The sequence below is a fragment of the Lampetra fluviatilis genome, chromosome 30 (genome assembly GCF_964198595.1).
Source record: "Lampetra fluviatilis chromosome 30, kcLamFluv1.1, whole genome shotgun sequence".
Lineage (NCBI taxonomy): Eukaryota > Metazoa > Chordata > Hyperoartia > Petromyzontiformes > Petromyzontidae > Lampetra > Lampetra fluviatilis.
In genome coordinates this window covers 1,700,023-1,771,714 of record NC_136304.1, presented here as the reverse complement: position 1 = coordinate 1,771,714, position 71,692 = coordinate 1,700,023, and the positions used below count along the sequence as shown (strand labels likewise).

Sequence of the window (71,692 nt, the reverse complement as noted above, 5' to 3'; positions counted from 1 at the left end):
TAAAAAAAAAAATTTGTTCGTGGGTTATGGGTTGCAGCACACACATAGCCTGTTTAGCATTTATACTATGTGATTCTGATTCAATATTAAACACATAAAAAGCATACGCTATTGTGATATGTGAAACATATGCTAATTCCACATATGGAAAGTATTTTTTTTCTATATTTTATCAGGAAACTGTGGTGTGTGCCAGCTTGTGAGTGTCTATGTGGTAATTGGTGGCTGTTGTTGCTGAACGTCTCTATGTGGGGGGCTGCGTTTGGCCTCACCACTCCAACACGCGACATCCCGGCCCTAATAGGTTCACGCTGACAGCTCTTGCCCCAATACTCTGCATGATTATAGGGGGGTTCTTTGTGTGTATGTGAAGAGCGGTCGTGTAGCGAACCCAATTTCTGCTCACGACCAATATCAGTGGATCTCTCCTAGATCGACTCAGCCTTACATGAGTACCTGGCACTGTTTGTAGATATTAGTACTGGAGAGAAACACTTGGTCGGGAGTGGCGTTGGCCACCCGTCCCCTTGTGTGTCGTGCCAGCCTTGAAATGTGCTCGCCAACAGCACTTGTCCCAACAGTCTGTTAAAGGCTACATGAGGAATCTTTGTTTCTGAATGAGCGAGTATATTCACGTGTATGTCTGTGTGTGCATGTGGGGAGCGGTGGCGGAGTGGTTAGAGCACTGCGCTACGAACCCAGCGACCCGAGTTTGATTCCTGCTCATGGACAATACCAGTGACGATTATATGAGTCGGCCGTGGGCCTCTCTTATGTCGACTCAGCCTCAGATAACTGACTGGTGTGGTGTGTAAACATCGCCACGAGGGAGACAAAGGCTGCCGAGCGTGGTGCTAGCCACCCACTCCTTCGTGTGCCATTCTGGCCTTCGTAGTTGCTCGATAACAGCACTTGCCCCACCATTCTGTCAAGGCTTTATGGGGGAGCTTTGCTTTAGCCTTGCAATGGCGGGCGTGGGGGGATGCTGTCACAAAACATTTCTCTGTTCCCCAGAGCTGCAGGCAATGCTCGTGATGATTTTCCAGCATTTGAGACATTCTCAAGCAATCACTGGGGTCCGCCTTTGATGTTACACGCTTGGCTGTCGGTCACAATCACACCATTGTAAGTTCGGGAGATGTTCAAATATAGTCGTGCTCTCGTGATAAATTTAGAACCATCACGTGGTTTCTGATGCAAATGCAATATTTGCACAAATGGGGTAACGATACTTCCACCTCACAACCATGCACATCATCATCATCATCACGATCCATGGGCAGATAGCCCGGAGTGAGTTTAACACGTAGGCTTTCGCGACCAATATTATTCATAATAAACGTTTTTGTAAATGTTGTGGATTCACTCTTCAACACACCGGTGGGCTACGTTAGTCACCCTTTGGGCCCACTTCAGATGCAGCAGTATCGTCCCGTAGCAAATATATTTCGAATGCAATTACACCTTGTTGTGATCACTGGAGTTACGCCGGTGGTGTGAATAGTAACGGCTCCATCTCCCGGTACCGCGGTTGTTAAGTTGATTAAATCCACCCCACTGTCTCTGTCCACCCAGTCGAAAACCTGAGTACACCGCCACCAATGTAAATTGATCAGCAGGATGCAACTCATGGGGTAAAGTTCAGGTACTCCCACCTCTTCCAAGAACGTCCGGCTAGTGTGAAAGAGTAGGCCAAATACACCCTCTAGAGGAGCTGTCTAGAGAACCCTCTCTCGAGCTCCCTCTTAGAGGAGACTTTTCTGCCAGCAGTGGTGTGAGCATGCAATTGCAGGGTCTGCGCTTTTATTTAATATTTACAACGTGGGGCACGGTGGCTGATCATCAGTCACTTTAACAGGAGCATCACGTGGGCCTTTCTACTTTATTTTAAATGATGTTACACGGCAGCTTCGTGCGATTTAAAAAGCAACAGACCGCGTGTATAACTGCGTGTTGCATTTGGAAAGCCGTTCTATAATGTCTGGAGTCGCCAGATGGATTCAATTTGTACCTTCTGCAATAGTGTACTGTGGCCAATGATCCTTGAAGTGGGTGATGGAGCGCCTTTCACTGGAGGCTCATAGACTCACGCAGAGACTCACACAGCAGCCCATCGACACACATAGAGACCCACCGATTCTGGTAGACACATACAAGACAATGTGACTCACATAGAGACTCACAGATTCATGTGGAGACACACATACTCACACGACGACCCACACACTCGCACAACAGACGCGTAGACTCAGAGAGACCCACAGACTCACACAGACCCACAAACTCAAATAAACACCCATACAATGCAATACAAGGTGATGGAATTACTCCATTGTAGCAACAATCAAACTCTACTGCAAAAAAAGTGTCAAGACCCTCCTGCAAGAGACTCAGTGAGGTTTTCCTGGGTAAACAAGCATAATAATAATAATTAGGACTGCAAAGGTTAGTCGGTGTGTTCACATCAATGGTTATAGAGTTAGTGAAGCGAGCTTGATTTAAAATCAGCTGAGAACCAATTGACACGAAGTCGATTCTCTTTGTAAAAGGAGAAGTGGGAAAATAATTACGAGTTAATATGAGTGCAGTATACAAATGTGATAAAGGATCAAAACAACTTGCACGCACAAAGCGATACACGCAATTAATTACGTGACATTTAAACCCGAAATGAAACACAATTGGAAATGAGGATATCATCCACATTGTGACACATCAGACTCCAGCCTCCATTGCTCAAAGCACTGCTGTCCAGACAGACGTCTTGGTGGAATGCTTCCACGGGGGGTTATGGTTTTTGCAAGCCGTTCCATGGACTGCGGCATTCCATAAAAAAAAATTTGGAAACATCTGTCATCACTTGACAAATAGAAATGTTCTCCCGAGTTCTTCGAAGGAAAAACAAAATGAAGGAAAAACAAAATGATAGCCTTAAAGAAAATAACACGTGTAAAGAGACAAAACACGATCTTGTTTAAATGTGGCAGTGCTTGGAGTCTCAATTTTCTCACCGTTGTTTCTCTCTTGCCGTGCGGCTTCTTCAACCTGGCCACATGAGTTTGATTCCCGGCCATGGCGTACGTCAGTGGCGAGTGATAATCTAAACCGATTACCTCGCCCTGCCTTCGTCAACTTTCACTGACCATGACTTCTTTCGCACCGTACGTAGCCGACTGCGCTAATCGGAGGTGCAGGACAGAACAACAAACTAAACACAAAAAGCAGTTATAGAGACATGAGTTTTCTATCAGGGTTATTTAAAAGTGCATAGCTCCAATGGCTTCCTAATATCGGAAGGAAGAGCGTTCCAGACGGCCACAGCAGCGCATCTGAAAGCGCGCGATGCAGTGACTTTCTTTGTTTGATGGCCAGCCAAAAGCTTCTGCGAGGATGCCCGGAGTTTGCGTGATGGTTTATGGTCCTTGACGAGATGAGCAAGGATGTGTGATTCATTTTTGGCAAGCACTTTGTGTGTATTGAATGTCAGTAGTCTGACATACTGTGTGGGGAGGTTTTTATTCAGCAGTGGATCAGCATAGGGCTGTAAATTACGTATTATGGTTGTACTGTAATGTTAAGCAATCCTACCAGTTCCTAAGAAACCAAAGCTTACCCCAAGTTACAGGAATGTGGCCACATTCCTTTGGCAATTAGCTAAAAAAGAACCCCACATACATCCACGAGCACTGGAAGAATGTGTTAATTAACTTCCTACATTTAAACATCCTTGTTCGTTTAAGCCTCACATCCACATATGTTAAGAAAATGTGCGTTAGTACCGTTATTGATATTTAAAATATATATTTACGATAAAATGAAGAACACCTAAATTGTGCAACCTGATTACGTTTTTTAAAAATCTTCTTATGAATGTTTAGCTGAATCTAATTCAGCAGTGAACAAACAAGGGGCTGCGAGTTATGTATATTAACTCTTTGATTGCGTAAGTTACCTATCTAGTGAAAGCGCTCTTATAGCCATGTGCTGGGTGACACCGAGGGCATAAGGTCCCCATAATGGGCTGAGTGAATGGAGCTGTGTGGGAGGATCTCACTGTATTTGGGTTCAGATTCCCCCAAAAAAGATTGCGGGAATGTGCATCTCTGGAGTATTGTCAAGGAAGCGAGAGGTAAATTTTGACTTAAAACTTTCGTGACTGCAGGAATTCACATTCTTTGGTTCTTGTAGATAGAAAGATAAGAATAGAACATAACGTAAAAAAAAACACTAATGTAGACTGTAGCCTGGTTCTTAATCGGAGTGAGTGTACTGGCAATCTATAATATAGACTGTAGCCTGGTTCTTTTTAGTTATCCATTTCATATCTACGTGACTTTACCGAAATAACCAAAGAATATGAACCGAGAGGTACACCATTGCCTGTCTTACGGCGTGTACGCCGCTTGTCGAAGCTCCACTCAATTTCATGGAATGTTCCCACTCGCACATGTCGACAGTGACCAATAAAGACGGAGCAGCTGAAAAGTGCGCAAAGAAGCGTGGTGTGGTGGCACGCTTTGAATTGCATCGAGAGACAGAAAGAGGAGCACGTGGTTGAGACAGCGCGCGTGGTTTAGACAGCGCACCCCACACTGACTGCCGAGGCTTTTCTTCAGGAGGGTGCTGCCAAGTTTTCGCGAGGACACCAGAGAGCCAGGAGGAAACCCACGCAGAACAGGGGGAGAACAGACAAACACACCACACAGAAAGGGCGCCCGAATCAGGTATCCAACCCAGGATCTTTTTACTGTAAGGTTACCTTTCTTTATTAGGAAGCCACTGAAGTTATGCACTTTTAAGTCGAAGTTGAAGACTAATTTCTTTCGAACGGCGTTTTGTTTTTAGTGTTGTCCTTACCCCTCACCTCCGATAAGTACGGTTGGCTACGTACGGCGCGAAAGAAGTTCAACATACATAGCGTGCCCTGCACCACCCGGTTACGTGCCAAATTTGATGTCCTTTCCCAAAAGCAAGGTTGACTATAAAGAATGCACGCCAGCGCGTGGAGGCCGTGTTGGCTGACTCTCACGGTGTCAAGGCCCCCTCCCCTCTCTCGCTGTGGCTGAGCGACAACCCAGAGCGGCCCGAGGCCTGCGCGTGATTGACGGGCAGGCTCGCAGCCAGTGCCGGATGAAGCTAGTGCGGGGCCTGTAGCATATGTTATAAAGGGGCCCTAAATAAAAAAAAACCTAAATATTAAAACACGAAATTTTTACTTGCATGGTAAAGTTATTGTCTTTTTTAATTTGCTATACAGATAGATAATACGACAAATCGCTAACCTTAAACACACAGTCGTTTATAAAAGTTGAAGGCAGTATAGTACTATAGTAATAGAGCAAGAATCACTGAACCGGAATTGATAGCTTGAAAGCATTTAGCGCGGGGCCCTTGAAAGTGTAGTAGCTACTACGTATGTAGCTACAAATGAAGATACTTTTGCTACTCGGATAATTATCCGGCACTGCTCGCGAGTGTGGTGGGGCTCTCCGTAAGCATTCGAATGGCGCGTGTGTGCAGTGAGGACCAAAGGAGCTAAACGGAGTGAGGGCGCACACGATTTGTATGTGCGTATGTATGTTGAACTTTCTGTCGCACTGTGCGTAGCCAACCGTGCTGATCGGAGGTGCGGGGGTAGGGCAACAAACAAAGAGCTGTTCTCAAGAAATTCGTTTTTTTTCTATCGAGATGATTTATAAGCGCATATAGCTCCAGTGGCTTCCTAATATCGAACGGAAGAGCGTTCCAGACGGCTGCAGAAGCGCATCTGAAAGCCCGCGATGCGGTGACCACCGCCTTTGTTCGATGGCCGGCAGCCAAAAGGCGGTTGCTGCTGCGAGGGTGACGAGCGGAGTTCGCGTGATGTTTTGTTCTCCTTCACGAGATCAGCGAGATACACTGAACACGTCGGCTCGCGTGACCAACGTTGCACTTCACAATTGCTTTCGTGGGGTCATACCGCGTTTGTAGACAGCCAACGGCGTGTCAATGTTGTGGACTCGACGATGCTGGCTGTAGTTAACGCAGCCAAACGTCGTGCGCTAATTGTTGAATGCGTGTGTTGATTTCTCTCTTTCGGAAAATCGCGGTGTTGCTGAAACAACAACAATCGTCACGTCTGGTCACGTGGGAACTTTCTTTATTTTGGTTGTGCCGGGTGGAGGAGGGTTGCACGACACACATTGGCAACGTACTCACGTGATCTCACCTAAAGAAATAACACGTCAATTGTGAATCGGTACATGCAACGCCGACTATGATGACAATGAGAGTTAAATCTTGACTCAAAGCTTTCGTGACTGCAGGAATTCATATTCTTGGGTCTTTCGGTAAAGTCACGGAGATAGGTTCAAAAATAACAAAAAACTACTCAGAGCACTGGGCAAAAATCACATCTGCCAAGTGCTATGAGTAGTTTTTTTAATATTTTTTTGTTATTTTCTTTGACCCTATATACGTGACTTTACCGAAAGACCCAAAAATATAATAACAATGATAGTGATATTTCAGATGCCTCTGTCAAACCACTGCTAGATGAAGGCCTGCCCACACCATGTCGGTCCTGGGCGTTGTTTGACCATACTTCCCGACGCCACGACTGTTAGCCGTGGGTGGAAATTGAACTCAGGTCACCGGGTTCAAATCACTGCACCACCGCTCCATCACCCCATAATTTAATTAAACGCATCGCCATGACCTCTAGATCAGCAGCTCGGGATGCTGGAGATTAAACATAACCTTCCAGGAATCGTCCATTAAAACGTTGCAGCGACTGGGCGTGATCTCTTTCCAAAAAATGCAATTAAAAGCAGATTACTGCCGCTCGCGGGGCCCCTTTCAGCGTCATTAAAGCGTCGCTGCGCTCGCCACGTGTAAGCCGGCGGTGCTGTTCTTGAAGTTGTTCTAGCCTACTGCAGCAGTCCCGTGTGACAAGCGCTATACTTCGATTGTGGAGAAAGATCTGCACTGATAATAGTAATAGTAAATAATCCCGCATAATCGAATGACAAACACAAAGTTATCGGAATCAAGTAAATGCGGTATATCGTTATCTATTTCCTAAAAGGTGCAGCGCCGTGATTACTTGCTGAAGGTGACGCTGGCAGAAGGTCCTCCGCTAGAGGGAACCCTAGATAGCCACTCTAGACGGCACTTTGGTCTACTCTTCCATCTTGGCCAGATCCGTTGATCTACGTTTTACTTTTCGTACCCGTCCACCACATGTCCTTCCAGTGGCGTGCTCGCCCCCAGCGCCTGCGGGTTTACCTGCCGCGAGAGGGCCACCGCCCGCGTGGCCCGGTTGAACCTTGACCTGCCGACTTGGGTGCGAATTCTGTTCAGAATTCGCCACGTGGTCCGCCCCGGAGGGAAGTTGCTCCTGTGGGAAGAGGGTCGTTCACTCTCGTTCCATTGCCCACGCTCGCGCCGCGTCTCCCCGTGTGTGTTTTTTTAAAGTGACCGTGTGTGTGTGTTGAACTTTGTTCGTACCGTACGTAGCCAACCGTGTTAATCGGAGGTGCGGGGGAATGAGAGCAAACTCAACGCAAAAAAGCAGCTCCAGTGTTCTTCCTAATATCGGAAGGAAGAGCGTTCCAGAAGGCCGCAGAAGCGCATCTGAAAGCGCGCGATGTGGTGGCCGTTCTTTGTTTGATGGTCAGCCAAAAGCCGCTGCGTGGATGACCGGATTTTGCGTGATGCTTTATGCTCCTTGTCGAGATCAGCAAGGTATTGTGTTTCACTCGTGGCAAGCACTTTGTGCGGAACGAGTGCTGTTGTGACTTGTGGCGTTTGACTGCAGCGGTGACGGTGGTGTCGAGGCTGTCTGGCGCCTCCTGTTTGTTTCCTCCTCTGCGCTCGCCTCGCCACAGCTCTCCGGATGTCCGGTGGCGCTACAACGGCAAAGGATGTCCACGGTGGTGATATCACGTTTGTGGGTTTGAGGCGACCTCTAATGATGCGGCAGGCGTCACTGAGTGCAGGGTCTGTCGTCCTTGCTGATCGTTCCCAAACTGTGCTGGAGTAGCACAAGTTGAGTGCTGTGGTGTTGAACGTGGCCAGATGTGTTGGTCGAGGTGGACATACCCACACTTTACCCCGCCACATGCGACTCACGACGGCGTCCTCCCCCCCCCCCCCGGTCGTCTGAGATTTTGAACGGCACATTTCCGCAAGAGGCATTACAATCTTTTATTTCACGAACTGCGATGTAATTATAACAAAAAAGATGTCTTAAAATGCTCGGCCACTCTTCGGCACGAGAAACTGCCTCAAACCCCGTAAATCGTGCGTAGAGCACCGTGTATTTTGACAACAGCAAAAGATTTCGGCAAAGGAAAACAGAAAAAAAATCGAATTTATTATTCCTAGAGCCTGATCGAGGCTGGTATTGGAAAAAAAAGCACACGCATACACACACGAGCGCCTTTTGAGTTTGCTGCGTTATTTTGCCAAGTTTAAGACAAGCTGAGCAAGCGGCATGAAAAATAAACACGCATTCATCACATACAAGTGCAGAGGCTGTTGAACGGGCCTTGAGTGCATAGGGAATGTGGTGGGAGTTTGGTAGATGGTTGGGTGGTGGGGTGGGGGGGTGAGCTCGGATGTGGGGGTTGAAGTTGGTAGTCAGGGAGTGGGTGGACTGGCCCACCCCACCCCCTCCTGTGCCATGCGGGCCTTCATAGGTGCTCGCTAACATAACTTGCCCCGACAGTCTGTTTAGGCTATACGGGAAATCTTTGGATTGGAAAGATGATGACCTTAGCAGGACAGGGATTTCAGAGTGGAGGTTTTGAGAGATGGTGGCTGTGTACAGAGGGTAGAGCTGTAAGATTCACAAAGGTCAATTCACCCAGGGCAATAGGATTAAAATCACCAAACTTAAAAATTTCACACATTTTTGTCAATCCACTGCTGGATGAAGGCTTTCGCCACGACCTGTTGTTTGGCTTCACTTCACCACATCTTGGTGAAAGGAGCCCTTTAGGGGCCGGTTCAGATACCACTCGCCATCTAACGTTAGCCGTGGTTGAGAATCGAACTCGGCTCGTCGAGTTTCGTAGTGCGGTGAGTTGGACTCGGAACTCGACGGCCCGCGGTCCATTGCGCCCGCCAAGTGCACAAGCCATGAGCCTTGAAATTGGGAGGAGGAAAACAAATCCCGAGAAGTATTACCGATTGTAGCCAGTGTCCCGGTCCACTTTAAGCTGCGTTCACACAACACATGGATGATTTAAAATCTGCCGTGTGCCAAAAATGCGCTCGACACCCACGCACGCCTGCATCCCTTCTCCATATTTCTGCAGCCTATGCGCAAAGACAGGCAACGGGAGGGGTTTTTTTTCATCCTTTCGGGAAAGTTATATCGTGGACCCAAAGGGAAATTAGCCGCATTCCTCTTCGCCGGGAAGGACCGAGCATGTAATAAACCCGTGTTTGTCCAAGCCTGCCAACTGGACGGCGGAATGTGGAAAAGCACACTGTAGAAGAACTCTTAGCAAAGAGAACAGAAGGAAAGAAAATACAAAATGTGGATTGTTTGGGCAAAAAAAAACCCCACCACCTTCACCGTGTACACGTTGTGCTCAACACGATGTTTTTTAATCCCAGTAACAGCAGCCGTGGCATGTGAAGGTTGGACGCTGCCCTGGCGCGTCCACGCTGTTTTCGTGAAATAATTTCGCATGCAGTGACCGTAGACTATAATGCAGTGATTGTAGACTGTTTAATGCAGTGACTGTAGACTATAATGCAGTTATTGTAGACTGTTTAATGCAGTGATTGTAGACTGTTTAATACAGTGATTGTAGACTGTTTAATGGAGTGACTGTAGACTGTTTAATACAGTGATTGTAGAATGTTTAATACAGTGATTGTAGACTGTTTAATACAGTGATTGTAGACTGTTTAACAACAGTGACTGTATAAACAACTCTTATGACTGACACCGTGTCGGGAGACCAGCTTCATCCAGCAGTGGATTTACAAAGGGCCTTATAGTTGTATTCGCTTGTAACTGCATTTATAAAGCACACACAGGCACCCAGTGATATCGCATGCAGGATATTAAGATATACATTAATGCAAGTCAATCTTTGCAGATTGTTTAAATCATAAGCGCATTCACAAGTGACATGTTTCGCCTGTGTTTGATAATGCCGTTTTAAGTGCGGCAAAGGTTCATTCGTAGTTACACGCAGCGATGGCGCCGTCCATAAATGACGTCACGCACCTAGGGGGGGTCAGACATTTGTGACGATGTGTGACGAGCGGGGGGAGGTTGAGAAATGTGACGTCACATCAAAATACGCAACTTTAAATAAATAGAGACAACACGTTCTAATTCATTAAATAGACGTTTTAATAAATGTTTTCTCCTACAACATCAGAGTGCAGCGCCACATTAAATATGCACTACAATGACAATAGTTTAAAGCGATTTGAAGCGATTTGAAACATGTTTTTTTGGGTGGGGTCTGACTTTTTGTGACGCCGTGTGACGAGAGGGGGGGGTCAAAAATCGTCCAAAATCGTGTGACGTCATTTATGGACGTCCCCGATGCACGTGCATTTATAAAAGCACCACTCGAAGCAAAAAAGGAACAGGGAAAGGAAACTATGGTTATGCTGATGAAGACAAAGCCACAACTTCGTCAACATCCGTTGTTTCGAAAGGCCATCTCTACGCGCACGATACGGGCAGTAATTTGACCCTACAATATCTACCGACGCTCAAGGCGTCTTTACGGTGAAAACGCAGGGCCAAATTTCAGCGGGTCAGCGATCGCACGGCACGCCACATCCATTGGTACCTCTCGCTCTGTCTGTGGATATCGGCCACGCACCTATGCCAGTCTACCCGCGACCTCAACAAACACTCGGTGAGAAGTTGAAGCCCACGCTCAATGAACATGGTATAAACACCAGTGGCATAAGCTTCCAAGTGTGCACTGAGCCCACGGGGCGTGAAGGCCTAGGTGCCAGGCCACGAAAATTGGACACGGGGCCCCATTTAATTATTTCCACGCCACTGGTAACCAACCACTACCTATCACCATTACCACACGTTAGTGTTCATCTTGCGCATTTCTAATTTTCCCCCCGGCAGCATAACAAAAGGCTGCTTAATCTTAGCTTTCTTATCTACTTCCGCCCCCCCTGCATCACAAAGCTTCAGTTTGAGCTCCATGCTTTGCCTCCCAACGTCCTCCCCGTTCCTCACATCGTTGCCTCCCAGTCCACAACCCGCCCACACACTCACCATGGCCCCCCTCCCTCCATCCCCCGCGACTATATCATTCCTCGTCACAGCCATTTATTAGACACACTTAAACGGTTGTGCTTTCACTACGTTGTCCCCACCTGAAGAAGGACGCTTGTGTTGCGCCCGAAACGTCGTTATTTAATGTAGTTGTTTTAATCTATTTTATCAAATTTTTTACCTACGTGACTTTACGAAAAAAAACAAAGAGTATAACTACCTATCTTTAGCAGTCATCCTCGCAGCAACAGTGGCTTATGGCGAACCGTCGAACAAAGGCGGCCACTGTATCTCGCGCCTTAAGAGGCGCTTTTTTTTGGCCGTCTGGAACGCTCTTCCGATATTCGGAAGCCACTGGGGCCATGCACTTTTACGTTTAGATTGAAAACTAATTTATTTAGAACTGCTTTTGGTGTTTAGTTTGTTGTCCTTCACTCGCACCTCCGATTAGCACGGTGCAAAAGAAGTTCAACATCCATACATACTAGTCTGGCGGTACTAGCTGTACGACAAAAAAAACTGAACAAAGCCCTTTTCATGGGCCCTGGCCACTGATCATCTGTGGATGAGATTAGTCCGAGGAAGTCTGTACAGTATCACTCTGAAGATATAGACATGCTGTGTGCGTGAGATATCCGGTTGCCACCTGTCCTGATTTCCCAGGATCATCCTCTTTTTGAGGTAGCTGTCTTGAGAAAGCTGTAAGTCTTCCCAAGACTTTATAAGTCGTGTTTTTTCCCATATCTTTACTAACAACACAATTCTCAAATCAATGCGTTCACATGATTTAACCTTCTTTCGCTATTGTGGGTTACTTTATTCTCATGATATGCCCTGGTGTGTGTTGTACCTCAGGAGGTGGCAACCCTTCATGAGTTCGTTCTAATGTTTCCAACATGATGTTTCCAAAAGTATAAACCATGTGTTTGTTTCTTACATTGCAGGTGATGTTACCCGTATTTGAACCGATACAATCTTTACGTTGTTGTTGCCACTGTTGTATAGGAGACATGGTACCGCCTGAAGTTAGTTGCAATGCCTATTCAGTGCCCCCTGTCAAATTCCCCGCTTTTTGTTTTCCACAGGGCTGGCATGGACCCTTCCAGCCCCGAGTCCCGGGGCAGTGGCACTGCCTGCACACTCGATAGCGAAGACGCGGCGGTAAAATAATCTAACAACAACAAAAATGTTTGTACGATGACGCGTCGTAGTTGCCGGCGAAATGTATCAGTCTAAAGATATTTGAGCAGCCCCATCGTTCGTTTTGGCAAACGAAGCGCGCGACACAGGGACGCCAAGATTCATGCCCGTGCTGTCATCGTGTAAAAAAACAATTCCATCGCAGCAGAAAGCCCCTGGGTCAATCACGTCGCAACATTTCCAGTGGCTCAAGTTCAGTCTTGCCTCAGAAAGCGAATTCTGTCACTGGATATGAAGCGGTGCCTCCAGTGCCAAAACGCTTGAGCCACTTTGCTGTGCTGCGTTTGTTCGAAAAAATATTTTCGCTTACGCGGCGCACAGGGGGGGGGGGGGTGAAGAAAGGGTTCCCTTCACACGCAGCCGATGCAGGACGGCGCTCGCTGCTGAATAACTGGGGGCATTGCGCAACAACCGATGAAGAATAACTCGCCGTTTGAACGTATCACATGGGACCTTTTTTGCCAATATGAACGTATAAAAATAATAATAGGTTTTATCCTTTCTGGCAATAAACACACAACGCCAAGTAGATGCCTTTGTCAAGGAATGGAGTCTGCGTTAACCACACGCATCGTCTCACCAGTGTCTGACCAGAGAACAACGCCCAAAGGCGACTCGTACAAAGGCAATGCACGTTGCCGAGTATTACTCGCTCGGGATGAGCAGCTGTCAGAGGCGTAGCGAGGGGGGGGGCAGGGGGGGTACATATGTCCCCGGGCGCCAAGGTAAAGGGGCGCCAAAATGAGGCTTACAACGTTACATTATAACTTATCGCGGCGGGCGCAACAGCCTGAAACTACTGCACAAATCTACACCGCAACCTAAAAGTTTATATATCCCGCCACACACAGCCTACATGTCATGTAATTACATTTTGGTATGTGATTAAACGGGGGGGGGGGGCACCAATTTTATAGTTCGTCCCCGGGCGCAAAATATCCTAGCTACGCCACTGGCAGCTGTATCTCGGGATAGCCTTATTTTTCATACCGTAGAGCCTGTCCTATCTTGTCAGATCCCAGAAGCCAAGCAGGGCTTTGAGCCTGGTAACCGCAGAGCCGAGACGCTGATTGACGAGGGCAGGCGTCAGACGCTTGAGCTGCGATTTGGCCAGGACAGCAACGGAATCTGGAATCTATCTGCGTGGTGCTTTTGGATGTTACATCCTCGAATGAGTTGATCTTCTCTGGATGCTCAGATTTCCTTCCGCAAGCCAAACACCGATCGATGGAATTGCCAATATATCTGAACTGAGTATCCTCCTGATACTTATTGGGGCTGAGTGAGGGATTTCAGGGGAACAGTATACTACCGTATTCTCCAGATGAAGACCCACTTCCCTCTATTTGACAGCAAAAGTTGCTGGGTGCATATTTATAACCTGATAGGTGTGTCTGCGTAAGACCAAATTTCTGTAAATTGACACCGGGCACAAGTTTGGGGTGCGTCTTACGTTCCCGGAGCGTCTTATAAACGGGAGAATACGGCAGTAACCGAGCTGCACGCGGCAACTATAACGTGCACGCTGCACATTGCACGAGAAAGAATCGTGCATCGTGCTATGCAGGGACCTGCAATCATGCTCAACTGCTCAAGAGTTCCTGGCACGCGGACTGGAATGCGTAGGAGTCTGCAGCGCGGTCTAAATGCCTCCCTTGTGCCTGCCAATGCCTTGTAACACAGCAGTCCCACGTGTTCATTATCTTTGGATGTCGCCCTTTTAATATGTCATTGAAGTCTTCTTCTTCCAAGCCAGAAAATCTCATTGGTCACGTGGCATCGGCTGCTTATATTTTTCTTCTCCACGTGCTTGCATGTTGTGCCCCCTCTCTCGTCACGTCCACTGCCCTCATATCTCGTTTCACCACCTCCCAATCTCCCTCGACTCGTCCTGCGCTGTGCCAGTGGCGTCTACATAGCCATTCTAATCTATGGGTCTCTGTATACGCACATGGTTCTGTATGCTAATCTATGGGTTTCTAATCTCCATAGCCCTTTTAAATGCATCTTCTTTGTCTCTTTCCAACACATCTAGCCTTCCTTTACAGATACTATTCGTAGCCCCTACTAGGGCTTCTTCATTCCAACTCCTTTCCCTGAGTGATATTGCCATCATCCGTTCACATCTCGCCCATGATATGTAATTATGGATGTCCATAATAAAATACAACAACATCTGCGACCCTTTGCAAATCCACTACTGGGTGTCGGTCGGTCTTGGGACTTATAAAAGCATACTTCACGACACTGGTCAGGACGGGCTGGTGAAGGGGGTGACTAGGACTGGCTGAGATATATCACTCCTGTTGGACAGCAATCGATTTCAGGCCACCAGGTTTATAGTGTATCGCACTAACAACCGCAGCGCCAAGACTCCATGTTAATGTGTCAATGTAGGTCCTGAAATTAACAACACGTTTGGACTGTTTGCATTTTAACCGGCAGACTTATATTTTCCACGGGGATGATTCACCCACTTTTTCTTCCAGCGTACGGCAAGTATGTGTAAATACTTCAGCCGGGTATGAAGCATGTGAGCCTGGTGACAGCTTTGGGAGCAGCTCGTGTAATACTGTCCATGCCGCCGTACAATGCAGGTCGTTCACGGTACGAGCCATTGGTTGGGGTGGTGGCGGTCGCACTGCGGGTCATTGTTTTTTGCCACTTGTGGAAGAGGTGTGCGTCACGGAGAAGAGGAGCGTTCGAAAGCGCGAATCAGAGCGACAACAATTGGACCCATCGCTGCAAAGTCGGCGGAAGAGAAGCGAGACCACAGCATCGCCAGGCACGAGCGAAGCGAATGGATTGGGGAATGCGGAGATTGACAACGCGGGCGGAGATTGGCGATGCGGAGAGACGGCGAGTTGGAGGCGAGGCACTTTCACGCCGCCCACCCTGTGGGTGGAAAAAAACCTAGAAAACGGCTCGAGACGACAAGGATGGCTGTTGCCGGACTGCGGCACGCGTGTCGGATTGACGCCGAATCTCTACAGCAGGCGGAGGTCAGCGGTGCGCGTCCACTGCGATTTATGTGAACGGAAGGGTTCCCCGTGACCCCTCCACAGCTCAATCGGGCCGCTCGGAGACCGCGAGACGTGCAGCCAAAGAGATAAAGGTGCATCCCCGCACTTTCTCACTGCTGGCAGAAGGGCATCCCCTTGAGGCAGATACATAGAGCGTCCCTCGAGAGGGTACTTGGCCTGCTCTTCCACACTGATCAGACACCACGGAAGAGGCCTGAGCATCTGCACTCTCGCCCATGCCAAGTGGGTAAATGGCCATTTCTTTACCGCTGGCTGGACAGAAGTGGGTACACACGTTTAATTATTCAGTGTTCATTAACAATGCTTCACTGGAAGCTGTGCGTGGGCGTAAGCCATCAGGATAATTAGGTTAGTGCACAAATAAACCACGTGTGCACGTAAAGCCCCTTTGTCTATCCACTGATGAAATTGGGCCCATTTTGGTTGATTTGATCATCGACAAAAAAAGAAAAACACATTAAGAAATGTTTATTGTGCATATTTAATCGTTAGCAATTTTCTAAGTGCCAAGGGTGGGCATGTTTAAGCTTTGCGGGCTGGCAACGATCCCATCTCTCCACATCGCGTGGCGATTCCAGAGCGAGAGCGATGAATGACCGAGCAAAGGGAGAAAGAAGCACGCTTCGATATCCCGGCAGGCGGCTTTGCCAAAAGGTGACATCACTTGTGGGTGGGTGCAATCACATGACTGCAAAGCAGTTTTCAAAACGAATGGCTTTCGTTCAGAAGCAAAAAAAAAGCAAACCATGTGCAACGCATCAATCTTCGGCTCGAGCCGTACACAGTAGACTCTGCGTGGTAATTTTGACCAATGCAGACTGAACAAGCGAAGAAAAGTAGGGATTAATGGTTGAATGTGCCCTGGACATTCTCTTCGGTATGGAGACTAAGCCACTCAACAGACAGCGGAATTCCAAATATCTCTCTCCTCCAACGGCGGACATGATTGGGCGAAAATAAAAAAAACACAGGGTCACCGAAACCGTGAAGCAGGCTTCAAGTGCCAAAAGACTCCCTAGAAATGGTAACGATGCTTGCAGCGTTTGTGAAAAGATGTTTGGAAATTCAGATGTGTAAAATGCCATAATGTATTGCGCGCACACAGCCCTTTGATGAGGGCACACCCACAACGTGAGTCGTGAGGGGTCATTGACCATACTTCACCATGCTGGTCAGTGCGGGTTTGGGGGTGGCTAGGCGGATAGTACAGCACAATGGATCTGGCTGCACTGCCCTCTGCTGACATCGTACAGCCGGAGCAACCGACAACACCCCCTTTAGTTTTACGCAAGGCGACCGCCTATTCAAGCACTCGGCAGGCTTCAGCTTGTTTAGCTTGTGAGATCGGATGAGACCGATACAATGGGCATCATAAACAACCCTTCACGGCAAGCTCAAAGAAGTTCAGCGATCCGTCTTTAAGACGTTGGAAACCTTTGGTCACGCGAGCTTAATGTGACCCCCGTCTTGTCATGTTGATGCGTCGTCAAATGTATATTTCACGATCAATGCTTTTGGAATTTTGAAGCTGCAAACATATGCGCCATACATGGGTGTTACAATTCAGCAACAACAATAATAATTGATTACGTATCCTGCGTCTCCCATGCAGTAGTGCACATCTGGCGATGTAGAGTGGTGGTACAGAGGTTATCTACGAGCCCAGCAAACAGAGTTCAATTCCCAGACATGACTAACGTCAGTGACGACTGGCATCTGAAGCGGTCCCGAGCCACTCGGCCCCGTTTTGCCAACCCGCACTGACCTCCGTGACATCGCGGTCGTACAACTGCGATGGCCAACGCAGCTTTGCGTGGCCTCCGTCCAGCAGTGGATTAACAAGGGGGCTGTGAATTATCACGAGTACAGCGTTGCATAAAGTGCTGTGAACGAGATTGAGTGCCAATGTTTGTTTCGTAACCAACTGCTAAAATAAATTCTTCAAGGTAGAGAGATATCCACGATGACTGCACTGCATCGCTGGACAACGGCAACCACAGCGCGCTAGCCAATTCCTGAGATTTCAACGAAGAATGTTATTGTTGATCTGGCGTTCTGACAGTGCATTAGTCCAAAGGGCCACTCAGCCACCCGCATCTCGGGTATTTTTTGACTTGCAGTGTCAAAGCAATGGGCAGTGACAGAGATCTCTTGTGGAGATCACGCATGGCAGGCAACTCAGCAAACGTCGTCACCATTTCCGACATGCGTTTGTGTTGGGCAATTCATCATTAGCAGTACGCAAGCGGGGGGGCGGGGGGAATGTGATTACATATTTACAAATAGTCCTTTAGGAATTGTTTTTGTCTCCCATGTTTTGGGTAACCCTTCCATCCATTTGGCCAGTTTTCAGTTGTCTTGAATTAAAAACACAACTTTTGAACGAAGCGTTTGCTGGTACTGGGTCATCGTGAATGCGACTGCGTATTACGAGCAGACAGATGAACAGACTGACGGAGTGAATACGCATTCACAATTGCATCCCGAGTTGGAAACCTTTACAAATGCATTCGTGGGGTTTGTACTCCCTACACGTGCTGCACTCTCATCACAGTACTAGGAAGTATTTATAAAAAATGAATATGACACATGTTTGAAAAATATCAATCTTTTATTAACTCTTAGCGCCGTTTAAAATCGCAGTAGTGCACACAGACCTGACGATAAAGTAGACAATCCCAAAGCATACCACAGCAATCAGAAGGTGTCAATTACAAAAAAAAATCGAAAACAAATTCACGAGGTATTTACAAAACGTCATCACAACGCACGATTGCAGTGAGAAAAATCTCAAAATCAACCCGGGGAAAATCTCGATGGTTTCTCGATGGCTTCTCCCTCACAAAACGCCGTGCGAGTGAAAGGTGGGGACATACTCCACGTGGGGGACGGTGGAAGGCGACCCGGAAGCCCAAACCTCAACACGGACTCGGGGCTCCGAGTCAGAGAAGTTGGCGACGCTTCGCCTGATGCAGCCAATCGCCCACCTGCTCGTCGATTTTCTGCAAAACGAAAAATAAGGAAACAAAGACACGTTACGTGTGCAGCATTTGACGGATCGCAAACGTCTGGATCCTCCTGATTAATTTTTATTCTGTCTTTCCCCTACCACTCTTATTAAAATTGTGTTTCTGCCGTTGCGTCATCAATACGGAAACTCTCGCTGAGGAGTGCACACCCCATGTGATAAACAACTGCCCACAGAAGATGATTTCATAGAACTGCTATTGAAATCCCTTCGAATGACCCTTTTACTCCACACACAAGGGTGTGCGCCTTCTCTACACGTCCCGCTGGAGAAATGTTTGTTGCACGGCAGTCAAATTCATGTTTCCATTCTCAGAGATACAATTGAGACAAAGTGATGAATAAAAATGTCACTGTGATAGTTTTTGGGTGCAGGCATTGGTGACTGGTCTGAATAATAAAAAAAAAAGATATATAATGATCATCAGCTATAATTAATCCTCTGCTAGATGAATGCCTTCAAGCCGCCATAGTCTGTCACAATCATGCAATAATCCACTTACCACCGAAAAAAGATAAAATTTTTCAAAATTATACAAAATTATACATGGCTGGGTAGTAGAGGTGATTCACCCCCTCCCCACCCTCACTCATCTCGCTCTGTATTTACGAAGAAATATTTAACCTGCAGTATATCATCTGTAAGGGTGCCCAGGGTATTAACTGGCACACACACAGGCACATGGCAAGCACGAATTGGGACGACGGCAGCAAGCATAAATCCATAACTTATGCAATAAATGCGTAAACAATGAATAGCACATCCAATGAAATGTAAAAATGAATGCATAATTGTCCATGACTACATCACATTGCTTGCTCAGGAATCTATTTTCTTTAACGCTGCAGTGGACGTCACCTCCACGAGTGGTCTAGATGGGTGACGTATCCCGAGAACCAACAAAGTATATACTCAATAGCAGTTGCAGGTGTGCAAGACAAAGCAAGATGATGTCACAAAAAAGTCACCTAAATTAAAAAATCCTTGAGCCATTCGTATACCTCTACAGGGCTAACCTACCGGCAATCTCACGGCACGTACACACATTCCATCGAGCGCCGGCTTTGCAAGGGTGCTACAGTTTCTCACAGTTGCCCTTTAATTGCCGCAGAGAATTACACACAAACCCTGCTTTTGGAAAGTCAGCCGTGAAACAACCAGTGGTAGAATTGCCGAGGGAATGCGCAATTGTGAGCCGGTGCACAAACCCAATCACCTGCGATTAGCAAACCTCTCCTTTTATGGTGAACGGGTTTCGTGCGGTGACGTTACCGGCTTGCACACCGGGTCCCTGAAGTCTATTTGGAGGTGGAAAACAGGAGTGGCTGCTTTCAGAGGCAATTAATATTCAGCCGACTAAACCCTTTTGTTCCCACTGTGGCGTCAAATAACCTGGAATGCAGCCCGATTGCGCCACATCTCAGCAGCTAACCAGCGTTCAGCCCGGGTGGGTGACCACCGCGTGCAACCAACGTGCCTTGGGGCTACGGCGCGGCTACGTGGTGGGCAGCAGAGCCGGGCGCGGCAAAATCCATTTGTTGTACTGTACATCGATGCTGCCTGCCCACACCAATTCGCGCTGACCAGCGTGGTGACGTACGGTGTTGTTGGTGGTGGTGGTGGTGACGATGCTTGCTGCAGGACGTATCCTTTGGCGACGATGTTACGGAGGCCATCCCTGCCAGAACGTTTAGTGACGCGGCGCTGGCACATCGAGCGGAGCGAGCCCCGAGGGCCGCGCAAGTGCGGCTGGTTACCCGCCGCCTATTTGCCGTGCCGGACCGGACCCAGACCATGACGCGCTCGGGGCAACGAAGCGCCAGAGACGGAGCGAATGGCGCGTCCGTTGCGCGTGACTCAGCTTAGACCCACCAGCCGGGCGTTGGTGAGGGACGGAGGGTCGCTGGGAGAAGTGGGACTCATGTTGGCGCAGTGCGCCGTGCCGTTGATGAAGATTGCCACTTCCGAACGGGTCTCGTTCCGCAGGACGCTCAGGGCGTGCCAGGGGTCGATGTCACCTGCACGCGGAAAATAACACCGACGAGAATGACACCGTGGGGGGAATGGCCCAACGAATAGTCTATTTGATAACGATTATTGAGTTCACGACGCATGGAATGAATTGCGTTTAAAGAATTGATGTTTGTATAATAATACGTTTTATATTTACGAGGATGCTGCTGTTGTGTAATGACGGTTAGCATAACTGACTTGCAAGAAGCTAATGCAGCGGTCTATCCGACAGTATAAATGGGTTCACCGCAAGTCTATTGGCAGGTCACGTGTGGTGGGGTAAAGTGTGGGTACTCCCCACCTCTTCCAAGATATCTGGCCAGCATCAAAGAGCAGGCCTCCTTCTAGTGGAGGCCCTTCTGCTAGCAGTGCTCATGAGTGAGTAGTTGCAGGGCTGCACCTTTTACCATCTTTACCTTCTATATACGTTGTATGCAATGGGTTCGTGTAACACCTGGAGCCACGACTGGACACCACGTTCACGATTGTAAAATAAAAAACCGAACGTTGAATTGAATCCCACCCAGAACTGTGACAATCCATCGACCGGGGTGGAGGTGTGGGAGGGGAGAAGGTGGATCTTAAAACCCCCTAAATCATACTTTAAAAACATATTAATGTGGGTTGACAGCCACAAAACAATTATGATTTAAAGCTTTCGTGACTGCAGGGATTCATATTCTTGGTTATTTCGTTAGTCACGTAGAAGGGAAACAATAAAATAATAAAAATATAAAGCAATAAAATTCTCACGACATTTCGACTGCAACACAAGCAATCATCATCATCAGGTGTGATGATGATCATCAGGTGTGATGATGATTGCTTGTGTTGCAGTGTTGCAGTCGAAACGTCGTGAGAATTTTATTGTTTAATATTTGTATTATTTTATTGTTTCCCTTCTACGTGACTTTACCGAAAGAACCAAGAATATGAGCCACAAAACAGTTATAAACAATTCTCAAGTATTTACTCTGGAAAACATTAACTGGGTCCTTTGCGTCATGTAAAAGAGCAAAAGACTTCCGGAACTTTAAATAAACGAAGAGTGGACAGTCGGACGAGCGGACAGTCGGACGAACGAAGGGCGGACGAGCGACGCACCGTTGACGAAGAGGATGCGGCTGCCGCGGGGGTGGTCGGCGCCGTAGTACTCGTTGGTGAAGCGCACGGCGCTGGCGACGGAGGAGGGGTCCACGCCGAAGACGCGGCCGCACAGATCCAGGTTCCAGCTCAGTGTCATGAGCTGCAGGAAGGGGCAGTCGCGCTCGCTCACGCACGTCTGGTCTGGATCGCGCGCGCAGACACACGCACATGCGGGAGAGAGAGAGACGGATGGATAAAAACGCTCGACCCCAAGTGGCATAGCACGAGCAGGCACCACTGAGATCCTGGGTTGGAAGCTTGGAATATTGAGATGTTTAAATGGAGGTTATCAAGCGTAGCGGAGTTGATGGTCTCGCGGATGACTGCGCAAGCAAAAAAAAATCGAATTAAATGAATATTTTATCTTCTTAGGTTTTTTCGGTAAAGTCACGTAGAAAGTAAAATAAAATAAAAAACAAAAATCACGACGTTTCGGAGGCAACACAAGTCTCCGTCATCAGGTGGGACCGTCACAGTCAGATTAGCTGTATCAAGTGAGGCAATGATTCAAGATGTAATCCCTTAAAAGCGAGTTGAGGGGGGAGGGAGAGGGAGGGGGGAGCTCATCAGACTATGGTAGCCAATGAAAGGAACGTATCGGGAGGGAGGGGGGGCGAGGCCAAAAGGGTGGGCGATGGACGTGGAAGCGCTTGTGCGCCAGCGGCCAATTACTGCACACGCCAACACAATGGAGCGATTGTGCGCAAGCGACCAGCCACTGCACCCGCCAACACAATGGGCAGAGAGGAGGAGGGGAGGTCTAATACACATGATAGACAAAAGAACGAAAATGATGATGGGTACAAACTTAGGGGGAGCTCATCAGACTATGGTAGCCAATGAATGGAACGTATCGGGAGGGAGGGGGGGGGCGGGGGGGGGGCGAGGCCAAAAGGGTGGGGGACGGACGTGGAAGCGCTTGTGCGCAAGCGGCCAATTACTGCACACGCCAACACAATGGAGAGAGAGGGGGAGGGGGGGTCTGATACACATGATAGACAAAAGAACGAAAATGTCCATGTTTATACCAATGCTGGCTGAACAATGAAGAGAGTACTGTTAAAATAACTGGGGATGTTAACACTCGGTAAAGTACAGTAAAATAGTGCCTGTCAGATAAGATGGTCCAAAAAAAAAATTTGTGATTAAGTCTTTTTTGCGTGGTTGATAACATCTTTCCAATGATTACTAAGTTTGTACCCATCATCACGGTTGAAATTATGTCTGTGTTTGTATATTTGTATGGCTTCGTGTACAAACCTTTGATGGTAGCCGGGAGGTTTGCAGAGAACCTTGGTCTCGGAAAAGACAATTTCATGAGAGCCCACCGAGTTGTAGCAATGATACGTGACTTTACCGAAAAAACCTAAGAAGATGATTCCTTGCAGTCACGAAAGCTTCAAATCTAGAATATTTTATTTTATTAATTTTCGAAAAAATTCCAGCTCTAATATTTAAACGTAATTTCGGTTTTTATTGACGTGCTACATTCTTGGCAGGGTATAGTTGCGCAGTGAAGTCAATTTCGCCTCATGACATGAGGGCGATAGCGCAATCGCAATGTAATGGTAAAACGGGCAGGCCTGCAATTGCTTGTTCGACTTGAGAGAGCTCTGGACAGCCTCTCTAGAACGTATTTGAACAACTCTTTCACAATATACCCCCCCCCCACTTCCATCACACTTAACCTGCTGGGGAGATAAAAAAGAAACGATTTCAACTGCCGTGCCGGAAGATGGAAATCGGACCGGCGACCTCTGAATTCCGGTTGCGCTATCCGTTTCACTGCGGCAGGCTTCCAAATGTCGTGCAACTGGGAAAATAACAAAATAATGAGTGGATAACCACCCGACGGCATTCAGAGCATCTCGGAGGCAGAGGCCTCTGTACATTGTGGCGTCGAGCCAACGCGAGCGCCTCTCTCTGCACTTCTGAAGAAAATGCACTGCGTTGTGCGCATTCGCACAAGAGTCCAAATCAGATAATTTTCACTTCGACGGTTCCAAGTCGAGTGGCAAAACCATAGCGGCGGCATGGATAGCGTCTAAATATCCAAGCGTCTCTAGACGCTGCGCTTGGCAGGCGTGTTAAACGTCAGCAGTACATTCAGACAAAGTAAATAAACGCAAGCTCACAACGACGAAAGAAACACGAGCCCACGATTCCTTCTTTGCCGCGGGAAACGGCACTGCGGTGCATATCGACTGCGGTGCGTATCGACTGCGGTGCGTATCGACTGCGGTGCGTATCGACTGCGGTGCGTATCGACTGCGGTGCGTATCGACTGCGGTGCGTATCGACTGCGGTGCGTATCGACTGCGGTGCGTATCGACTGCGGTGCGTATCGACTGCGGTGCAACGGCACATCCCGTTTACGCAAACCGGAGGGAGAACGGGAGGTTTGCCGATTAGGATGGAAGGGCGAATGGGTGGTGAGTAATTGAGGAAGAGAGAATTCTTAAGAATTGACGAAGCCAACGGTAGAGGAGAGGAGGAGGTATTAAGGCTGGACCTCAAGAGGGGCATCAAATCGGCGATGAGGGACGAACATCACCGGCCAAGGATCAGGAATGGAAATGAACTTTTTCACATTGGAGATGACGTCAGTAACTCCCCTGTTTGGCACCATGAGAAATGTTGGAACATGAAAAATACGATAACCATTTAAAATAAGTAATGTCATCAGATATTAATTTGCTTTTATTGGTCACACATAAAGACAGACAGCAATCTTTTGCCATCACAGGTGGTACCAATTTCAATTCTGGCCCATGAACCACACGTGGGCTTGTGTGGAGTGGGGGCATTGGGTGGTTTGCACGCTGCACTACAATTCCCGCGGCCCTGGCTTTGATTCCAAGGCTATGGATAACAGCAATGACGATTAACATCTGAACCTTTCAAGGGCCATACCTAGGACAATTCAGCCTAAAATGAGTACCAGGTGCTCAGAGTGGACACCACCGGCTATGGTGACTGTGTTGGCCACACCATTCCTTGACGTGCCATGTTTGCCCCAAAATAAACTTGCTAACAGTTTTACCGCAGCAGCGTGTACATAGAGGAAGTAAGCATGGGGCACGCGCACATTTATTGCCCAGTGATTAAGGATTCAGGGTTGTGGTTTTGTAAATTTTTTATCACCTCTTTGTATTCTTTTCATTCCTTTCTGTCTCGATTTCTTCACTGCACAATGTTACCGATGTGAGTCTTACATGATTCATGAATTAAGAGTGTCAGGGCCGACTATAATTATAATCGATGAATTTGGTGCCTTGTTACATGCCGAGTATGTGGTGTCACATTTCTTCAAGTTTTTCAGTGGTTTTAAATAAAGTGTATGACCTCCATGACATTGCTAGGGCAGGACGTCGCTCGAAGGGCTGACGTCTGATGGGCAAGAATAAGAAAGGAGTGGCAGCCAATGGAGGGAATGCTCCTGGAGAGCACGTCCACGACGGAGATGGAACGGTTAAATAATCTCGTATGCAGGTTCTAGGCGGATCGTTATATCGCAGGACCACGAGAGATGGCAGCAGCTGGGTTAGGCTTTCATCCAGCAGTGGACTGATCATGACTGACGATGACAAATCACATGGGTGTGAAGTGCACACACATTCTCTACTAAAACTAAACCAAAATGTTGTATTTTACCAGGTAAGGCCCACTGAGCTAAATAGCTCTTTTGAGAAGCAACCTGGCCATAAATGATAGCTCGATGAAGTGGCTTACCATGTGAAAAATGTATAGAAACTAAATACTCTAAACGCGCGATTCTAAATGTGGAGGGAAAAACCAGAGGTTCCGGAGAAAAATTCCCGCGACCACGGGGAGAACGTGCAAACTCCAAATATACAACAGGCGTCAGGGTCGGGATCGAATCCGCGACCTCCTGTATACCGGGCGAGGGAGTTAACATCTCGCCACCGTGGCGCCCCTACTCACAGTAGCCAAACTCGGTGCAGGTCTGATAGGTCCACTGGCGCATGCCCACGCCGACCCGGGTCGCGGTCGTGTTCGACAAGTCGGCGATGAAGTTGGCGTAAGTATTGTCGGAGCAATTCTGCTGCTCGATGTTCAAGTAGTTCTGCATGGCCAACACACAAACGTACACGGGTTTGAACGGTCAGAACACAGGGGCGCCCCGTCTCCGCACACGTGTATAAAGTACGCGGGGTGGGTAATTGTGGTGGAAAATTGAACCATAATCCAAATTGGCAAGACGTATAAAATATACTGTTATGGGGGGTATAGTTGATTGAGTACAGACTCTTTAGCCTTTTATATACACACAAAGACATATACACGTCAAAAATACTCAATATTATTTAAATGTTATACGTGTAAGCAGTATACCCTGTGCTTTATGCTGGCACCAAAACGTATTTTTCAGTTTATTTTCGAAAGAGACGAGTCTCATTTCTGCTCTCACCTGGCCGAACAAAAAGGTCAAACGGTTCACACACGTGTGTCGGAGAGGACTTTAAAGGGAAGCTTCTCCATTTGTTTTTCCTGTCTGCCACGTGCGTTGTGTGCGCCAGGTGTTCTGTTAGTTTAAATCTACAATTTCAGCGGGGTACCAATCTAAAGCAGGTACATTGACATCACATGGAGCACATCTGTGTTTTGATGAAAATGCTGTGTGTGGCTCAAACACGTGGATGCCCTCTGCTGATTAAAGACAGAATCTCTGCCCGCTGACAAAAGAGCCTCAATAAAAATGATCGCATGGATTTTGTAACGCTGTACAAAATGCGTTACCTTCTGAGCCGCACATCGCATGAGGTGGCGTCACACATCCCGACGTCGCAGGAAAAAGAGGCACGTGCATGGATTGTGACGTCATCGCCTTTGGGTCCAGAAAGTGGATTTTCAATGTGGCGCTGGAATTTTATCGCCAAGTTTTGGACAAGCCCTTTGATAATTTTGGCCGGTTTTCTACAGAGTAAGTCCCCGATAGCAACACGACTTGATAGTAAAATATAATTCCCATTTGATCCTCTTTACACGAGCAATCACGACAGACGGATGGGCACAGCTCGCGCATAAACAATAGTTGGTTTGTGTCGTGAATAAAAAAAAATGTGCAGCGCTTCGAACCTCATTGAGGGCGACGAGCTGTTGGTAGGCACTCCTGTCCGTGTCGATCATCGCGGCACACAGGACCCGGATGTCGGAGTTGGGCATCTCGCGATTGTACTGAACCACGGACATGAAGATGTCGGCCAGGTTGCTGGCAAAGAGCGCGAGGTCGTCGGGGCCGGCGAACGGTACGCACGACTTGAAATCTCGCTCCAGGCCCGAGAACTCTTTTCCGATCAGCTTCGCATCAACAGTCGCGAATGCTTCACGGACTCGGGACAAGCACTGTTGACAAAACAAACAACGACGTCAAGTTTTTTGTTGTACTGCCCCGCGTACGCATTCGCGGTTGTGCCGTACAGCTCTCCGATGTGTTTCGGGCAACCCTTTACACCCAACAAACACGTTGGTTTTTGCAGTCAATGTCATGATTCGTAATTGATTTGTGGCTTAAGCCAGGTAATGATGTGGGCAAATGTATGTTGTAAGATACTCCATAACCGAACATGGAATGTGGCCAAACAAATGACATATTTCGCATGGTGTACGAGCATTGAACACGCAAATTGTATTGTTTCAGCTCCCTGCTAGGTTGAATAATTCTCAGAAGCAAATTGAGCAATCAAGAGGCTATATTTGGCTTGAAACTGCATCAGGCATCTTCAATACAGAATCCAGTAAAAGTCTGTGGTTGTGTTGTATAGCTCTCTAATGTGTTTCGAGGAGCCCTTTGATAAAACTGGAAAATGTTTAATCGAGTAAGGTCCAAATAGAGACACCCGAATGCTCCACGTTGATTCCCATTACGGACGGGCAGCTAATGAATAAACATTTTCACATTCAAATATAATACCGTAGAGATAATAAAAACTCCCTGACGTGTTTTCGGGTTGTACCACCACACGTCCTTCGGCATAATGTTCCGAACGTTTCGACCCACGTGGTTGCATGTTCTTCAGGAACTGCACGCAAATTCTGACGATAAACTTAGCTGCTGAAGAAGCTGCCTCGCACATGGAGCTAATCAACCATCGGCCATCCTGCCGCTCAACATGCGGCACAATCCGAAAACATATCGGAGCGTTTTTATTCTTACAGTCTTTGATTGCTTTCCAACTCTGGGTGACAGTGTTTATGCATTCGCTCTCTTTGAAAGTGTAGTACAAAGCTGTGTCCCTATTAGGGACTAACTGTGTTGAAAATCTCGCAAATTGATCAAAGCGTTGCACAAAACCCCAAACCAGAGCAAAATGAAAGGGTTTCAAGGAATAAGCTGAATTTTGCTCCGACAGCCGCACATGAGCTTCCAGAATTCTACTTAATTACTTCTGCAGACGAGACGTGTGGGATAGTGGTACGTAGACCCATGCTTAAGCATGATATTTCCTAACTTGTTTATTGTCAGCAGAACCAGCCAAACGAGTTTTTTTTTACTTTGTAAGTTTTTACTCAATTTTTTCTTGTTTTTAACCAAAATTGTGTTTTTGCCCTCCAGGCGAATCTGCACCTTGTCGGAGCCTCCCACGACTGTGTCTGCCAAGCTTGCAGCGACGACCTGCGGAAAGAACAACCCACGATCCCCGTCACGGCGGTCCATCCCGACAAAGTGTCCCAAGTTTATCAGAGCGTCAAAAAGAAAGGGAGCAATTATTATCGTCCGAACTCGACAATTAGAATTTTTATAAATTCTCTAGTCCGTTATCCCAATTTTTACTTTCCGGTATTACAAATAAGCATGCTGATAGCGGAGTGGTGCACAATTTTCTCACGGCCAAAAATATAGGCTAATCTATTTTTGTGCCTTGAGCCTTATTCAATTGTTCACTTTCTTTGAATTCAAGATAAAAGGTCCAGCCCTACAATTTGCCTGCTCACGCCACTGCTGATGGAAAGGGCTCCACTAGAGGGAACGTCAGAGAGCCACCTCTTCCATGTTCGTAAGGCATCTTGGAAGAGGTGGAAGCACCCACATTTTACCCCACAACACGTGACCTGAACTAACTGTGGTGTAAACATTATATCTGCTGCTGGGGGGGGGGTAGGATTTACTAAACATGCTGCTCTGGGAGATGTATGTATGTATGTTGAACTTCTTTCGCACCGTACGTAGCCAACCGTGCTAATACAATCAAACTGGTGACCTCTGGATTAAATGTCCAGTCTGCTGACCATTCCACCATGGCAGCCTACATTATTTTCACGATGTTGAATAATAAAAGAGTAAAGTATGATGAGAGTAGAAATACAATCTGTTTTTTTCAACATGTTATATTATTATCAACGACTGCGATTCAGTCACAGGAGAATTTTATTCGGAGACCATGAGCCTTTGCAATCTGTCGCGTGCCAGTGAAAAGCTCCAAGTGACACCACCCAACACACACGGTACCTTGTTGTAGCCCTGGAAGTCGAGCTGGGCGCGCACGGGAGCCGACGACGCCACGGCCGCAAACACCAAATGTGGAAACTGCGAAAAGAACCAGAGGTGCAATCAGAGGAAAATTAGCCGCGTGTGATCAGTGCGTAGGGTTACCTGGAGGAAACTGCCATCCAATTTGCGGTCTCCTGATTGAAATGTTCACTCGCGACTTCTGACCTGAATTCAGTTGCGGAAGAACCCGCAAACACATCGGAGAGCCATGCAGCGCCACCGCGATTAACCTACGCGTTCTCTTTAACCCGTAACGCTCAGAGATATCGCATTGCTCGTCAATGGGCAGGCAAGCCGCAAAGCAATGATGCTAAATGTCAAGCAGCTGCTCTCCATACCTTGAGTCGGAACCAGGCGGACAGGGATCCTGGGTAGGAGCCCCCAAAGCAGATCCAGGTGTTATTGCGAGTCAGGTTGTAAGTGTCCACCAGGTAAGCATGGAAGGAGGCCAGGTCAGCCAGTCTGAATCATCAGCAACAAGAGCACATCACAACCGGACAATATCTCACAGCAATGTTCATTGCACGCGGGCAATGTTCTCCAACTGAGAAGCAGGCCACAAAATAAAGTTGGCATGGGCTGGCAAACAGCAGCTGCCGTGGGTGTATGGACATCACCAACATGTTTAGACATGGCTAAGACAGACAAAATGTTGCATCGATGGTCATTACACACACAGACACATTTACAGTCGGCACACACAAAGACAAAGATCCCCCGTGTAGCCTTAACACTATAGGGGCAAGTACTGTTAGCGAGCACCTATGAAGGCCGGAACGGTACACGAGGGGGTGGGTGGCCAGCACTACGCCTGACCGCCATTGTCTCCCCAGTGGCGATGTTTACACACCGCACCGGGTACTCATTTGAGGCTGAGTCGACCTAGGGGAGGCCCAGGACCGGTTCAGATAATCGTCACTGGTGTTGGCTGAGCGGGAATTGAACCTGGGTTGCCAGATTCATAGCAAGCTTGCTAACCGCTACAGTACCGCTCTCCACACACACACATACCACAACACACACACGGTCAGTATTGCGGCATGGTCAAAGATTGCTGCGGCCAAGAGAGTGTTGTGGCCACAGAGTTCTGCGGTGAGAGAGTGGCGAGTTCGGTGAGCGGTGCGGCTGAAGAGTGGTGCCGCCGTGGAGGGGTATGGGCGTAGAGCGGTGTGTCCGGGGAGAATCATGCGGCAAGCGAGTGGTGTGCCAGAGAAGTGGTGCGGCCGGGGAGTGATGCGGCCGGCGAGTGGTGCGCATGCGTACGCCTGCTGGCTGGACAGGTACTGCAAGTTCTCCATCTTCAAGCCGTCGGGGCTGATGCTCTCCCTGTAGAAGCGGTGCTCCACGGCCGCCACCAGCGCGCCGTACTTGGCAGACAGCTCCACGTGCTCGCCTGTGGCACGGCCGGGGCGGGGAGGGGGGCAGCAGCTGGAGTCAGAAACCTCGCTTCCCGTCTGCAAGTGGCTGATCACACGAGCCATTGCATAGCACACAGTCGACCAATAGCTCATTTTGACCGGAAGGACCTGGGGGGGGGGGAGGCTGTGGTCATGATCGTGAGCTATGTACGTTCAATCAAATTTGACCAAACATGTTCAACATACTAATTTTAATATAACACGTAGCTAGTTGTAATTACTGGCGAATCGTCGTATTCAGATTGTAAATGTTGTGGATTTTCTCTCCAACACACTGGTGTGCTGTATTAGTAACGAATTAGCATGTTCTGTTTATGTCACAAGCCTTAGTAATTGGCTGTGTCGGATAGTGGCGGGTTTAAAGACACATTTACATTTACGCGATCTAACCCAAAAAACCTATATCATGGATAATTTTAATATATTGTGAGTCACGTTTAGGCGACACATGTACTGTTCGGTGGGGGAACTTGAAGCTGTTCATTTCACTGGAATTTACATGTATTATAATAATGTAATTTGTTTATCTAGAACGCAATATACAATATGTATGGGTGCGGGTTCGTGTTTGCGTTGCTTGCGTGGGAAGTGGATGTGTAGGCGTCAGTGGACAGTGCTACGAGCCTGGAGACCCAAGTTCAATTCCCACTCATGATCAATAATAGCGGTGAATATGTCAATCGGTCCTGGGGCTTCCGAGGTTAACGCAGCCTTAACAGAGTGCCTCGTGTATTGTGTACATATCAGCACTGGGGAGACAAAGGTGGTCAGGCATGGTGTTGACCATCCACCCCTCCTGTGCCGTGCCGGCCTTGATAAGTGCTCGCTAACACCACTTGCCCCAACAGTCTGTTAAAAGTATATATGGGGATATTTGTCTTTGTATCGGTGTGGGAAAGGTGTGTGTGTGTCAAGTTTGCACTTGCCCGCGAGCACATCGTATTCAGACAGGGCACCCTCTCCTCCAATGAGAAGGAACACAGGACCATCAGGTTCCTTCCAATTCATGTTGTTCACCCAGTAACGCTGGATGCACACAAACACAGGCAAAATAAAATGACGAACATTAAATAATAATTTTTGTACATTTAGTACGCAGGCCATTTTTATTGCGCAAGTCTATCACAAAGGAAGGTCCTATGATTCACAGACATAGCCTGTAGTATTTTAATAGAGGGTGATATCACTGTGTAAACTCGTTGGAGTAATTTGCAGGCAATTTTTGACAAATTTGACATAATTGAACCACGATGCCGATACACAACGGCCTACTCTTTTTAATGACGCCACGGGATCTTTAATGTCCACTGTGAAGCAGAAAGCAAGTGTTTTACCATTAATACAACTGCAGGATTAACCAAGGCAGCCTGCCAAGTTAGAACTGTGGATCTTTGCAATAAGCGGCAAAAATATGTTTTTTAACACCACAACCCCTTCGTATCATAGCCATCTGAGGACAAGCTGACGGCAAGTCAACACAGATGGCTAGAGAACGCCGCGACAAGAGAGGAAAAACAAAATGGTAAGAAAGATGATGAACATGAAACCACCAAGGGCTGAGCTCGAGGAAGCAGGCCTAGGGAGAGGTGGTTCAGAGTCGTGAACCAGGATATTAACACTTTCCCATTCCGGTGACGTACCTGTTTTCACGTGTACATCATCGGAATGGAATCTGAAGTAAAAGGCAATGCGGGAAGGCGTGCGACACAGTTTGGCGTCAGTTGTCACAGAGCGCGGTCGTTACAGCTCTCTGCGGTGAGAATAGTGTCCTTAAAAACAGCGGCACTACTGTGTCTCTCAATAAAATCCACGCGAACCACTTGCGCGTTCCGAGACTCAGCGGTGAACGGGGGACACCAGCTCCTGCAACCTGCCGACGTCTCGGAATGGGAAAGGGTTCAGGGCATCGTCGTCACCTGCTTGTACGTCTCTTTGGTGCGGCGGTCAAAGTGGTCGAGCGGCTGTTGGAGGAACCTCTCCTGGGGCATTTCGGAGAGGATGGCGTTGGGCATGGTGCGCTCCCGCTTCACCGTCTGCCAGAAGTGCTGGCGCAGCTGCAGCTGGCGATGGGTGTGCATTCGTTGCCGAGTGCTCCACGCATGCCGGCCTACGGGAGGAGAGACACGAACAAAGTATGAGACTGGGTTTTTCCACATAACGGGCACGGATTGTAAATTTGAATCAAACCATAAGTACACGTGGTATACGTGCCATTTGTGTAGGCCAATGCCATCACACAATGGTGCTCTGTGTCTCGGGCAATGTCTGCAATAGTTTTGCAGTCGGGGTGATGACATTGTGATGTTTCTTAATTGTGTCATTTATGGGCAAATGCTTTAATTTTGCTACTTTGGAACATGATGGCGGCACACGTGATGGCCGATATTTTTGTTAATACCTTAATGGGATCTTTACGTCCACTGTCAAGTAGAAGGCACGTATTTACATTTGATTCATCCAGAGTATTAACCAGGACACTTGCTGGGCTCCAATCACGAACACCTCTGCAACAAGCCGCAAATGCGCTACCGCTCGGCCTCGTCATTGCCAGAGCAAAATTGGCACACTATTTGTTCACATGTACACAAGCATCTATTTAGTCCATCAGCCTTTTGGCTTTGCACGCCAAAATTATTAAGCGTTTATGCGAGAGCCGGGGGCTTATGGGACCCCCTGGGGTCCAGCCATAAGGTTCAGTTGTTAGGATGGGGCAGTCACCATACATGCCAGGCAGCTGTTAACTCCTTCGAGGTTATGCTACGTCGTGGGCATCAGGGGGCAGGTGCAGCGAAAGGCACTGTTGTGTACCATGTCACAAATACTCGACGAGCTCACGCACAACGCAGATGTTCGCACACACGTTGCCGCATGCATCTGGCCGTTCAGTCGTTGAGGACCGTCGCCATACAGACCCCTCGATGGCGAATCATTAACGTTCAAGTGGGGAGAGAGAGACGTTAACTACCTCGCCTAGTATAAGTCATGGGTTCGATCCCGACCCTGACACCTGTATATTTGGAGTTTGCATGTCCTCTCTCTCCCCGTGGTCGCGTGCATTTTTCTCAGGGTCCTCCGGTTTTTCCCACCACATTTAGAATCAACGTGTGTTTAGAGTATTTGGCTGCTATAAATGTTCACGTGATGAGTCAATTTGTTGAGCTATCATTTCTGGCCAGGTCACTTCTGAAAAAGAGCTAGATATAGGCTCAGTGGGCCTTACCTGGTCAAATATAAATCCAGCAGTAAATGGTTTTAGTGTTAGCGTCGGGCACGAGAGCCGCGGTGCGGGAAGAGTGCTACAGACGGGGTTTTACGTTGATGTGAAATTTAAATAAGTAATATATATACAGTATTTTTTAAACACGCTTTAATGAAATGTACCCTACTCGTAATGGAAGAACTCCACGACACCAGGAAGTGGCCCCGAAGCTTGCCATAACGTAAGGGGGCCGTGGTGATTTACAGCCAACGTGAGTTGAGCGTGGACAATTAGAGCCAAGCCGAAACATAACATATAAAAAAGAATGTTTAAAATATTTTTTATTTTATTTTGAATGATAGAATATAGTATTATCATCGGTGTGACATAAGTATACCAAGTTTGCAGTCGATACCACATTGGGAAGTGGGTAAAAATTTAGTTACAAGATTTGAGGATACAACAGACAGAGTGAGTTAAATAAAAGCGTGTAAAGTAAAAACGCCCTCGTGTTGAGAAGCGTTCGAATAGTCGCCGATCCAGACGACACAAAGCACGTGTGACTCGCCTGACATCGCTCGCCTTACCGAGGCGTCATTTAAACAAGCGCCTAAAAACCGAGGCGCTTGGCAAGAGAATTGACGACGGCACAACAACAACGCACGGATGTCAAGTTGGTGGAGATGAGGTGGGCAAATCTGTGACGACTCAATGCTAGATTTGAAGTTTTCGTGACTGCAGGAATCCATACTCTTTGGTTCTTTCGGTAAAGTCACGTAGGTAGAAAATAAAATAAATCACGACGTTTCGGGCTCAACACAAGCGTCCGTCATCAGGTGGGACAACCACAGCAAGAAACAATTGCTTAGGTGGGAAAAAGGGCTGCCGTGACAAGAGGCCATATCGCCGTGATTTAGTTTATATTACACATACGCGACTTTACCGAAAGAACCAAAGAGCTGTGACGATTCGTCAATTCGGCGACAGAGAAATTGACGACGAATGGATCCAAAGAACGGCGTGAACGAGTGAAAGAAAGCGGACAGAGTATGGAGGAGGAGGAGAGGGAACGGTGGCAGCGGTGGTGTTTGTGAGAGGGAGATCGAGTGGGGTCGTGGTGTAACAACAAGCGAGTTTGTGTTTCGTGAGCGGAAACTTTCGTGAGCGAACGCGACCGCTGAATGTGGAGAGGGATAAGTTCCAGTGAAGGGAGAGAGACACAGAGAGAGAGAAACGCAAGCGCGCTCCTGGTGCACATCGATGGAGACTCACCGCCTGAAAACGCCGCGCTCCCCACGTGGAAGAGAGAGCAGCAGCAGGCGAGCAGGGCGAGGATGATGCTGCTGCTGCACGACCACCAGCAGCCGGGCATCTTCATTCTCAAGCCTCTTTATAACTCTCTACACACACACTGTGAACATCAGCGACAAAGACAACCACACATACACACTGTGTGAATATCAGCGACAAGAACCACACACACAATGTGAATATCAGCGACAAAGAACCACACACACACACAGTGTGAATATCAGCGACAAAGACAACCACACACACACTGTGTATATCAGCGACAAAGACAACCACACACACACACTGAACATCAGCGACAAAGACAACCACACACACACAATGTGAATATCAGCGACAAAGACAACCACACACACACAATGTGAACATCAGCGACAAAGACAACCACACACACACTGTGTATATCAGCGACAAAGACAACCACACACACACACTGAACATCAGCGACAAAGACAACCACACACACACAATGTGAACATCAGCGACAAAGACAACCACACACACACAATGTGAATATCAGCGACAAAGACAACCACACACACACAATGTGAACATCAGCGACAAAGACAACCACACACACACAATGTGAACATCAGCGACAAAGACAACCACACACACAATGTGAATATCAGCGACAAAGACAACCACACACACACAATGTGAACATCAGCGACAAAGACAACCACACACACACAATGTGAATATCAGCGACAAAGACAACCACACACACACAATGTGAACATCAGCGACAAAGACAACCACACACACGCACACTGTGTATATCAGCGACAAAGACAACCACACACGCACAGAGAGGATGCTACCCACCCCGGCGGCAGCAGCAGCAGCCACAGCCGGTCCCTTCGTAGTGACGAGTCCCGATGCACGCAGCCAACACGGATGTGAAACTGAGGCTGAGTTTCCGCGTTTTGACCTTTGAAGTTGCAAGCCGAGCGCCGCTCACATGACTATGACGACGTGGGTGTGTGATCACAATGACGATGATGTTGCTGATTAGTTGTGCCGACGATCTCGGCTGCAGGTGGCAGGAAAACCAAGTGGGTGGCGCGCTCGAAGGACGGACCAACTCCTTTCGCCGTCCAACGATTCCTTCTCATTCACGAATTTCCAGGGATTCTGGGTCATGGTCCGATTTGTAGAAGCGGAATTTGCGAGTCACCGCCCCATGTTGTTGCGCTTCGCAGCGGTGGTGGAGGTGGGTGGCTCACGGGATTGTAACAGCGACTCATCGCTCCGACAGATGGCGCTGTCACGAATCACTGTGTAACAAAAAAAATGTTCTTGGTAGTAAGTGTTATTCCCTAATTGCTTATGCCTCAAAAGTACAGAAAATGGCTATTGTTCCCCACAAACTTTGCTTTTGTAACAGTTATATTTTGAAATGTACCAATTTTCAATGAGAAAACGTGGTGTGTATTTGTGTCATTCCTTCGCATAAAGTCCTGCAACTATTTTCTGGCCCGTACACTTACTGCGCTTCTGCTCCGTTTCGTTCCTTCCAGAAGTGAGCCTGAATCTTCCCAAACGGGAAACTTTTTTTGCAGAGAAACTCACGATGTTTTTTTTTATTACACTCAAACCGTGGAATGCATTCCTGTGTCGACAGTCAGCACCCTTGTGGCGTTGACTCATTACGGGAAGTACAAGAGGAAGAGGGATTACATATTGAATCATTGCCTCACTTGATGCAGCTAATCTGGCTGTGACGGTCCCACCTGATGACGGAGACTTGTGTTGCCTCCGAAACGTCGTGATTTTTTGTTTTATTTTATTTTCATTCATTTTGATGTTTTACCTACGTGACTTTACCGAAAAAACCTAAGAAGATACAAGAGGAAGCTGACTTTGCAAAGCGTGATTGAGCAAACTAGGATCATAGTGCGCTCGAACTGTAGATGTAAATTATTGTATTATGGCTATCGCATTGGACATATAGCTGAAGCTTACACGTACATGATATTGTGTAGTTCTATCAGTAATTCTAAATACACATATAATGGACGAATGTTCATCACGTATTGTTTGGGAAATACGACACGTCGATGAGTCGTAACCTGGTCAAATGGACATCTGTTGATGCATATGGCCACGTCTCTCGTAGTAATGTGCGCCCGATTCTCATAAGCCAAGCAGCTTTGTGCCTGAATAATGCTCAGATGGGTTTGGCGGATCGCACAAACACTGCTGTCAAAACTCCTTCCCTGCGCGCGTCCAAGAGGTGGGCTCGCCAGGAGAAGGCGGGTTTACGGCAAGTGGACTAATCGCCATCGGTTTCCATCTGTACGGCCGTAGGGTTTTCTCCGGGTGCTCCGGTTTCTTCGCACGCGTGTGTAATACACACTCGTGTGTAATACACGTACTCGTCATTCGCTGGCTGGACACGTCTTAACATTAAAACCCCGATTCGGGACCCTCCTGTAAAAGAGTCCGACGGCTCGGTGTGGTTGTCCTGGATAAATAAATATTGTACATTATTATTAAAAAAATATTATTACGTGTTGTAGGCTGCTGCTTGGGCTACCTTGTCAATAGATGTCAGTGCAGCAACATGCATTGTTTTACAGCCACAACGTCTACGCTCCCCGCCTTCAGCAACCTGCACTGACCAGCGTGGTGAAGTATGGTCAAGTAACCGCCAAGACTCTCACGGCGTTGGAGGGTTGGGGTGACAGGTCATCATCCAGCAGTGGATTGATGGAAGGGGCTGTGTGTGTTACGTGCTCATTCAGCAAAGCGTGCAGTCGTTTTCATAATTTTTCCCGCTAGCGCCACCTCGTGTGCCACACAAGTTTTCTTGGGAGGCGCCGCTGTTGTGATGAAGATGAACATCTCGAGATGTCAGCACAGTGATGGGCTATGCCGCGATGTCTGCTCGTCTTGTAAAGTGTATCTGGACGACTGGAGCTAAGGTGTGAGCTACCGTCGGTGATGAGATGTACATATCAAGGTTTTACTTTGGTTACGAGAAATTTAAGGACAGCATATTGAAGTCGATGCCATTAAATAAATTGAAACACCTCGTACCATTCCTTTAAATATTACAGCATGGGCCACTTGGATTTGTTAATTTAGATACTGGCACCCTTGCAAAGGGACAGGCGTTATTGCAAAATTCTTTATTACATTATTATTTTGTATTTTCATCATGGGACCTCCTTTGCCAGTACCAAAATATGACAAGAGGGTTTTCCCCTTTTTTCTGGCAACAAAACAGGTGTTTAGATGTTAAAACACCAAACTGAAACCTTTTACAAGGAATCATGTCTGCATTAACCACAATGCTTGTGGTCAGAATGCAAACAAAAACACTCTGATAACATATGTATTGTCTTTGAAACTGATTGGTCCATACCAGACAGCTTTCTTTTGAGCCTCGTCTCAAACGGTGTTAGACCTCTGGTCTAAAACCTCTGGTCTAACACCGTAAATGTATTTTATGTTTAACCTCTGGTCTAACACCTCATTGGCAAGTGACTGCGGCAAAAAAAGCATTGCTGATACCCCCCCCACCCGTTTTCTATGCGTACGTCATTGTCCGTAGACCCCTCAAACGCAAGCGAACGCATTTGGGTTAACCCCCCCTCCCCCTCCATGCGTACGTACTAAATGGATAGCCCCTAAATACATATTGCCAGAAAGGGTAAAACCTCTTCTTATATTTTCATATTAAAGATATATTTCCAGGAAGGGTAAAACTATTGTTATATTTTCTCATTAAAAATATATTGCCAGAAAGGGGGGGAGGTCAGACATTTGTGACGATGTGTGACGAGGGGGCGGGGGTGAGAAATGTGACGTCACATCAAAATGCGCAAATTTTAATAAATATAGAATTATTATAACAACACTAATTTTGATGAATTTTCATTATTAACTATTTGATTATGGAAATGTACTAAGGTCACCTTGTATTTATTCCATGAAGGAGTATTTTGCTTCTCCATGGGAGAACGGAAAAGTATACATTTTGATTTTTTTATGATTGTTATTAAACATTTTGATTCTAATGATTCTGCCAAGGCTTTTCATTCTATGGAATGAATATACTGTATGATTGTTATAATTGTACTCTCCATTTTGCTTCGTTCTACTACAAAGTTGTAAGTATTTTTTATAGTTATAATTACTTTTAATATTTTATAATTGTAAGATAATTTCAATACAGTGTATAATATTGCACATCTGCAGTTTTAGTTATACGTAGAATATTTTCAAGTTAAGTTTATGCAAAATATAATCTTTCCAACGCCTCCTTTTTAATACGTGTTTTCTCCTACAACATCAGAGTGCAGCGCCACATTAAATACGCACTACAATGACAATAGTTTAAAGCGATTTGAAGCGTGTTTAATTTTCAAAATGTAAATATGGTTTTGGGGGGCGGGGGGGGGGTGCAGAGCTTTGTGACGTCATATTTGAGGGGGGGGGGGTCTGACTTTTTGTGACGCCGTGTGACGAGGGGGGGGGGTGGTCAAAAATCGTCCAAAATCGCGTGACGTCATTTATGGACGGCCCCTTAACGATATATTGCCAGAAAGGGTAAAACCTATTCTTATTTTTGCATATCCGCGGAGATATCTTCGTGCCACCACGTGTGTTCTGTCCACCCCACGTGGTTAGTTACGGAACGTGGTCCCAAGCAATGGAGCGCCGATCAGGCAAAGACACGGATCTACATCGATTCGAAGCGATACAAATCACAACCGATTCCAAACGATTCATCTCATGTGTTGTTTTGCAATGAAAAAACAACATCACTCCTCATTCCCCACTCCTTCTATTGTTACGCGATCACAGCAATTCAACAATAGCGTAAATCTGGTTTGAAGCTATCCACGGTAACGAACTTTGGAATCTAAATAAGAGTAGCTTGGTGTTAGGAATCGATTTATACGGCGGCGATCGCAGATTTGCGCTCGATTGGCTCCATTCACCGGCTCAACACGACACAGCCTCCACACCGTTCGTACCACCGCTACACAATACAGCGACTGTCACGTTACTGACAATACAATCACCATCGTAATCAACGCGACAGACCATCAGGCACGGTAAGGGCTTGACACACGTGTCAAACACCGGCGTGACTTCTACACAGGGCAGCAACAACAACGACGACGAGACACACACACATCGGTCACTGCCTAGAGAGACTACGAGAGGAACACGCAGGTTACGGAACCACGGATTCAACTGTCACGTAAAGTTAGTTGGGCGTCGACGATGATCGAGGAATCTCTACTCAGAGCGCACGAATCCGATGAGCTAAGAAGCTCTTCACACAGCTGCCCAGCACGGAACGAGAGGTCACCGACCGTGGGAGATGGAGCGATGCAGTGAAGTCGTGTGCTGGTGCCTTACAGAGGCACATTTCTGTTCTCCAGCCATCGCACGATCTCTTTGCCTCTGACTATCACGGGCGTCATGTTGTCACACAGCACTGCACATGTACACGGTGCTCCAGATGTATTGTGACCCCCCCCCCCCCAATTAAACTGTCTAAAATAGTTATTTTAAAAGTAAGGTTTATTTAAAACATGAATGAATATACAAGGCGGACATTGTCAGTTGTCATCTGGATCTCCATGTACAGACATCTGGATCACAGTGTACAGAACAGAGCCCTTTTGTCAATCCACTGCTGGATTAGGGCCTCTCTCCATGCTCTGTGGGTCATGGCGGTTATTCGACCATACTTCACCGCTCTGGTCGGTGCGGCTTGCTGGAAGCGACGTACACAGCATGTAGCGCCAATATATCCGAGTTACGTAAGCGGAAACAATTCATTACGTAAGTGCCTTGTCATCGTGGATTGCGATGGCTCAGCATGGGGTACACCCACGTGGCATTGCTCTACACCCACAGCATAACTCGGCACCGGCGGGAGAGGGCATTTAAATGAGAGAGGATTTCGGCACGCTATGCGTGGGTTATCCCAAGCCGAGCCAGTCGAAAACAAACGAGCACTGTTGTGCCAGTTGCGTTAATGATCGGGCAAGTCACAACATTGTATACTTAAGCCGTGGGTACACGTGCTCTCTTGCCTCGTGGAAAATGTTGGTACCTTGAACGAGAGCTGTCGAATTCATTAGTCTTCTCAAAAACCTGTGCTCGGATCACTAAAATTATTCTCCCTGTTTATGTAATACAATGGCTAGATAAAATGTATTTAGAGTTTTTTTATATTCCCTATGCGGGTTCGTCTTGTGCGATTTCGCGTATACGCGGCTAACCTATTTCTACCCAAAATTCGCCGTATGCGGTTTGAATTCACGCTACGTGTCGCTATGCGGCCAGACGTGGGACACCACTGTGTGTGTACTGTATACTGTGTGTGCACTGTGTGTGTGTACTGTGTGTGTGTACCGTGTACTGTGTGTACCTTGTTCTGTGTGTGTATTGTATTTGTACCTTGTACTGTGTACTGTGTGTGTACCGTGTACTGTGTGTGTACTGTGTGTGTGTACTGTGTGTGTACCGTGTAATGTGTGTGTACCTTGCACTGTGTGTACTGTGTGTGTGTACCGTGTACTGTGTGTACCTTGTTCTGTGTGTGTATTGTATTTGTACCTTGTACTGTGTACTGTGTGTGTACCGTGTACTGTGTGTGTACTGTGTGTGTGTACTGTGTGTGTACCGTGTACTGTGTGTGTACCTTGTACTGTGTGTGTACCGTGTACTGTGTGTGTACCTTGTACTGTGTGTGTACCGTGTACTGTGTGTGTACTGTGTGTGTACCTTCTACTGTGTATGTGCTCCTCGGTAGGCAGCTGTCTCATGCAGTTTCACTTTGCGCGCCCTTTTTTTGGAAAGCATCTACTACTACCCCATAAAGCGAGGGAAGCCTGCATTTTTGGGACAGAGAGAAGCTCAGCCAGCAGCCAGCCAGGAAACTCGAGGAATATATTACTTTTAATAGTAGCATGATGTCTTTGTCAAGCGACTGAAGCAATGCTTGCCTGCCTGCCTTGGTCTACCTTTGAATGCAGGAGGTGCCCTCAGTGCCAACATGGCACGTCGCCTCGCCCTCACCTTGTCAGTGGCGGCTGTCTCGGGGATCGGCGTCTACGCTAGCAGCGGATTGGACCCGGCGGACATCAGCGCCGTCAGGATCGGCCGCGCCGTGTGGACGGTCAGGGCACCAGTGGCGTCGTCGTGGGGAAACGCGTGCTAGACAATGTCTGGGATGGCCTGGTGGCTCGGAGGTCAGGGTGCTGATCTGACACCGCTGAGATGCTGGGGTCAGATCCAATAATCTGGCTTCTCAAGTGCAGTGAGTTGATGGTCCCTGCCGAGTCAACACTGACTTACGTAGAAAATCATAGACCCACATAGACATATACAGATACACATAGACAAACACTTTTACACAGAAGCATTAATTTACACACATACTCATGTAAACTTTATATTTTTTTATTGTTTTATATTTTTATTATTTTATTATTTCCCTTCTACGTGACTTTACTGAAAGAATCAAGAATATGAATATCATGTATCATGTTATTTTAAAGATGTGTTCCCAAACATCATCTTGAAATATTACTTGTGCCTGTACACACAGACCGCGCTGATCAGTGCAGACTACATGAGGACGTTAAAACGTATGGAGTACGGAACAGATGAGTACTGGGCAGCCAAGTCACAGGTTGGTAAGAAGACTCATTAAGGGGTGCATGCAGATATGTTGGTCCCTTCAATGTGAACTGATTGGTGGCACGCATCCACATTAAGATTTCTTACTGCTTATCAAATCAGAAACACAGTCTGCCAAGTCATGATTAACCGTAGTCCATCCACTGCTGGATGAAGGCCTCCTTACGTCCCTACCCTGAACTGTCCTGCAACGCCACAATCCATCTCGTTCCTGCGTACAAACTCATCTCTTTGCTCCACGTCTGTGGTGGTTGTTCCCTTTGGCTTGTTACCCTCCCTCGGTTGCCATTCCGTCATCGGTTTTGTCCATGGATCTACCGTCACTTCTAGTGACGTGTCATGCTCAAGCTCGCTTCATGTTTTTTAAATCATATACGAATTGTTACAAACTTTCAAGTTTTTTGGCAAATTTGAAAGCAACCCGTTGTCAGGAAATTAAACACCAAAACGACGTTTTGATCCGAAGGCACCTGCTGGAGGGAGTTCACTCCTGAGCTTGGCTCTGGAGAGGTCCAATTTTGCCATCGATGGTTTTTGTTTTCATTCCATCTGTCACACTTCACCATTGCCGTCTGTCTTTTACCAGTTCTTCAAGGCTCGTCCACTTACTTCCAGTTGTCCCATGGCCCTCACCAAGTCATTATTTGGCCACCTACCGGGCTAACTGCTATCACGTATTGTGCAGAAACATGGTCGTTAACAAAAAAATTAACACCAGCTGAAAAGTATGAAGAACACCATGCTTGTAATTCTATTGGGAGACAATGCCAAACACATGGATTTTAGAACATATAATTCGCGTTGTAAATATTCAAATTATAATTCACATATTGTTTAAACTTTTAAGATAAGTGGGCTTGCCAGGACACGATATTAGAAAGGATGACGGCCGGTGGGTGAGACTAATGACAGAATGGCAGCCAAAGAACGTCCCCAAGCTAACATCCCTCTTGAATATGGAGCGACAAGATCGGCGTGCGTGTAGCTGTTAAGTGAATGTTGCTTCGTAGAACCGTGAGAGGTGGCGCCGTCTTGCAGAGGCTCTCATCCAGCAGCCACTTGAGCATGGCTGCCGATGCCGATGACGCTTGAAGCAACTGTGAATGCCAACGGACGTATTGACCAGACGAATGCATCGTTCGTGTTCGAGGTTCACTTGCGCTCGGCCGAGCGGCTGCTGGAGCTGTGCTGCGCGAATCGAGGCACGTTCATCAAGGCCGGGCAGCACCTGGGCGCGCTGGACTACCTGCTGCCCGAGGAGTACACGCGCACGCTGCGGGTGCTGCACAGCAGTGCGCCCACCAGCCCCATCGAGGACGTGCACAGAGTCGTCCGCGAAGAGCTGGGGAAAGAGGTGCGTCGCGGCCGCGTCTTTCGCTGTGGGGAATCGCCAATTCAAATTGTGTGTGTGTGTGTATACGTAGCCAACCGTGCCCATCAAAGTGGTTTACTGCTCAAATTGAGCATTAAAGCAGTGCTCATCTCCTGTTTACAGCGGTGGAAATTCCACATTGGCGGTGGTTACATGGGCCAACGGAAGCACGTTCAAAAGCTTGTTGCTGGTGTTTGCAGTTCGAATCCGGCGGGCCACCCTAGTTATTTATGTGGGTGCATTAACTAAAATATATACGATACGCCGTGTGCTTCACAGTGTACATTAAAGATCCACCAATATAATTCAAAATAAATAGGTCATTGTGTGCCAGCATCATGATAAAAAAAATTACATTACCTGCAAATTGCTAAACAGGATTGTACATAGCAATCATATCCACCCTACTGGCAGACTAATGCCATAGGTTGCTTGTACATTTGACTTTCCGAGTCTGTTGAGTTCCCAACTGGTTAAACAAACTTTAACCGGACTTAAAATCAATGGAAGCACTTTTAACCACTTAAAGTGCAACTGATCTCATACTCATAATCCACACAGCTTAAGAATGTGTGGTGACCTATTACGCATAGAGACACTGATTGTTGACTTATTGAATGTGCAGTCCCTTGGTCAATCCATGTGTAGTGGCATAGCGCTGGCTGCTGGCAAAAAAGGGGAGCTGCGGCGTACGGCAGTCCTGACGTCAGCAGGCCACGTGATACACCAGAGGGGGATCTAGGGGAAAGGTCACAGAAGGGGCCCACCAGGAACCCGCTGGTAGGTTCCAGAAAGGGGGCGTGGCCAGGGCGGAGCGAGGCCACGCTGAGAGTACAGGAGGGGCCCCTGTGGGGGACCTCGGGGCTGATGCTGGAAGTGGGATCCCGTCGTGCTGCTCAAGATCGTCGTTACCATCTCGTCGCCATCGTCGTTACCATCTCGTCGCCATCGTCGCTGTCGTCTCGTCGCCATCGTCGCTGCAGTCCTCACTCGATATTGCGCTGCTAAGATAGTTGGTGTTGGCTGTCTCCGTTCAGCCCCGTCAGTCTTAGACGGTTAGTGTTGTGTATCGGCTAGCAACAGTCATAGTGTATATCCACGTAGGGTGTGCATTATCCCGATGGTGCTCTGTAAATAAAAGAAGTGCCTCCAAGTCTTACTGTCTCCGAGTTAGTCACTACACATGGTTGGATGAAGGCCTCATCACGTCGTGCGGGTCATGGGGGTTATTTGACCGGATTGCTTAAGGCAGAGGGCATCGACACAGGAGCAGACTTACGGTCCAACAATTAATTTTGCTGCACTGCTCTCTACTGGCCATTGCGTAGCACAGCCACGCAGTCTATCACAGCCTGTTCATGCAAGCTTATTGATCGCCCATCCGAACAGTAGGCAGGCTTAACCGTGCATGAGATCTGCCAGGATCAGGCGATTCGGTCGCGGTCATTGAAATTATGTTTAATTCAACACTATATTTGACGATATGATGGCAATGCAGGTGGGTGAGCTGTTCCAGAGTTTTGATCCGCAGCCGCTGGGGACGGCGTCTCTGGCCCAGGTGCACCGCGCCACGCTTCACGACGGCCGCACGGTGGCCGTCAAGGTGCAGCACCACAAGGTGCGGAGTCAGGCGACCCGCGACCTCGACGTCATGGAGGTACGGAACCCCCGCCGGCACCACAAGCCCTGGACCCCGCCTCGCCGTCACAAACTCGGTCACGCGGGGGCGGTCGTACTCCTCGACAAGCCATGCGGCTGTGGGCGAACTCTAGCTTTGCCCTCTCTCGCTCCCTCTTTCTCTTTTCCCCTCTGTCAATCGTCACACGGCGGATGATGATGATGATGAGGCCGGATGAACGTCATCGCTTCCTGTCTGTAAAGCACAGTGGGACTGCTTTACCATTGCTCCCACACGTCAGCCAATGTATGTTGTCCTGTTGTAAGACAGCATTGATCATGAATGTGGGTGGAGCAGTGGTGCGGCGGTTAGTGCACTGTGTTAAGAATCTGGCATCCTGAGTTCGATTCCTGGCCACAGCTAGCACCTTGGCATTCCACCCCTTCATCAACCCGTGCTTGTCAGCGTGGTATGTATGTACAGTAAAACCTTGGATTGCGAGTAACTTGGTCTGCGAGTGTTTTGCAAGATGAGCAAATTTTTTTGATACATTTTCACTTGATAAACGAGCGAGGTCTTGCAATACGAGTAGTACGTACAGTATACGCTTTGTCTGCCGAGCGTCACGTGATCACAACTGAGCCGATGGTTCTTCTCTCTCTCTCGCTCAATCCAAGGTTTTGCTGTATGTTGAAATTATTTCGCACCTTACTCAGCCAACAATGCTAATTGGAAGTGCGTGGTGAAGTATCGTCAAACAACCCACCAACAATGCATTCATTTAGCAGTGTGGTGACAGAGGGTTGTCTTGAGAATATGTTTTGCCTTTTTTTCTGGGAACAATCAGGTGGTAAGATGTTAAAACACCAAACTGAAACCTTTTACAAGGGATCATGTCTGCATTAACCACACTACTTGTGGTCAGAATGCAAACAATAATATATGCATTGTCTTTGAAACCGATTGGTCCACACCAGAGACAGCTTTCTTTTGAGCCTAGTCTCAAAACGGTGTTAGACCAGAGGACGCCAAATGATAAATGTTACGAGTTTGTTTTATTGTATTTGCTTGTGCACCTCTGCCAATGCAGTCCATAATTATTGTGTATTTTAATTTATGTGATGTTTAGTTATAGTAGATAAGGCTGAGAGTCACATCTTAGTTCTGAAGCGGATACTATTAACATCAGACAGTACATCGTAACATTTTACAGAAGAATCTTATAAACATAACCACATAACAGCAAACAACATAAAACTCATAAGAAACTGTCAGACGATAAAACCTTTACCAGGCGTTAACACAAATGCAATTAACCATGAACAAAATGAGAGGTAACATTACTTACGTTGAGAATGCAATGTTATAAAACAGATGCACAAGCAGTATTACAAAACACTGATTCATCTTCTTGGTTCTTTCGGTAAAGTCACGTAGAAAGGATATAATAAAATAATAAAAATAAAACATAATAAAATAATTCTCACGACGTTTCGGCCACAACGCAAGCAGCCGTCCTCAGGTGAAGAACAGGTCTTTCTTCTGTTCTTGCGTTGTGGCCGAAACGTCGTGAGAATTATTTTATTATGTTTTATTTGTATTATTTTATTATTTCCCTTCTACGTGACTTTACCGAAAGAACCAAGAAGATGAATCCCTGCAGTCACGAAAGCTTTAAATCGAAAACACTGATTGTTTATTTATTTATACTTTGCTCGTTCAGGTGCTCGTGCGTGGAGTTGCCTGGCTCTTCCCAGACTTCCGCTTCCTGTGGCTGGTGGAAGAGGCTCGGAAGAACCTCCCCGTCGAGCTCGACTTCATGAATGAAGGCCGCAACGCTGAGCGCGCTGCCTCCATGCTGCACAAGTTCCACTTCCTGAAGGCACAGCACTCACCGCACACCCTCTGGGAAATCACTGCAGCCTCGCAATGTGTTCACCGTGGCTTAGGAATGTGTTCACTGTTTTGATATTAACTGGCAACAATTCGATTGATCCTTTCATTGGGCCGAGATAAATTTTAAAAAAGATTTTTGTTTTGTTTCAGATTGACCTGAAAACATGCCGTATCAGGAAGTTTATGTTATTTTCATGATATCACTTCGGTGCTTTTACCGCCTAAAGTGATGTCACGTGGTATCAGGTGACATCACTAATACTCGCACGAATAGATTTGTAATTAATACATGTAAATGATCTGAATATCCACAAAAAAACTATCATACATTTAAGTGTTTTCCAAAACGAATTTCTACCCTGCATGCCAGGCACTGTCAATATTATAGATGTACTTCGTGACAACATTCTTTCTTATTTGAACCTACATTGACTATGATTGTGTACGCAAATCATCAGGCATGATGGTGACTGTGACTAAGGTCAAAGCATGACTAACGGTGACAAGTCAATATTCACGAGTATGAGTGAAGACGTAGACCACGATGATTCAGTAAAGTAATTCGAGACTCCAGTGCATTGAGGAAGCCTAACAGTGGTAATGGACGAGCTTACTCATTGGAAGACCTGATAATATTAGGGGGGAATGGAGAGGGGAGGGGATAAAAATTGCAAGCCACCTCAATGCCATCATTTTATAACTTAAAACTGGACTAAACATTGGACTGCTTTATTTGCATAGACTAAGGTAATTACTACATTCTCTCCACAAAGACATGACTAAAATTCCACAGGATGTCGTCGGCTGGATTAAGATTATTATTACGATGAAAAAACATGCAGATATTAATTATCACTCTTGCCAGACTGAACAAACGTAAGTTTGTAAAAGTCATAAAATAAATTTACTTCTCATACGTTTATATTACATTGGTCTCAGTATTGAAAAGATCTTCTCAAGCTGTGCACAATAATATAAAACCCGGCATTCCATCTGTCTATCCAGGAAAGCCTGTCTCAGTCTCAAGGCTAATACCATTATTCAGTGGAGGAAACTGGAGTACCCCAATAAAACCTTTGCATACAAGGGGCTAAAGCTCATCGCTTCACACAAATGGTATAGAATCCATGTCTGTATCACCTTATCTTGGCCACCGTACAGCCTATGACACCTGCTACTGTATCCCCAAGATGGCTTCCATTCATGTGGTAACTAGACTCAACCCTGCTTAGCTTCTGAGATCTGACGAGCTCGTGCACATTCAGGGTGATTTACCCAAAGGAAGATCAGATGAGACTCGGCACATGTTTTTCTTTAGAACTGATTTTTGTGATTAGTTTGTTGTCCTTCCACACTTCCGGTAAGCACGGTTTGCTATGTACGGTGCCAAAGAAGTTAAACATACATTCCGGATGAGTGGCTTCGAATTGATGGCAATGATTATATTATTGATGATGATGGTGGTAATGGCAATTGTGACGATGTTGCCGTGAAGGTGCCTCGCATCTTCTGGGAGCTGTCGACGGATCGCGTGCTCATGATGGAGTTCGTGGAAGGGGGGCAGATCAACGACCGCGTGTACATGGAGAGGCATGGAATAGATGTGAACCAGGTGTCGCGGTACCTGGGCCGCATGTACAGCGAAATGATCTTCGTGGAGGGGTTCGTGCACTGCGACCCGCACCCCGGGAACGTGCTGGTGCACAGGGACCCCGCGTCTGGTCACACGGAGGTCATCCTGCTGGATCATGGCATCTACCAGGTACGCGTTGACCAAAGTGGTCATAAAGAAATGTTGATCTCATTGGTATGCAATTCAACTCCTCCCCCCCCCACCCCTTCTCCAATATTAGGTCAAACAATCAGGAGATCGTGGGTTCCATCTCGACCCTGATGATACCTGTATATTTTTATTTGGAGTTTGCTTGTTCTCTTTCTCCATAATCACGTGGATTTTTCTCAGTTCCCGCCAGGTTTTGCCCTGCACATTCGGAAACATGCGTTTAGATTATTTGGCTGCAGCTATAAATTGCAACATATGATGAGCCTCTTCAATAAGTTATCCTGTGTGGCCAGGTTGCCTTTGAAAAATACCTAATAGCTCAGTGGGCTTTACCTGGTAAATAACATTGATTAATTTAGGTTTATTCAGATCCTTAAATTTTGTATCATCACAGTTAGGCACGCTTAGGTCTTTGGCGGGTAGTAGCTGTGTTCATCGTCACGCTTGATGATTTTTGTCCACTCACAGAGCTTATCAGCTCGTTCATATGCGAGCCAAACTCAGAATGGGATAAAGTTCATATTTTAACACATTGCCTAAATGAAAATAATCATTTAAATGTTTAGGCGCAGTTCATGCAAGGATCTCAGAATCGGCCGTTGAATGTTAAATGGGGCAAGGCCGTTTAAGGCCTTGTATGTTAGCAGCAACACCTTAAATTGGACCCTAAATTTAATTGCAGCACTGAGATCGTGAAGGACCGGTGCACCAGTGTGTCCCTTGTCAGCCAACTGAAGGAAGTCATTCACTACCCGAACCAATGCTGTCTCTGTGCTGTGGCCCGCTCGGAAGCCTGATTGAAAATAGTCCAGGTCATTCTATGTCAAATGAGCGGTTATGCGGTGCGCTACAGCACGTTCAAGAACTCTCGAAAGAAACGAGAGGTTGGAGATGGGGCGAAGGTTGGAGAGATCACCCTAATCTAAGCCAAGGTGTTTTGGAAAGGGTGTGAGAGCCGATGTTGTGAAACTGTTGGGAATGATGCCCGTGTTGAGAGACTGGTTAGAAAGGCTTGAGAACGAAGTGGATGAGTGGCAGGAAGTTTGTCTCGGAGGAGTCTTGAAGGAAAGGAGGGATAGAGTGGACAGAAAGTTGGGCGGGAGTCTTGAATACTATCAGTGAGTTCGTTGTGTTGGCGATGGGAGTGAAAGCTGACAATGGGGAGCCTGTAAACCTATTGGAGGATTCTACCAGCGGGAGGGGAACCGATGGCAGAGAGTGTGTGTGTGGGATCGAATGGTGTAAATGGATTACTTAATCCTGGATTGACACCGAAATGCCACCAGAGTAGGCGTGGGTTTACCCAGCCACTACTGTGTTGATACCAGGATTAACTGGTGCTGTTTGTCGGGATTTTATTACTTAGGTTGTCACATGCCTCTGATGAACATGAGACCCTGATACAAAAAAGCCTGAGTCTATGTCCAGACAGGTCATTATACAGACGTGTGCCAGTGCAGCAAACCTATGGGTAGATGTGTAAAACAAAGTGCACACTGCACAAATTCTTGCTCTAGATTGATTGCTACGACACGCAGCAAACCTTGTTTTTCCTAGCATAGACCACGTCTCTACGTGTTGGGCAGCAGATGGCAGTGCAGGAAAAGCCACTGGTTATTATGGCTTTATTATGCATTTTATTCTACTTTTAGTTCATTATAATGCATGTAATTTTTGTTATGTATCATTCTTATTGTTTACATTGCGTCAGTCCCTTCATATAGTCCTGCATAGCACTTTGTATCGAATTGTTTGCACGAATTGTGCTACGTAAATAAAGTTTGTTTTGATAATTTTACTTTCTATGCTGACCAACCCACACTGGGGAGTCGCAGAGAGATAACCCCACAACCCCACAGAGTGCTGGGAGGCTCCCGTACAACAGTTCATTGACAAAGAGCTGCAATTCTCCATACCAAGTCACTAGTCCTGACTTGCTGTATTAAATAATATTCATGAGAAACAGTTGATCATCGATTGTCCGGCGGCTTCGGGTTATGTACGTAGCACTACTACGCGCTTGTTACAATGACATGCGTTTGACAATCGCCGGACTGATGCAGCCTTTAGACCGGCGCTCTGGCGAACGCCGAGTTACATGCTTTTTTCACCGGATCGCACTCTATATTTGCTGTTTTATGAATGTGGTTATTAGTCACGAAAAATATACATACGTGCAGTATTTTCATTACGTTGTATGTCGTGTATATTGTACTGTAAATAATATTGGACACTGAAATCAAGCATAGCTACCTTTTTTCCCCACGCACATGGTGCTGATCGCCAGACTTGCACAGCCTTTGGAGCGGGTTTACCAGTTTCGGGGGATCGACCCGGGACCGCCGGATTTTAGAAGCCGGATAATCGCGCGTCGGAAAATCGATGATCAACTGTACATCTAAAACCTGCATCACTGCATTGTGTTCAGGCTGACCCTCTGCGTTTGTACGCCTAGCTACCCCTGAAAATCATCATCATCACTTAGTATTCGCACCTCGAGGTGCCCTGTGGCACGAGCCAAGGGGGGACCCCCGTTGAAAGCTGTCCCTGTGCGGCACAAGGTGGACGTCGTATCCGCCTGCATATGGGCATTACTTTGCCAGTACGGGGAGGGGTGACGTCGCTATGTGGCTTCTCTCAGTTAATTTGCGAGTAATTTATCGAACATGGACCATGACGCCAGCAGACATGGCCTGCTCTTTTTCTCGTGACCTCATGGAAATATTTAACATCCACTGTGAAGCGGACGGCGTGTACCTTTTGGTTAATACGTCTTGTACAATATTCACCGGGGAAGTCACCGAGCCCGAGCCGCAAAAGCTGCGCAGTTCACGGCAACAATTTGCCTCCGCTTGGCCATGTCGCCGGTGCTGCAGACGCTGTCCGACGGCTTCCGGGTGGACTACTGCCGCCTGTGGCAGGCGTTGCTCCGGGCGGATGTGGCCGCTGTGGAGAAGCACGCGAGGAGCTTGGGGGCCGGCGAGCTGTACGGGCTGTTTGCGTGCGTGCTCACGGCGCGCTCCTGGGACGTGGTGCAGCAAGGCATCGACCGGGCGCCCATCACGAGCAAAGAGGTAGATCTGTGTTTGCAAGCCGCCTGTTGTCGTTCTCACCATTATTATCATCATTATCATCGGCAACCGAGGTGGTTATCAGTTCAAATTCTGGCAAAGGGTCAACTCGCCTCCTTGTTAAGTTGATAAAATAACACACTACCACTTTTTTGGAAGGTCAACAGTGGTTTCGGACCTGAAGACATCGATAAAGTTATTAGCTGATGACATACACGTACAGTGCAAGGTTGAAGATGTACCGGAATCGGGTAAATAGGTGCTCGCGAACAACAACGCCCATCCACCCATCCCTCAATCCTGCACAGGCTAAAGAAGGGTGGTGTTTTGTTTTTTTGTTTTCGCTGCTGCTACTGCTGCTACTGCTGCTACTGCTGCGTGACGCAGGAGAGTGAGGTGCGGGGCAGTGCAGCCCAGTACCTGCCCCAAATCAGCGACCTGCTGAACCGCGTGCCGCGTGAGATGCTGCTGCTGCTCAAGACGAACGACCTGCTGCGCGGCATCGAGACGGTGCTGCGAACGCGCGCCGACGCCAGCTCCTTCATCACCATGTCGCGCTGCTGCGTGCGAGCCCTGTGCAGGTGCGCCGGTCAGCTGGTTTTTGGCGAAGGCCTTAAATCCAGTAGTGGACAGAGAATGGAAAGTGGCTACGTTTTGTGAGGCACGGTTGAAACGTGGGCAGGCGGCCGCAGAATTGTGGGAATTGATCTGTGATAACCGCTTTTCACTTCGTAATAAATTAACAACTGTTTTGAATGTCGCAGAGAGAAAAATGCACGTGAGTTTTCGCAGCCAATGTGGTCCATGATTCATAATTGATTTTTGTGAAGGCCACAATGATCTGACCAAATTTTGTCACAGCATTTTCACGTGTATCGGCATTTAAAGGGCAAATTAATTGTTTCAGCTCACCAGTTGAAGAACCATTCTTGCAACCAAATGTATCCATCAGATGTGACGTTTCGCTTGAAACTGCATCAGCCACCTTCATGTCAGAACCCAGGAAGTCACTCTGACTTCCAGTAAATCACCCTGAAGATGCTGTCACCTGAATATGCTTTATCAGGTGGTGGAGACTTTCATGACGAAGATTTGGCCAGTTAAATACGTTACCTCACCAAAAATCTATTTCTAATCATACAAAGTAAATGTTTACACCATTGGAACCTCATTTGCCAGTAAAAAATATGATAATAGGTTTTTTACCCTTCCATCTGGCAACAAAACTGACACCGTGTGCCTTTTGGCGTCATCTGGTCCAACCCATGTTGAGACTAGGCTCTAAGGAAAGCTGTCTCGGGTGTGGACCAATCAACTTCAAGGACAGTGCACATTATCAGAGTTATGTTTTTTGTTTGCATTATGACTGCAGGTATTGTGGTCTATGCAAACATAACTCCTTGTAAAAAAAGGTGTCAGTTTTGTTGCCAGATGGAAGGGTAAAAAAACAATCATCAAAGTAAATGTTGTTAATGTTTGGGCGAATGCTCTGTGTGGACGATCGCCAGGTGGGAAGTGGAGCACAAGGCTTCGTGGGTCGGCCGGGCGAGAGTCCGGCTGGGCGCGTCGCTCACGCTCTGCCACCTCCGCATCTACGAGCTTCTCCTGTGGCTGCAGTCGTCGGCCGCTGCCCGCTGGATCTGCACCGCACTCTCGCACGCGTCTACGTCCGTGCCCGTCGCAGCCTGACCTGCATTCGCACGCACATAGACACTCGTGTGGACACGTACAAGCTGGCGCAGACAAAGAAAATATACAAAGAGAATGCCCCTTTTATTGACACTGTCGAGCTAAGGTTGAAGGCATTAATGCGTTATAGTTGTATCCGTGCATCTGTCGGTCTCTAACAGGGGGGGGGGGGACGCGGGGGGGGGGGGCACAATAACTCGTATAGATGATCCAAAATAAACATTTTAGGATAAAGCTTTGTTGTGCCAGAGAAAATCCAGCACATGTATCAAAGATTTGCCAAACATTTGGTGACAAAACCAGCGCTAGAATTATTGGCTTTGCTGGATAAGATTGTAATGTTGCGTGTGACACCTCCCGTCCAGAATTATGTAATTATTGACGTCATCTCGCGACGTCACGTGATGTGCGGCTTGTTGTGCGGCTTGCAACGTAAAATCACAAATGTAGTACTTTTTAAAGACGATCGCATGTTTGAAAGTGGTACAGAATCCATGCATATGCTTGGTTTTATTTATTTTGTATAATCAGCTATTAGGGCTGGTGCTCTTAATGAGCATTGCATACCTTTTCATGGTAGTATTGATTTTGACCACACCATACCACATTTTAGTTTTAGGCCTAGCGGAGGTCCAAACCAGGTTAAAGTGCAGACTACTAACAGTGTTGTCCATGGCCAGGAATAGAACTCGGCCAGTGCGAGTGCTTTTCACGAACGCCAATATCCCCCCAATAGCTGATACAGAGTCTTGGGGCAAGCGCTGTTATCAAGCACCTATGAGGGCTGGCACAGCCTACGAGGTGGCGATGTGGCCAACACCATGCCCAGCTGCCGTTGGCTCCCCTGTGATGATGTCTACACACCAAGTACTCGTGCAAGACTGAAATGACCTCGAGGAGGCCCATTATCAGTTCAGATACAGGCCAATGAGGTAAGCTGTGGCTAGGAATTGAAGTCGAGTTGCGAGCTTTATAGCACAGGCAGTCCCCGGGTTACGGAAGGGTTAGGTTCCCGAGAACGATCCGTAACCCGAATTTTCCGTGTGTTGGAAACTGACAATTTTACCCCAAATTCAAGATAAAATCCCATAGCCGAAAAGTTTTTATCCCGTTGTCTGTTTTCTATCGCCAGCCGCATTGTATCGCTGTACATACACTCTGCACTTCCTATGATTCTTTCATTTCCTCGAATATCTACCTTAACACTACCCGTAGTTAAACTAATGGAACATATCATGTTTCTGATTGTTTATGAACACCATGAAACATTGTAATCTTAACTGTTAACAGAAAGCGGTTACTTCCGAATGTTCCTTTCCCGTGCATTAGGCTAGGCCTCGACTTTTCCCGATGGCCGTTGGCTGAAACCATAAGCAATCGAAGTGCAATTGTGAAAAATCAAGTACATACAGTAAAATAACTCGTGAAATTAACCTAAAAAGAAGAAAACTAGCAATAGAAACGTGGAGAAAAAAAAGATTGTTCTAAGCATAGAAAAAACTATTATGTAATGCCACAAAAGGAAAATAATTACGTAACACTGCAAAAAAAAATTACAATTCCCTTAATCCGAGTGAAGCTCAGGCTCGGTGAAGGCGGCGTTTTGGCGCAGGGAGGGGGCGTCAGGCGACCCGCAATTTTTTTTAAACATGATTTACGGGAGCGTTTCCGTAAAGTAGGATTTCCGTAAGTCGGGCCTTCCGCAACCTGGGGACTTATTATACCTTGTGCTAACAATTTCTTGGGGAGAGCTTTTATGAACACAAACATACAAACATTTACACGAATACACCAAGAAATAATGTGATGCGTTTGTCATGTCACAGTAGGTGAGTGGGGTTGGTGCTAAACTAACTTATCACGCAATGCACAGGAAGCGTGCTAGCATTTGCACGTGTCTTTGTTAAGTGTAACGGAAGTTAAACGGTACAGTTTTCCTGCCGAGTGGTGGTGGCGGCGGCTATGTACGTCTGTTAATCCAGCACTGTGGACAAAACTCCCGTGGCAGTCAAGGCACTCACCAGGAGAATGCAGAAATGTGGACTCCACCTGTTACATCTGCATGAGATCGAGTGTGTCCCTCCTGCACACGTGGGTTTTCTCAGCGTGCGCCGGTTTCCTCCCACATGTAAACACTCATTAACTGGCCGATAACATTGATATATACAGAGGACTACAGAGCTTGGGCGATGATTGGCACTGGCTCACCGCGTGGCTGCTTTCCTGCTTGTCTGTGGTTCATCATGCCTCTTCGAGAGTGGGTGAATACTGTTCGCATTACAAGTTTAAATTGTGTTTAAGTTTTGTCAAGCTACTGCTAGTTCAAGGTCTACCTATGCTGTGTCGGTCATGGGGGTTTATTTGACTCTCCTTCACGCTGGTCATGGCAGGTTGACGAAGAGGGGTAACAGAACAGGTTCAGATATTTATATTATTTGGGTCTTTAGGTAAAGTCACGTAGATAGGTTCAAAGAAAATAACAAAAAAACTACGACGTTTCGATCGCAACACAAGCGGTCGTCATCAGGAAAAGGGGGGTTAGCCTCTCAAGGCAAACTGTTTATAAAGGTTTAAAATGGGCGTAGCCTAAGTGTCGGCAGCATGGGCGGGGTAGCTAGTGTTAATGTGAGGGATTATAAACGGTGTCCCCCAGCAGCATGTAGGGCGGTGCTGCCAGGTAATTACACACTCACACTGGCGGCGGTTGCTTCCTCGAGGTAGTAGTGGGCATTGATGGTGATGGTGGTGGGCTTCCACCAATAGAGAGCTACTGCTCGTGGCGAAGGGTAGTAGTGGGCAGTGATGGTACTGGTGGTGAGCTTCCACCAATTAAAGGGCTGCTAAGGGCAGGTTCATATATTACTCGCTACTGCTGCTCTAAGCAGGAATGAAACTCCTGTCGCCAGTTTCACAGCAGTGTGCTAACTACCGTGCCACCATTCCACCTGGAAGCTACATTGTTGCCTTAAAATTGCACTGTTTAATTCCGTCTTTAGGACCAGTAACTTTGGTTTCAATCTTTTCTCAGATGCATTCGTGTCAAAGTCTTTTCATACTTGTGGACTGAGGGCACTGATAATGAATATACATATACAAATGACCCAATATTTTCAATCGCAGCACATCCATGTTGCCTTTAATACTGTGCCAGTACATGTGACAGCACTCATTGAATGAAGTGTTACATATTTAATTGTTGAAATGTGTGTACATAGTTACAAATAAAGTTACAATCCAAATATCGTTGCGGTGTCGTTCTTTCACGTCTTGAGTATTAATCCAACCAGGGCATGTACGGTAGAACTATATATGGTCGAACGCCTCTTATCCGTGACACGATTTTCCACAACTCATCCGCCAGGGTGGAGGATCTGTGAATACTCGTGATAACCGCATGCATTTTTTATTCGGCTATCCCCGGGTTTTTCTCCTCCTTTGCAGGACGTCTTGTATTATCCAAAGTGTTTGCGGACGAGAGGAGTTCAGCGGTAAATTCATCCGATTGTGTGCGGGTTTTTTTTGGTCTCCCCACGGGTAAGCGGAGTAAAATCGCGGATAACCATGGCGGATAAATAGGGTTTGCGATATTGCTCCCCCACACCACAATTGATAAAAGGAATTCTATTGCATAAAATATATCGATAAAAAGGCAACGATGATTCGTACAAAGTGTACGCCTAATGCAGGTTCACGGATGGGTCCATCACTTTTGAAACGCCCGCCCCAATCTGATCACTCTTGTGCAGCGCTTGTCCCGATAATCACTTCATTAGCGTGTCCAAGACGGCGCTCTCCGTGTCTGCCCGGGCATTGACCTGGTTGTGTGTTGTGAGATTTGGGGCTGGGATTAGAAAAGCTGGAAAGGGCCCACATTTTACGCAGATTAGATGCGGGGCGAATAGAAGGCTATTCTATTCATAATCTATATAGCGTCCTTTTCAGGGCGTGTCTATTTATTCTCTAAAGCACTAACCTGCATATTCAAGTGTGTGTTATTTAGTATAAACATTGCCTTCACTAGCTATGCATTCGTGGACATATCACGTTTTTATTTAGAATGTGCTTGTCCTCACACCATAAGCTTCCACCAGGCGTAATTATAACACTGATCAGTGTTTCATGAGATTAAGTGGACTTGTTATCACTGTATTCTTGGTTCTTTCGGTAAAGTCACGTAGATAGAAAATAAAATTAAAGTAACATAATAAAATAAAAAATATAATTTTTTTTTATAATCTGTTATTTTCATTTTATTTTCTATCTACGTGACTTTACCGAAAGAACCAAGAATATGAATTCCTGCAGTCACGAAAGTTTTAAGTCAAAATTTGTTATTACTGTATTCTCCCTATTAGAAGACGCACTTTCTTCCCTGTAATTTAAAGGAAAGGTTGGGGGTGCTTATATTATAATCCTGCAGGTGTGTCTGTGTGCGTACGTGTGACTGCGTTGGCTGGCTCATGCAGCATGTCTAGCCACCACATGCCAAAGCAGCTTTTGTTTGGCCGCATTGAGGGGACTAAACGGGCACGACATGAGCTGGAGATGTGATGGAGTGATGCGGTACGGGAGGATGGGAAGCTGAGTGGACTTGCCGAAGACTGGTACAAGTGGTGTCAAGATCAGCCTCTATAGAGGAGGCTCGTGAAAGACGCTACTGAGCACTTGGAGGCAGTCGCCCTCCAACAACCACGGAGGGCAGAGGAGTAACGCTCACAACAACGAGCGGAGCGCCGGGCAGATAAAATCCAGCAAGTTTGCGCAGTACAGCTGGCGCATCTACCAGTCATCTCAGTGAGCCAACCCATGGCACCTGGGTATGTCCCGTGACCTGTCAGCGAGCTTTCACGTGGCCTCAAAGTGCACCTGGCCTGGCACAGGCGCGATGGTGACGTCACCGTCGCTGAGTTGTGAATTGTGGGTGTTGTCATTGTGACGCGTGGCGAGGAGGGGAAGTGTCGTCAGCACCACTGTCAAGGCGCTGCGCTACAAACCCGGCGACCCGAGTTCGATTCCCGCTCACGGCCAACACCAAATATCTGAACTGGTCCTGGGTCCTCCCCTAGGGCAACTCAGCCTTAATTGAAAACTTGGGTCGGAGTGTAAACATCCCCACGAGGGAGACAAAGGCGGCCGGGCGTGGTGCTGGCCACCCACCCCCTCGTGCCGGCCTTCATAGGCGCACGCTAACAGAACTTGCTCCAACAGTCTGTTAAGGCTATACGGGGTATCTTTGTTTTGTGTGACTAGGTGAGTATATCTTTATTGACACCGGGAATAAGTTTGCAGTGCCTCTTTCAAGAGCACATTTGGAGAGTATGGTAAGTTTCGAGTGAATGACTAGATTTATCGTGGTAGTTTACATTTTAATGCTGTGACATGACGTATTTTTTCAAAAGGGGACATTCAATGTTGAAATGTGAAAATATAATGCAATTCTGCGCAATGTAAGCAATAAAACTGACAAACTAATTGCTTTAATCCCTCAAGGAAAGCTTTTGTATATATTTATATTGGCGGAGGTTGCACGTCTCCCGTGACTGCTTATTGGCCGCAATCATTGGGGCATCTGTCCCGGTCTTTCCCAGAACAGACGCTCGAGGGAACAAGCCATCAGCAAGCCATCAGCCTCGACGGTCTTTGTGTGGATGGGCCATGTCCAACTGCACTCGGCACAAGTCAGGGTGTATTTGTTTAACCAGGTGAGACAAGGATAGTCTCTTTGGCAAGAACGACCTGCGCCTGCACGAAGAGTCGGACTCCCGCTTACCTAGGAATCTCGCCAGAAACTAAATCTATAGCCGTGGTGAAAATTGAGTGAACTGTGATGGGCGCTTCTCTACTCCAGACATTTAACGATACGTGTTTCAAGTGTATTTACATAATATTCGTGCTGATTAACAGTGGCACTGACCAGTGTGGTGGATGATGGTCAAGCAACCTGCCACGAGTGATAACTCGTGGCAGGCTTTATGGTAAAAGTTAGACATGGTACACAGAGGCATAAGAAAGTAACACCTGGCTATTGTAAATTTGCATGATAAATAGCGACAACAATGGGCACACACTTTGGGCACTGAACACATTTGCTGGAAAAAAAAAAGTTCTGGGCAACATTTTTAGAAGGCATTGAAATGTTCGCATCAAAAGCACCAATACACAAGTTCAGATATAAACCAAACAAAAACCACGTTTGATTGTCTTCACATACACATCTACAAAACGCAAACTACATTCAGGGCTAAATTTCATCCGGAGCTGTCTGGCTGTCAGCGGTGCTCCGAAAAATGATGCCCATCATCCCTCCCCCACACCCCAACCCCCGAGCTCCCGCTGCCAGGTGGGGGCAGGGTTTGGGAAATGAAGCTGTGACTATAATTCAATCCTTCACTGCCATAATATTAATGGGTACCACAATGTTTTTTTTATGACTGCCAACTTGGCACAGTTTTATGGCTCACGCAAAGCACCCTCGTGCGTCGCATGGTCAGAGAGAGAGGGCCGAGCTCTGTACTGGAACTTGCGGCTTTCAAGCCACGTCAGATTACGTGTTTGTGTATTGTACGTATTTTTGATATGAGCGCAAGTAAACTGTAGAAAAGCCTTTACACTATGAGACCTCCTTTACCAGTGGCAAAATATAGTGATAGGTTTTAACCCTTTCAACTGGTACAAAAACTGACACCTTTATACAAGGCATCATGTTTGCAATAACCACAACACTAAGCAGTCAAAATGCAAACAAAAAGAAACAACTCTGATAATGATAATGATATGCACTGTCCTTGAAGTTGATTGGTCCACACCCGAGACAGCTTTTCTTAGAGCCTAGTCTCCATTGGTGTTGGACCAGATGACGCTAAAAGGCGTACAACTCAAAAACAGCGCACTATCAGAGTATTGAGAGCTCGGGGTAAGCATTTACACTATGAGATCTCCTTTATCAATGGCAAAATATAGTAATAAGTTTTTACCCTTTCAACTGGTTCTTTTTGTTTGCATTTTCACTGCTTGTGTTGTGGTTATTGCAAACATGATGCCTTGTATAAAGGTGTCAGTTTTTGTACCAGTTGAAAGGGTAAAAACCTATCACTGTAGAAAAGCCATCCTGTTCTTCACAAAAGGATTACACGCCAGGCGGTGGTGGCTGCGCACGCGGATCGCACAAATGTTGCGAAACTCCCTTCCCGTGTGCGTCGAGGCGGTGCCGCACCCTGGCTCGCTCGCCAGGAGACGGCGGTGCAGTGAGTGGACCAGTCGCCGTCAGTTTCCATTCGTACGGGGATAGAGCGTTGCCTCCCCTAAACTCATTAATTGGCTGAAAACATCATAACATTTTTTACCCAATGCTGGACCCTCCTGAAATAGTCCTATGATTGTATTGTTTTTATTAAATATTTTGTAAAATTACGGGACTCGTATCTATTTATGCTACCAAACATTTTATTCGTGTATTATTTATTAATAAGTGCATTTATTATACCATTGTATCGTTACCACAGAGTTTAAACCATGAGTTTGTATGACAAATTGGAGCTCATCCGTGCCTATGATAAAGTTGCAAGTAACTAAACTAACATCAATACGATATGCAGTTGTATTCAGACACTATATGAATTCATGGTCTATTGTATTTTGTAAATAGTACAGATTACTAAAGCTCTGAAAACAGATTTATGCAACTTTGCCAATTCTAATGGTTTATGTCAATGCGTAATTGGTTCAACTGATTATAAAAAAAAAACTTACCATCTAATGTACATTTATTGTGCTTTATAAAGGTATAATTTGGTATGTGAAAATGCACTGCTGGATGAAGCCCTCTGTGCACGTTGTTGGTCGTGTTTTATTTAGTTATTTATGATGCCAAACTCCACACTCCTCCACGCTGGTCAGAGAAGGGTTTACTTCACTTGTCATTTACCAACAATGTTAGCCACTAGATTTGAAGCTTTCATGACTGCAAGGATTCATACTCTTGTTTTTTTTCGGTAAAGTCATGCAGGTAAAAATTTTATTTTATTACAATTTTTACCTACGTGACTTTACCGAATAAACCAAGAGTATAATGTTAGCCACGACTGGCAATCGAATCGGGATCATTGGGTTCAGTGGCACAGTGTGCTAACTTCTGTGCCACCACCCCACCTGCAGGTGCAAGTGGCATTATGGAACATACCCCATGTGCTACATGTTTTGAGAGAATCATATCTTGCCAAAATCATTATGTAATGAGACTTTTTAAAAGTTCCCAGGGACGAGTAAGCCGCCAGGAGCGACCGCCGCTTTCGTCATCATGAGCATTAGCCTGATTTTGAAAACTGTCCAGTTGTGGGTACAAGTAGCCATGTGAAAAGGATCAATTGTATCCTGCGTCAATCTGAAAAGCCGTTGCAGCTTTAATAAGAGGTATGCGTGGACTTGGTCATCTTGAGACTGTGTGGGAGGTCACTCCTGTGCTCCTGCATTTGATCTCTTACAGGAGGGGCACAGAGGGAGAAAGATGCAGAGAAGAAGACTTGCAGGGAAATACAGACGTTCTTACTATCGATATCTCTCCCCTACACGACGTGCGAATTTGTAAAAACACCTCGCCGTGGCCGCAGCCTCGTAGATTGCTTTGAACAGTTCTGTTGACTTCGGTTTATTATCCGCTCACCTATCGCTTTGCGGCAAAGAAGTGACAGCAGCCCATTGCATCCCTCGGTTATTCGTGTCCCAGCGGCGGCAAGGAACAAGCAAAAAACGAGACCGAGCGACGCAGCCAGGATGACCGCTGAGCTCAACGTGTTCGTGGCGCTGCGCATTCTCCCGGGCTTCTTCACCAGCTGCCTCTTCCTGGGGCTGCGCGACGCGCTGGCCCTCCTGGCGCGCTCCACGAGGGCCCTCTTCGCGCGCCACGTCCCCGCCTCGTGCTGCCCGAGCTCGCCGGACGCGTGCCGCCGCGTGCTCACCCGCGCGGGCATGCGCGCCGTCTGGCGCAGCTTCTTGCTGGACGCCCGGCGGGAGGCCCAGCGAGCCGGCGACCCGGCGCCGAACCCGCGCGTCGCGCTCCTCGCCGACGCGCGGTCGTCTTCCCCGGCCGCAGCCGCTGCCGCCGCCGAGATCCCGTGCCGCTTGCAAGAGCTGTCGAGAGAGGGGCGGCCGCTCGTGATCAACATGGGCTCGGCGAGCTGACCGCCTTTCGTGGGGCGGTTGCCCGAGTTTCGTCGCATGGTGGACGACTTCTCGCACGCCGCCGATTTCCTGCTCGTGTACGTGGAGGAGGCTCACCCGTCCGATGGCTGGGCCGTGCCTGGCGCACTGCAGGTAAGCCGCGTGCGGTCGCTCGAAAATAAAGGCACTCTCGCTGGCTGGTCATCTTGGACATCTGTGGTCTGATGCATTCAATAATGAGGTCAAGTTAAAGGTGCAGCCCTGCAATTGCTTGCTCACATCACTGTTAGTGGAAGGGAACTTACAGGGAGTATCTTGGTTGACTCTTCCTCACTGGCCACAGATCTTAGAGGAGGTGTGAGTATCCACACTCTACCCTGCCACACGCAGCCTGCCAAGAGCGTTGGACACATTTATACTGCTCGGTGGACAGAGGTGAGGTAATTTAATAAATATTGGCATTATTTTAACTGCTGGGCCGGCAGATAGAGTTGAATCGATGACCTCTGGATTGAATATCCAGTGCGCAAACCATTACATCATGGCGAGCGGTCCACATTAATATATTAACCGACGAATAATTCTGCTGCTCAGCATCGGGAAAAATTGGCGACTGCACAATAACAATTCTAAAGCCGACAAATAAATGCAATTGTAGTCGTTATAACATTGAAACATGTCCGGTACAATCTGTTTTGGTTTGAGGAGGGTAGAGAGAACATGTAAAATGTGTCTGGGAATGGGGAATTGGAGTGCACGGAGTGATCACAAAGGGTAGTAGATAGTTGTGTTTAGATGTTTAGATGACTAAACACACATCTGCCAGTAGACGAACTGTGGTTTACACATTTGTAGTGCGGGTGGGTGAAGGCGGAGCGCCAATTGTTTGCCCCCAACCTGGTCAATTGCCAGATGTCTATCTTATGTATGCAGACAGTTGATATCAATATTATTGGCAAAGGCGTGTTTTTAAATCGCCAAAATACAATAGGAACATTTAAGTGGGGATTAGCCTGGTCTTTACCCCAATTATACGTGAGTTGCAAACTCAAATGCTCCGTTAATGGTTGTGTACACTGTACACCGCGCTTTGGATCTGGGGTGTGGGTGTACAGAGAAGAAATGTAAGACTCAGCGGTTTTGCTGCATGGGTTGTACTGCACAGTCATCATGTCGAATAACACCTGGGGTATAATCCAAAAGCACCACATTGGAGAAGGGATCCCTACCAAGCCCAGAAAATAGAAAACAAACAAGGCTTGCTGTGGAATGATTTGGATTTCCATGGATTTTCACAATTTTAACTACATTTCTACCATTGCTGTGTGAAAATGTTTTGCGAAAAACGATTGATTTCGGCTACGAAATATCACATGAACACCACGTCCAAAAATGTACCTCTCTCTCTCTGTGCCATGTCCTTTCCCAAAGATGCCATCAATAACGGCCTTCATTCCGTTTAACTCCGTCAAACATTACTCACGGAGTTCGCATTTTATATTCCCAGTTGAATAACAAATTTTGAACTGCGTATGTAACTTAACTCACTGTCTTCCCCGGATTCTTGCGCCTATGAGGTTCCCAGTCAAAACATCATGTTTTCTCATAACATGTCCGATAATATAATCCTATAATGTGCCTTTCTCTAATTATTTTTTTAGTAATTTTCGTGTTGTACTTGCTTCAAATATGTGTGCGCTTAATAGAGACTTGGTTCCTGGTGTTGTGAGGGGCTAAACTAAAGTAGTGTTAGGCAGCAGAGGGCCACAGTCATGAGTAATATTTGGGTTTTACCGAATTGATTTGTTTTCAGCCATGAGTACAGGGTGATAACATTATATACACCCATCCAATGTCTCTGACCCTTTGAATTTCTTCCCAACAGCTGATGGAATATCGTTGAAAGCAATGGCTATACATTTTCCTACAGAGGCGGGAGTTACGCGACTTAAGGGCACCGTGGTTGGTGAGAGACGTGTTGAGGATTCGAAACATGCGGTAATGTCGTTTTCGCTGTCGTTTCTCCGTTAGTTTGGTGGGGTATCTACAAATGGATCACCGTGTGAATTCGGCCAGTCAGGTGCAACGCAGGGACCATTGTGTGTGGGTTGCAGAAACCATTAAACGCGGACTGTTTTTGGAGTATCCTTTAGTTCGATGGCGTCTTCTTTCGATTTTTCATTCTTATTTTATTGCCCCTTTCCCCCCAAAATTATCCCAATCGATCGGAGTCCTGTCCCGAGATTACGAATCCATTAGGAGCTCGAGCAGAGCACTGGGATGCCTTGTGTCGGAGAAGAGACCGCTACTTCTGATATCCCTTCAGGTGATCGAGGGACCCTCCACTTTCCCATCCTACCCTACTGCAGATTAATCTTCATTCTAGTTGGCTCAGATGGAGAGCGAGCGGCTCGCAATTGGAAGGCCGTGAGTTAATATCCTAGTTGGCGGTCGAATCGGTCTATCATTCCTCCGGGGTCGATAAAATACGTACTATGTTGTGGGGAAGTCTTATGGAGAGACTCTCCCTCTACATAGGACAGGGGAATTTCCACCCACTGGCTCAGGGCTGTTAACGGGAAATGAGAATCGCCTCAATGCTTATTTGAGCAGAAAATTGACATGATAGTCAAACCGATATTTGAAATTTTCAGAGCTGGAAGTTAGTGATATTAAGCGTAAACTCAATTTAACATGATGGGTTTAATTGTAAATTAATTGGTTACCAGGCTGAGGAATATTGATTCACTCCACTTGAGGATATGGGTCTAATCATGGCCGGCTGTCTGAATTGGAGTACATAAGCTCAGCCCAGTGCTCTAACATCTGAGTCACCTCCGAGCAGTTGCTAGAGAATATAAATCGATGAATTGATCCATGGTTACATTTTTGGCAAAAAAAAAAATATATAATATTGTATTAAATATGACATCAGGTGATTGGTTCCCATTCCATGTAAAAACTCTGAGATCTCAGTAGTTATGAAATTGAGATTAAGTTTGCCTGAAAGCATGGTGGCCCAACTCCAGGACCCATTTACATGTTCAGAGTTGAGGATACTTGTTGGCCTGGGACCAGTGTCCCACGTTCGCCAATAAGCAATCAGTGTGAGGACCACCACGCCGCCTGTAAGAGAAAATTATTCACATTTGTGTATTGTCAGGGGCCGCACGTGAGGGGCCGCACGACATGTCACGAGGGGCCGCCAGTGGCCCACGGGCCTTGCGACGAAGAACGCTGCAATGGGAGGGCACACGGGGAAGTGCCCCTTGTGTGGGATCTCAGATATTATATCACCTTCCGCGGGCCAAACCCTAACATGTTGCAATGCATTGTTTTGTGAGAGTTCAACATCAGTAACAAAAATAAATATTTCTTCATCTTTTTTTTTATACCCGTCTTCAATACCACAATTTCAACAAAACTGGGAGAAAAACAAAACATTGTTCAATAAACGCCTTCGCAGTGATGACCCGTCTTAGCTCACCATGTCACCTCACCGTCTCTCCTCACCGTGTCACCTCACCATGTCACCTCACCGTCTCTCCCGCAGGTGCGAACTCACCGCGACATGAGCGAGCGGGCAGCCGCCGCCCATGACCTGGCGCGCCGCTACCCTCTGGGCGCCTGCCGCCTCGCCGCCGACTCCATGGCCGGGGAGGCAAACGCGGCGTTCGGCGCCTCGTTCGGCCGAGCGTGCGTCCTCAGGGAGGGCCGCGTGGCCTACCTGAGTGGTAAGGGCCCGTTCCTGTACAGCATGCCGGAGCTGAGGCGCTGGCTGTGCAGCAAGATGGCACGGGGCGTCTCTTGATGGGGGCGACATCCTCGTGAGGATGAAGTAAAGTGTGCAAAGCACGCGGCGAACAAATACATTATTAGGCGCTAATGTTGGCGAGATGTTAACTACCTCGCCTGCATTTTTGGAGTCTGCGTGTTGTCTCTCCCCGTGGTCGCGTGGATTTTTCTCCGGGTCCTTCCGTTTTTCCCTTCCACGTTTAGAATCAACATCACGCGATTAAAGTATATGGCTGCTACACATGTTCACATGATTAGCCACTTCGTTGAGCTATTATTTGTGGCCAGCTTGCTTCTAAAAAAGAGCTATAATGCTCAATGGGCCTTACCTGTTAAAATACAAACATAGTTTATAGTTTTTTACTAAGTGACAAGAAAGCTTGTGCATTTTTTCCCACGATTGCTGAGCACAGAGTCCAAGGCCCCAAACGCCGAGTGGCCTGCAACAAACAGCGCTGTTCGAGGTGAAATAGATAAGCGTCAATACATGTCTGTGATTGAGCAAGGCGGAAAGGACTTGGGAAAGGAGTTGATGCGATGGGATTCCATTGTGGAAGGAAGCAAGTGATGTGACCTGCAGTGTTTGTGGTTGAACGGCGCTTGCTAGAATCTACGAGTGAAATCATGGAAACGTTAACTAACCATGGTAGCAGCGATAGAAGAGTGATAAGGAGGTGACTGGAGATTATTTGTGTCGCTTATAACAGGAGGCCGTCATGGATCTACACTGAACAGTGAAAGAGCAAAACAATAAAATACCGGATAAGAAAGATTGAGAGGATGTGGAGAGTATGATCTTGTCTTGTGCATTTTAATGTTGTGGCGAGTGCTGCTGTGGGAGTCTTGTTATTTATAGCTTTGTTGTTTATTTTATTTAACTTCGGGACTGAATAGAAGGTGGTGCGGCCCGGCAAATACTTCGCTTACGCCAATGCTAGCAGGAAGGGGGTCACCAGTAGAGGGGCCTCCAAATAACCCCCATCGAGGGCATTTGGCCTATTCTTCCACGCTGTCAAGACGTCTTGGAGGAGGTGCAATCACCCACATTTGACCTCCAGTGCCGGATTCAGCTAGTGCGGGGTCTGTGGCATATTATGTTATAAAGGGGCCCTAAATAAAAAAAAAGACACAAAAGCCCTGAATCCACTGTCACGCTTTTCCCATAACCCCCTGCTTGCCTTTACCTTTCAAATCTCCCGACCAATCCCCTTCCACCCCTCCTCCCACTCAGATGAGTGCGAGGTGGTCCCATTAACGTCACCTTCCCATCCCTCATGTAATGCGGGTGAGCATGTGAGCTGTGAGTGGGGAGCGGTCGTGTAGAGGCGAGCGCGCTGCACTACGAATCCAGCGACCCGAGTTCGGTTCCCGCTCACGGTCAACACCAGTGACGATTATCTGAATCGGTCCCGGGCCTCCCCTAGGTCGACTCTGCTTCAAATGAGTACCTGGTGCGATGTGTAAACATCGTCACTGGTGAGACAAAGTCGGTCGGGCGTGGTGCTGGCCACCCACCCCCTCGTGTACCGTTACACCCTATATAGGTGCTGCTCGCTAACAGCACTTGCCACCTACAGTCGGTTAAAGGCTATACGGGGGATATTTGTATTTGTGAGTAATGCACACGGCCAGGCTTGTTCTCTGTTGGCAACCGCCAGACCTGGTGCCCCCGAAGATTTTTGTGAGGGCTGTGTAGCCGGCAACTCTTTGTTGAGTTGAGACTCGAGACTGGTGGCTGTCGACCATTTACTTGCTGCTTTTTGTGCTCGGTGCGGGATGAGCGGTGAATTATGAAATTGGCATTCCGGGAGCGTTTTGCAACGACCCTACACATGCATCTCCCTCAATGTTTACACTGCCGTGAAAAATGCTTCATATGTAAGTTGTAGGCTTGTATGCGCATTGCTCTATTCACGTAAATCAGCACTTGAAGGGCTCACTGAGGAAGCCGTTTTGCGTTTTCATTATTTGTGAACGTACGCTGCTTTTGCTTGCTCAATGCTAGAGCAATCTCATCGCTTATACACATACACAAACTGTGGTGGACTGAACATTGCGCGCATATAATTGTTTTTCTTTTAAAGAAAAGGTGTCGTGTATGGGATGGAGAAGTAGCAAGTGCCACGATGGTGAGATGTTAACTCCCTCGCCTGGTATGAAGGAGGTCGTGGGTTCGATCGCGACCCTGACGCCTGCGTATATGTGGAGTTTGCGTGTTCTCCCCGTGGTCGGACGCCCCCCCCCCCCCCCCACATTTAGACTTTAAACTTTCGCGACTGCAGGAATTCATATTCTTGGTTCTTTCGGTAAAGTCGCGTAAATACTAAAAATAAAATAAAAAAATTCAGAGTATTTGGCTGCTATAAATGTCCACGTGATAAGCCACTTCGTTGAGCTATCATTTGTGGCCAGGTCACTTCTGAAAAAGAGCTATATAGCTCAGTGGGCCTTAGCTGGTAAAATAGAAAATAGTTAGTTCGTATGTATGTTGAATTTAATTCGCACCGTATGTAGCCAACCATGCGAATCGACGTTAGCAAGTACGCTGCGCTCTTGACCTGGACACCTGAGTTCGATTCCATCAGCGGCGAAGCGATATCTGAATCGATCTGAGGAGCTCCCTTCACCAACATGCACTGACCAGCTTGGTGAAGTATGGTAAACAAAAATATCCACGACTGATATAATATGAGCTTGCCTTCATCCAGTAGTGGATTAACAAAGCCTGGAAGTTATGAAATGTTAATGTATATATATAAGACGGCGTCACATATTAAGCTACAAAAGGGATGAACTGTGTGCCAGTCTTGCTTTAAAAATGAAACACACTCATAATGCCACCATCATCGGCAACTACGTTTCATGTTATCATCACAACTGAAAAACGAACGTGTTTGCATGACAGAAACGACGAATTGCACCGTGGTTCGCACAAAGCACGTGTAAGCCGCTCAATGGATAGATAGGTGACCTTGGGGAAAAGCATGCTTCGCCAACCGGAGATGAGACGTTTGGAAAGCTGTGTGCGTGTGGGGGTATAGGAAAGGGGCTGGGGTCCACAACAACAGATGGTGACGGGAAGAGGTGGCCACAAGCACATCTATGAAGTACGTTGGCACCACGCTTCGCAAGCGCGCCCACGTGCGGATCAACACGGTGCTTTGCCATCCCGATCACGCTCCCACCTCTGCAGACTCGTTGCTCTCCACACCGCGGCCCTCCTCCTGGGCCGTCTTGTGCAATGGGCGGTTTGCAGGCGTGCCTCGCTGTTCTCGTGATGTGTCGGGTGTCGGTCTTCGCTCGCAAGGCAGCTGCTTGCCAATTGCGAATGGTAACGTCGGGTTTCGATGTAGGGCAGCGGTGGCGGTTTAGTTGAAAGAATGTCGGAATGATGCGAAGACTAAAGGGATGTGTTCATTTTTTGTTATTCCCTTACTTGTAAAAACGTGTGAATAAAGTTGTGTGCTTAATTTACTGCGGTTTAATCGAAGTGTATTATGTATGTCTATTCCACAAAGGTGTTCCAACTACACAATCGGTGGCATCTTAACAAGACAAACGAGTTCCCATTTGTAGCTTTTGCAAAGGAGCGCATCGCCCCATGTTATAGTACAGCGTGGTCCAGATGTCTTGTGACCCCAAATTAATCGACCCATAACATTTTTTTCTCCTTTGCATATTCATTTCCGTAAAAAATATATAATTTATTTAACAAAAATAGTCAAGGTATAAATGAGGGTCACAAGACATCTAGACCTCCATGTGCAGTGGAAGAAAATTGATATCATGGAACTAAATTTTTACTTAAAACTTTCGTCACTGCAGGAATTCATATTCTTTGGATCTTTCGGTAAAGTCACGTAGATATAAAAATAAATACAAAATAAAAATTACGACGTTTCGATCACAACACAAGCGATCGTCATCAGGAGGCAAAAGGGGGAAAGGCCACTGAAGCCAGAGGCAAGCCAATGTTTTCATGGAAGAATGTGAGACAGACGCTACCCAGGCATCCACTCTACGCCCGTCCTGATGGAAGAGGCACGTGGGTGACACGTTCGTCATCTGGCCACGTGGCCGACCGGCTCTGAACCAATTCCTCAACCACATCAATTCCATGCACCCAGCCATCAAATTCACCATGGAGGTCGAAAAAGATGGCAAGTTACGTTTCTTGGATGTCCTAATCAAAAAGAGACCAGATGGCTCAATGTACCATTATGTCTACAGGAAAGCAGCCCATACTGATGCCTACCTAAAACCTGACTCCCACCACCATCCATCCCAGAAGAATTCCCTCATCAAAACTCTACACCATAGAGCTCAATGTATCTCCGACCATGATCACCTAGCCAGTGAACTGAAACACGTGCACCAAGCTCTCAAGGAGAATGGATATTCCAACTACACAATCCGCAAAACCATCACCCTAACCGTGAGGAAGGAGCCATCTGAGGATCCAATCAAAACCATCACCTTGCCATACATAGCAGGGGTAACCAAAAT

The 71,692-nt window shown here is 47.1% G+C and overlaps 2 protein-coding genes and 1 pseudogene across 6 annotated transcripts; 2 read left to right on the top strand and 1 right to left on the bottom strand.

The window, feature by feature from the left end:
- Positions 1-18,093: 18,093 nt before the first annotated feature.
- On the bottom strand, positions 18,094-36,253 carry LOC144943112 (thymus-specific serine protease-like). Of its 2 annotated transcripts, XM_078870302.1 has the most exons (13): positions 35,958-36,249; positions 35,091-35,229; positions 32,536-32,726; positions 31,546-31,645; positions 30,465-30,594; positions 29,540-29,663; positions 29,160-29,237; positions 28,278-28,325; positions 26,789-27,055; positions 25,634-25,775; positions 21,647-21,829; positions 20,402-20,547; positions 18,094-18,503 (listed from the first exon to the last, which is right to left on the bottom strand). In XM_078870302.1, the coding sequence occupies exons 2-13, from the start codon at positions 35,194-35,196 to the stop codon at positions 18,444-18,446; spliced, it is 1,575 nt and encodes a 524-aa protein (XP_078726428.1). In that variant the 5' UTR covers positions 35,197-35,229; positions 35,958-36,249; the 3' UTR covers positions 18,094-18,443. The 2 variants fall into 2 exon arrangements, with proteins under 2 accessions (XP_078726428.1, XP_078726429.1); XM_078870303.1 differs by lacking the exon at positions 18,094-18,503 and having other exon boundaries at positions 20,407-20,547; positions 21,647-21,788; positions 35,958-36,253.
- Positions 36,254-40,062: 3,809 nt separating this feature from the next.
- On the top strand, positions 40,063-54,382 carry ADCK1 (aarF domain containing kinase 1). 3 transcript variants are annotated; one of them, XM_078870300.1, is made up of 10 exons: positions 40,063-40,201; positions 42,140-42,282; positions 42,715-42,798; positions 43,957-44,160; positions 45,737-45,835; positions 47,520-47,678; positions 49,188-49,454; positions 52,352-52,549; positions 52,934-53,127; positions 54,055-54,382. In XM_078870300.1, the coding sequence occupies exons 2-10, from the start codon at positions 42,160-42,162 to the stop codon at positions 54,233-54,235; spliced, it is 1,509 nt and encodes a 502-aa protein (XP_078726426.1). In that variant the 5' UTR covers positions 40,063-40,201; positions 42,140-42,159; the 3' UTR covers positions 54,236-54,382. The 3 variants fall into 3 exon arrangements, with proteins under 3 accessions (XP_078726426.1, XP_078726425.1, XP_078726427.1); XM_078870299.1 differs by having other exon boundaries at positions 45,677-45,835; XM_078870301.1 differs by lacking the exon at positions 40,063-40,201 and having other exon boundaries at positions 42,192-42,282; positions 42,715-42,802; positions 45,677-45,835.
- An 8,511-nt stretch (positions 54,383-62,893) lies between these two features.
- On the top strand, positions 62,894-67,202 carry LOC144943345 (type II iodothyronine deiodinase pseudogene; annotated as a pseudogene). Its single transcript, XR_013639491.1, has 2 exons — positions 62,894-63,544; positions 66,945-67,202. The product of XR_013639491.1 is annotated as a type II iodothyronine deiodinase pseudogene (transcript).
- The last annotated feature ends 4,490 nt before the right edge of the window (positions 67,203-71,692 follow it).

What these genes read in the sequence shown, in the direction of transcription:
- LOC144943112 (XM_078870302.1), bottom strand. Translation starts at nt 35,196, where the DNA reads ATGAAGATGCCCGGCTGCTGGTGGTCGTGCAGCAGCAGCATCATCCTC. An exon ending in TACCTGTCCAGCCAGCAGGC is followed by an intron (nt 29,664 to 30,464) that starts GTACGCATGCGC and finishes CTGATGATTCAG; the next exon opens with ACTGGCTGACCTGGCCTCCT. An exon ending in CTGCACCGAGTTTGGCTACT is followed by an intron (nt 21,830 to 25,633) that starts GTGAGTAGGGGC and finishes CGCGCGATCCAG; the next exon opens with ACCAGACGTGCGTGAGCGAG.
- ADCK1 (XM_078870299.1), top strand. Translation starts at nt 42,160, where the DNA reads ATGGCACGTCGCCTCGCCCTCACCTTGTCAGTGGCGGCTGTCTCGGGG. An exon ending in TGGATCATGGCATCTACCAG is followed by an intron (nt 49,455 to 52,351) that starts GTACGCGTTGAC and finishes CCGGTGCTGCAG; the next exon opens with ACGCTGTCCGACGGCTTCCG. An exon ending in TGCGTGCGAGCCCTGTGCAG is followed by an intron (nt 53,128 to 54,054) that starts GTGCGCCGGTCA and finishes GACGATCGCCAG; the next exon opens with GTGGGAAGTGGAGCACAAGG.